We start from the raw sequence: 60,635 nt of genomic DNA on the forward strand, positions 1-60,635 counted from the left end.
ATTAAGGAGAGAGGGGAAAAAAACCAAGACAATTTAAAATGCAAGCGTGACAGACTCTCTAATAACAGAAAGAAAGAAACAAATGAACCAAACGTTCCATTCTGTTCACCTGTGACCAAAAAAACAAACCCAAACAAAACCTGCTTTTATCATCAGGGAGCCTAAAACAAGCAAGAAAATTTTATTTATCTCCCTTTCAGTGCTTATATTTGATTTCTTAGATAAGTCTTCCTTGCAGCCAAGTTAAAAAGTTTTATGATTGTTTCTGAGCCCTTTTTAAGTTGGTTTGTTTTCTTTCTCCTTAGCTTTCAGACAAAGCTTTGTGTTCTGCCGTCTCTACCTCAGCTCATTTATCTTCTGCAGTTTCAGAGGAATCAGCACACTGGAGCCTGCTTTGCTTTGTGTCTGTACTGCATTTTAGCCTTTTGATTTCTACTGCTCACCTCAGTAATAATGGATTTGCTAATGTTTGCCTTTATTCTAATAGCAATCAAACAACTGAAAGATTTCCATTTGCAGGAAGTTAACATTTTTTGTCCTCCTGTACTTGTAATATTTGATGTAATGTTCAAACTAACCATAACTGCAGCATTTAAGTAATTTAGAGATAAAAGCTTGTGTATTTACTTCACAGATTAAGCTGAGTGAATCAAGCCAAACCTTCAAGCTAATGCTTTCCAATTCTGTTATGGAGGGGAAAGGTTAATGAACACTTCCCTCATGTTTTGCTTCTCCATCTCGTCCCAATAGAATTTTCTTCAGATCTGAACCACCCATCAGTACAGAGCAGATGCCAAGAGCTAAAAGACTTGCCGTGCTGCTGTTTTGGCAGATTTTACAATTACAAGGTCTAATCCTACAGCCTCAGTGTGCATAACTTATGTAAGACCCTGGGAGCTTTGTGTCTCAAGCACTGCATCCAATGCCAAATTTTCTTACAACGATTGATTCAGAGCATCTGGAACAACTTTGGCTTGGAATTTCAGACTCATAGTTTTACACCTTGGCAGGGGTATTCTGACTTATGTTTTACTTAATACTAATAGAAGAGTAACAGAGCAACATGTTGCTCCAAAGTCGCACTGAAAGCAGGCCAGAATTGAAACCCATGAAAGTAAGACTGTGACAAAGAGTAGAAGTCAGTGCAGTGATTACCATTATCTTTAGGTAATTGTCAGAGTGCTACATGATCTTGTAGGGGTAACTTTGTCTTCATTTAATTGCTGGAAGTCAGGTTTTAACTAGATCATCTTTCATAATCATCATGGAACTTTCTGTGGTCATTTGTTCTTCCCTTGCAGTGTGGCATCTCAGTGCTGCAGCTCCTGTCCACTTCCTTGTCTGATACTCTTCTCTTCCCCTATCTTCCCTTGTACATCATTTGCACTTCAGGCACGATTTGCAATTTCACCCACTTCACATGGGCTCAGAGGAGAACACAGCTTAGGATCAGACCTACTGCTCCATTTGTTTAGCATCAGCTAATTATTCCCAGTTCTAAAAGCATTTTATGTATTGAACAGTTTATTAAAACCTAATGTGAAATGGAAACCTTAGGTTTAAAAGCAACAGAAAAGAAGTAATTATTACCACAACTATTATTCAGTTCACAACAAAACCTGTGAAGGACAGAACCTCAGCCAGCACAGAATAGTTCCCACTGAGATCAGTTGAGCCATATTAATTTGTGTCAACTCAGCAGCTCATTCTTAGTTTTCAGCTTGATGCACAAGATTTAATCTTTGGATTGGTCATCTTTTTTGTAAATGAAGGACAATGTCTCCTTTCATAGGGAATCTTATTTATTCCCAAAACACCTAACAGTAATTCAAACTCTAGAAAAAAGAAGTTTTAATCCTAACTACTCCTTTTCAGAATATGCTTAGTAAGGCTGGTCAGCCAAAATAAATGGTCCATTATGTAGTGGGATATCAGCTTCATAAAGTTTTTTTAAATAGACTTTTGTCTCTCAAAGGGAGTTGGGGAATTACTGTTTCTATAAAATTGTAGATTCTTTGACAAAAAAGATTATTTATACACGCATTAGTTAATTTCAAAACTGTCAGTCTGGCTTGCCATCATTTTATAATCCCATAGAATTTAAAAGTTGAGCACCTATAGTCTGGGTTGCTTAAATATATAAAAGGGTTTGTGTAGTCTTTCTGTCCCACATTTTTTTCTGTTTAAAACAATGAAAAACACCACTAGCCATAGGATTTCCCTACCATCTCAAATTACAAGTTGCATTCTAAAATTAAAACTTCATGTGAACAGGGAAGGACCAAAGAGGAGCAAGGAAATGTCATGGAGAAATACACAGCCACACACAGGTAAACAAGAATTTCAGCACAGCCCACACTGCCGCTGTTATCACCCTGAAGCTCTAGGGACCATCTGCTGGTGTGAGAAATTCAGCATTAGGAAGTCCCAAACCCAACAGCCATATATGCTTAAAAGCAGACAAAATGAGACTTTATACACCTGTCTGGATCGGTTTCAGTTAAGCTTGTGCCTTGTCTTGGAAATCTAATTTATGATTTCAAACTTTCTGAAGTTAAACCTCAAAAGTATAAACCCTGCTGCCAGTCTCAATCCAAAGACATAAATGCCAACACTGTCCCTTGGCCAGCCCTGAGCAAGGCCAGCCAAGGTCTGAAAGCACAACTTACAGCCTCTGAGTAAGAATGAAGCTTTATTGTTTGCATGTGCACTTTACACAGGAAAACTTAAAAATGCAATCCACAGTCCTATTTATGTTTTACCACAATGTCAGACAAGAATAATAGTTGTGTTTCCCTTCAACACCATGAAAAACAGGAGGTTTGGGGTAGATTCTAAACTTGACTAGTGGCATTTGGACATCGCAAGAAACTGGATTTTACATGCCTAAGAATTAAAGAAATAAACTATTTTAAAATTCTCTGGACTTCGCTTTTATGCAAAATCTATTCAACACACAGTTTTGTGACATTTCTGTATTTTTCAAAATATCCCACAGCTGCTGAAAAAGGAGGTGACTCTATGAGGCCATTCAATACACCGAGAAACCCGAGCTCCACTACTCCAAGCCTCTGAGAAAGCCATACGAACTCAGGAACCCTTTTCGTCCTCACCACGCTGAAAGCGCAACCCCGGAGCCGCAAGGCCCGTCCTTAAAAAAACAGGAATAACAGCAGGAAGCCGAAAGTTGGGGACGTCACCTCCAGGTGACACCGGAGGGAACTCCCCGCTCCGTGCCGGCGCCGGGGGAGGCTCGGCCGCGCTGGGCCGGCCCGGGCGGAGCTGCCGGGGGAAGGCGGGGAGAGCGGCCCCCCAGCCGTGGTGAGGAGGGAAGGACGGAGGGAAGGGAGGAGGCGGAGGCGGCAGGAGCCAGGGATCGGGGCTTGGAGCTCGGAGCTCGGGGTGGGCTCCGAGCGGGGCTGAGGGCGGGCAGAGCGCGGGCGGGTCGGAGCGCAGCGCGCCGGGGGCGGGCAGGCCTCGCTGTCCCGTGTTGTACTGCCCGCGGCAATCACAGGAACGTGTATGTGTATATCTCTGTGTGCATATATATATGTATTGAAAACAGAAAATTAAAGCTTTTTTTTTCTTCCCCCCCCCCCATCCAAGTGCCCGAGTTAAACAGGACAAGAGCGTATATGGTTACTTTACGGGTTTTTTTTTAAATCTGTGTAATTCATCTTTCTCCTCTACTTCACTTTAAGGGGTTGTTTCCCCCCTTGGGCAACAGCTGTGGTTCAGTTTTATAAGCAGTCCCTGATGTTTGTTTTCTTTAAGCTTTGCAGCACCACAGTTGCTGCTGAAGTCTGGTTCCACTGTGTGGTTCTGGCAGTAAATTACCTTCATGCCTTTCGCTTCAGAAATGCAAATTTTAGGCTTTGGTGTAGCTATGATAAGCTAATTAGTGTTCGGATGATCTGGACTTTGGGAAGTCCAGAGATGTCTTAGGGAGGCACTGAGGACACAATAGGTGACAGTCCTGTCAGAGGGGAATTTGAGCTATTTGAGGTTCTGCCTTTTACAATAATTTAATTAGACAAATTGGATTTCATTGCAGTGATGATTTCTAAGGACTTAATTCATAAAATGTTTCAGTAGCTATTGCTGCATCTGGAGCAGATTAAATTGGCTGGGTGAAGCTGTTAACCCACAGCCGCCTGCCCTGGCCTTAGCAAGTGCCCTGAAGAAGGACTGGCAGCATCTCACCAGCCAACTTCACAACTGTATTTTTCCCCCCGTGTTGTTGTTTTAGTGCAACTGCCACTCAAAAAAAAAAAAAATGTGTGGATGTCCCCTCACCAAGCATTGTGCATTTTTTTTAGCAATAACTAGAAGAAACTAAGAAATTAGCCTTTTAGGCTCACAAAGTATAATGGAGAGTTTCAAAGACATAAGAAGTGCTGTCCAGCCCAGCAATCTGTCACAGGCAATGGAGAGAGGAGATGCAGTTTAGGGAAGCAGGGAAGCTAACCTGGCCACTTGCTGTACCTTGTGTTCCTTGGGGACACCACACCTGGATGTATCCTCCCAGGGTGCTCTTTTTGCCTGTTGTAAAATTTGGTATTGCTTTCACTGACTGCCCTCTGGATCTGGTATTGCAGGGAGAAGTTGTGCATTCAATTTAACCAATGCCTTCATCATTCTGTAAAACTCAACTGTAGCCTCCCCCAAGCTCCTCCTCTCCAAACCAAACAGTCTCTGATATTTTTTGCCTCTCCTGAACAGCAGTGGCTCCATTCACTTGGCTGTTTGAACTGCCCATCCTGAGCTGAGACCAGAACTGCTCGTAGCAGTCAAGGCTTGGCCCCATCCAGGTTTTTGGTAGCATAAGACAATACCCCATGTGATGGTCTTGGTACCTTTTCTCATGTTGCCCAGCATTTTGTTGGCTTTTTTATCTGCCACCAAAAAAAAGAGGAGGTGCAAAGTTTTGGAGATAGTATGGCTGTATGGTTATTAGTGTATACTTTAATTATCAGAACAATTTATAAACATTTCAGTGTAGTTGTTTCAGAATCTCACTTCTTTTTCTTTGGATAGATAGAAATCCCCACATAGGTGAGATGTCCTTAAAGAGAGAGCACAACATTTTGGACAATAAGCAGGGCACATACATGCCTGGTAATTTCCAAGTTCTTTGGTTGTACGAGACAAGTAAAGTTCTAAAGCAATCATTTAATTAAAATAAAAAGATAAGAAGCAATGTGAATTCTTGAGCCTAGGAGCCATTTACTTAAGCTGCTTCATTGCTATGCAAAATCCTCAGTCTTATTGGGAAAATTCATATATTAGTGCAAGAAATGCACATGATGCTTTGCATTTTGATGACTTAAAAATATAGCTGCAAATAAGTTTCTCACTGGCAAGTAGGCTGTGCTTAGGGGCTCCTGGATGCTACTGAGTGTGTGCAGGAGGGCACATTGTTTCCAGCAGCAGCCTTATATATTCATTATCAACCTCAATTGTTGATCTCGGTTTGTTGCCTCTGGCAGTAACCAATAAATGAAGCTTCGGAGGAAAATGAGACCTATCATGCACTTAACAAACTGAGCAGTTCTATATATTGCAGAATTCCTTCTTGCTTGCACGTGGTCAGGTAAACTTCAAAGCAGAAAAAGATAGCTTTCTTAGTCATGATTTTAGCTTATTTTTTTTAATTCTTTCCTTTGCTGGAAGACATGCTCCATATGCCTGAAGAGCCAGTGAGATGTTCTTTCCTGACTACATAAACTGTGTCAGGAATTAGTTGCTCCTAACGCAGCATGATGGCAAATAGTGATCCCTTTTTTGAAACCCAAAAGTAACTAGTGGGATTATGGATGTTGATGTTTTAACTTTGGTCTTGCTGTTTTTTCTGGAAAACCTGTATTTCCCTCTGGTTGCTGTATATGATTATTTTGCATCTGAATGTTCTACAGTAGCGCTTTTAGATGTTTCGTTAGTTTGCTACCTTTTAGAGCCAGCTTTATAAAAGCAAATTTCAGTGATTGAAGATGCTTTCATTACCACTTAAATATCTTCCATTTGTGTGCGAGCTGTATTTCTGAGATTTGCCTTAGGTTATGCTAAGTGTATCTTGCTAGTTATAAGAAAATTACAATGATGATGATAGACAAAAAAATCACTCTCAGGGGCTTCTGGAAAGGAACTCGAAGTTTTAGCAAGACACTGTTTTGACAGACAAGTTGGTGTTTTCACTAAATCAGCTGTTTGTTTGCTTAAAAATAACCACCCTGGGGTTTAGTTCTGCATGTATCCTCTTTTTTCTGTAAATCAACATATTGTTCTTTGTGGGTGATTGACTCATACATGCAAGCAGAAGGATGACTATTGGCTTTACTTGGAGTAGTTTATACAATTGTAGGAGAATAAAAAACTTATTTATTCGTGTGATATGGGCACAAGGAGTAGGGAAGGAGCTGAGGGTTAGATGTTGAGTGATCACAGGGGATTACTGGGTAAGTAATTATAAAGCTCATCGTGCAGTAAATAGAAGAAGATGCCAGGAGTTGGTTGTGTCCCTGTGACCTTGTGGAAATGCTGCCAAATGTGCAGGGACTGCTGTTGTGTAATGCACGCTGAGATCCTGCATTTCCCAGCAAACTGGCTGTGGAAAGTTGGACAAGATGGTCTTGTTGGGGAGGTATCACTGGCTTTGTAACCAGATAGAACTGCTGCAGATCTCTGTGCCTAAATGTTGTCAAATGCTCAATGGGCAGTTTACAAAATGGGGATTATGTCATTATTTTCCCAGAGATGGCGAGAAAGAACATTAAGAGTGTTATGCTTTGTTTTTTCTTTACATGTTTACTGTTTAAGGATAACAGATAATCTAATGACCTCAAAATATTTAGTAAATGCCCATGTAGGCGTGTTAAAAACATGGGAGTTTACTGTTGATGTGCATGAATGGTGGTTTCTGAATTCCATGTTGCTGAGTTGTTGCATCCCTTATTGCTGTTCAAGCAAGAGGCAGCCTGCAAGCATGATTATTTGGCAGGATGATTAAGAATATTAATAAAATACAATATTCTTAATATTAAGAATATGAAGGAAAATATATCCTATAGGATACTATCATGGGAGCATCTCTGTGGACTTCTTATTGGTTGGACTCTGGGACCAGACCCTCTTGTGCCCCACTGTGTAATTCCAGTTGCAAGTTCTAAACTTGCAACAGCTCAACAGGCTTAAAAAATTCCATTGTTGACTTGAGCTCACAGACACTGTTTTGTGTGTGTTGTGAACACCATCCTTTTAAAGTTGTGCTAAAGAATATTTCTGCTCAGTTTTTTTGCACTTGAAAATCACTGAAGGCAATACCATGAGCATTATTAACTAGAGATTCAATATTTGCATGTATTTCATGAGTCCTGTGCTCAATTTATTATTTATATTTTTCATGCTTTATCCATGTGTACTTTTTATGGTGATTTTTTTTATTTAGTTCCTTTCAACTGTAGGTTCTTTGTAGCAATGGAGCAGAAACAGTTGAGAATGGAAATTGAAAACAGAACTAGTTGTATTGAGAAGAAAAAATAAATAAAAGTAAAAGCAACTATAAGAAATATTTAGGTTGATTTCAGAGATGTAACTGATGAAGAGATTTTGTTGGCTCTTCTGTGAGAGGGAACTTCCCCACGGATACAGCCTGAAATAAAGGAATTGCAGGAGTGAAGTATCCTACTGTGATTTGAAGGATTATAATTTCAGGAGAGGAAGAGACACTTCTGCTCAGGCTGCTTTCTCTGGTTGCCACCAGGGCACTTGGAGTTTGGGCCACAGACATATCACAGTTTTCTGTGAGGTAACTTCTCCATGGAAAACTTTTTGATTTTTTGGGAAAATTGCTGCCTGGACAGAGATGAAATAAAAATAGCGAGTACCCCCTCAAATTAAGCAAAAGATCCCTATGCATTATTAATATTATTTATTATTTTTGTGCTTTGAGGCAATTTCAAAGATGCATGTGAAAAAGCAGGGATTATTTTTATAAGGTTTTACAAGCTGCTGCTCCAGTGAAAACTGAAACAAACTATTCTTCTTTGCTGGGGTGAGGAACTTTTTAATGAGTAAATAAAATATCACCTTAGATTGTACATTTTTAATTTTTTCTCTCACCCAGATACTTACGTTCACTATTAAAGTGGAAGGTGGGGATACACTGGTAAATATTTGTCACTGTTGCAGAGGATTGATTTCAGTGACAGCACATGCTGGGAACTTACTGACTGCAGTAACTTCTGTTACAGGTGTGGCTCTCATTATTTAGAGGGTGAGAAAATCTAGTATCCAGTCATATTTTTAAGGGACATTTGTGTACTGTGGTTTGCTGTGATTTGGGTCAGCTACTAAAATGCACTTTTTATTTTCTGACTTTGAAAATATGTCTAGCAGCCATAATATTCTTATAACGTCATTTGGTGTAACTCAGCTGGACTCAGTGCATCCACATGAATATATATGAGTTAATGATGTGGCCCGGTAAGAGGATGGAAATGGGCAGCTTTGAACTTGTTCAAATCTAAATTTCATCTAAATTAATCTAGATTCATCCTCACAGGAGGAGATAACACTTTAATCCTGTGCTAGGATTTGGTTTTTTATTTCTGTTCTTTGCAGAAATTTTCCCTCAAGGGTGAGTGCCTCAGAGCGTGCACGGATCAGTGTCTTGTTCTCCAGTTTACTAATTTAACAGCTCATGAATCAGCCTGCACTGCTCAGCACTCCATTGTGCTGCTGATAATTAATCAGATATGGCTCTAATTCCTGTCTTTCAGCAGAACTTAGCTGTGGTCATCTGTTACATCATCTAGTATTGGCATATTGTAGGAATATAGGCAACAGGAAGAGAACTTGCAGGAATTTTCTAATGAAAGTTATAGTGATTTGTCCATCATAAAACCTTTTTTATATGGATTAAATTTGATGGTAACTGCCCTTTTGTGGATTGCCACATGATGTTCCATGTTGCTGAAAGCTTTCCCAGCTCCAGACACGTGGGTGGGAGGTGACTGGCATTTACAGGGAGACACCTGCTTGGCCAGGGCTGTTGGTACAAGTGCCCAGAGCACCTAAAGTTTTCTCCTGTGTTTGATTTCTCAAGAGAGCTTAGCTGAAAAATCACTTAACTCTCTTTTTTTTTTTCCTCCTCTTGTTTTGAGTGGTGTTCTATTGATTTTAAACATGTAAGTAATTAATACCAGCCAAGATAGTGGCTGAATCAGAAAGTTTTGTTTGAAATTTTAACTGTTGTACTAGACCTGTTGAATAGGTTTAGGATACACTATATTGGGGATAGTAGGAATAAAAACACTGCTCTTTTGATTATTTTTAAATATATAACTAGATTTTATAAATGGAGGTGTATATATGTATAAAAACATCTTATGCAACACAACTTCATTACATGTTTAATATTAGTACATTCTTGGTTTGGGTTTTTTTGTTTGTTTGTTTGTTTTTAGTCTTTTTATTGTTGTTGGCTTGATTTTTGAGTTTCCATTACTGGTGTTGTCTGATTATCATTAAGAATTACAGATTGAAGTCTTTCCCTGGAGTCTCCAGGGTAGGAATGGGTAAGAGCTGCAATCAAATCATCCAACACCTTTGTTTCAGGTGAGAAATAGAGTAGTCTATAGAATTAAAAGCAAAACAAAAGCAATCATTCAGCTAAGATGGCAAATTAAAGATCAGCTATGGGAGTGTAAACCACCCTTCATCAGAACAGAAGAGAGTTCACAGAGCCATGGACCAGCACATGTGAGAGCTCCCATTCACATACTAATGTTTTGCTCACTGTTTCAAGGCAAAAAGACAATGAAGATACATTTACAGAACTGCTGATATGGAAACTAAAACTTTGGTGTTGGTTTTTCTGAATAAACAACCTGCAGGTTTTGCATACAGTTTTCATGTCTGAGTTTGTTTGGTGTCCACACAGGGACAGTAAAGCAGAGGAGAGAGAGAGAAGAGGGTGCTGTGAAATGTGCCTCCTACAGCTGCTACAACTGTAAACCATAAAATTGTTGCTAACTTCCAATGGCTCTGCAGCCAGCAAGTCTTTTCCCTCTGGCATATCTCCCTGAGTAAGATGTGAGATATGAGAAATGAGTGAAGCAAGATAAAAACATTATGAAAGAATCTTTATATGTATATTTAGTACTAAATGTTCAAGTTACAGATAGCACTTAGGCTTCAAAGAATTTTCTCTATAAAATTTTGCAAACTGCTAATGTGTCACAAGTGGAAATAGTAAAATTTGTTTCAGGGTGCACTGAATGCTGTTCAGAGGTACAGTCCCAAGCTTCAGTGCTGTAAATCCTCTGTAAATTAACTGATAGAGTTGGCAGCTACAAAACATCAACTTCACATTGTTGTAACCGTTATTATTAAATTTTTCTAAGTCAGAGAAGTTGAAAAAAAAGGGAATATAAGGACTGGGAACAGTGAGAGGTAGGCTCTGAGCTACAGTACTTGGTTGTACTGCAGATGGAGAGTAAGATTTGGCTGAACAGGGCACAGAATCCAGACTGGATTTGATCTGTTAACCTAAGACTGACTGCTAAAGTTTGGGATGCATCTTCTGCAGAAAGACAGTTAACATTTGGTGGAGAGGCCTGGAGGCCAGGGAAAGTGAGGAGTATACTGTATGTGTGATATATAGGTGTGAGCATTGTAGAGATTTCAAATCTAGGGAAATAAATTGAATTCACAGATGTGTGTGGGACATACATGTTTTTACCATGCCAGGTATATTCTGGATCAGTTGTAGAAAGAGCTGTGCAAATAAGTAGCTCCAAGCACAGTGACTAATTTAAACTGATTTCTGCTCCATTTTTACTGAGGTGCCTGACATTTTAACACACAGGACTGATGTGCTACTTCTCTGGTGCTCCATGAATACACAATTCTGAGAATGCTGCTCCTTTTTGATTAGGAAGAATAGACAGGGGCTTCTCTTTGTCAAGTTTGTCTTTTATTTTAATTTTTTTTTCTTTAGGGTGGAGTTTTAATGTTTTGCTGTCAGGATGGAGAGCAGGATCCCTGTCATCCTTCTAGCCTGTGGCTCCTTCAACCCCATCACAAACATGCACATGCGGTTGTTTGAGCTGGCTAGAGATCACCTGCACCAAACAGGTCAGTAAGGGCTGAGGGTCACACACACAGGGCTTGGCTGGGAAAAGGAAGGAACATCTTCAGTACTTGCTTGGATAAGCTCTCCATTTATGTCTGGCTTAATTTTAATTCTCTTTATTGATCATTTAATATGAGGCTTTCATGGCATATTCAATATAGGAAGTGTAGCATTACCTCTTCCTTTGGCTCAGCGTTTAAAAAAGTATAATGAGTGTTCATGCAAATAAAGTGAAAGTTTTATCAGCAGTTTTAGGATTGTATTCGTGGAACTGGCTGAGCCCTGTGAAGGAGTATGCTTAATAATTCTGAAACTTAGAGGAATCATTTATGTTCAAATTTCATGCTTTTATGACACACTGTGTTTTGGTAAGAAGTGGTACTGGTACCAGTTCTGACAGCCAGGTGAAACTGGAGAAAAGGTGAAACATTAATTATTCATTATCCATCTTCACTAAGAGGCACTTTTTCCATCCTAGAAAAATAATTTGTTCATAAAGGAAATCAAAAAAGCAAAATGTCAGCAGGATAGAATGTTTTGGGAACAAAGGAGAAAGTGGGTATCATCAGGAACTTAAGCAAGAATCAGAAGAGCTACTGAGAGGCATTGAACTCTAAGCTTGATCAGCTCCTTAGTTGCTGAGGGGGTTTTTTTGGTTTGTTCGTTGGTTTTTTTTTTTTCATTTGGCAGCTAAAATTTGCATTTATGTTTCAGGAAGCAGTAGTGAGGGAATTGTAGTTTACTGGAATCTGACAGAAGTTCCTAGGGAGGTGGTTCAGCAGGAACCTGAACGGCAAATAACAGTAAAAGGAATGTAGCTGTCAAACTGAGGCGGGGAGAGAATGTGGTAACCCACTGATACCACTGTGCAGGAAATGCAGCAACTACCTACTCTTTATATGCTGTGAGAATACCTGGACTCTCATGAGGAAGAATTACACAGCTGGCTCAGAGAGCAGCCTCTACAAGTCTCTGTTATCCTATAACTTTAATATTATTTTGTTGCTCCTACAGAACTGGAAATAAAGGGTTAAAAAGAGATTTTAATTGACTTTTTTCACTGTAATTTTGTAACTGATTCTGCTGCCCAAGTGTGCAAGGAGTAGAAGGGTAATGTGAGACCAATTGGTAATTCTGTTTAAGTAACATTTCATTACCTTGGAAAAAGGATTGAACTGGGAAATGAATTATGGCTCTGTCTGAATCACAATTCATGGTTTAGTCTGCTCCAGGATGTGTGTAATGAGACTCCACCCCTCACTCAGAGCAGGTTACTTAAAGAAGTCTGGTAAAAATTATACTAGAACTAAAATTGTGAAAAGCTGAAATGGTAATTGTGCATTACATTGCACCTCTCTAATGTCAGTGCTTAGTTCTGGATAGGGTGTGACTCGCCTTTTCACTTCTTAGTTTAATGTGTGAAGACTCACTAGTATTAGGGCTTTATGCATTAAAGAAACCCTTCATTTGTGTCTGGGTTGCCTACAGTGCAAAGCAAGAATCTTGTTACCCATCACAAGTCGAGGTGGCTTTATTTGAATTACCTGTAAGTGCAGGTATATGTGTTTTTATGTATGGATATACAAATCTCCTGTATGGTCCTTCTTTGCACCATGAAGATAGTTTCTCCAGCAGAAGGGTTGGCAAAGTGCTATAAAAATGACTGATTCAGGATGCCTGTTTGATAGTAGACCCATTCCTACCCAGGAAATTAATTGGTCATCCTCTCATGATTTTAATCCTGTTTCCAGTTCTGTGGTTACCCAGGGAAGGACGGGAGAAATTGCAGCTGAGAAGCCCCAGCTGCAGACTGGGAGCTGGTAGTGGGGGTGGAGAACAGTGGTGATACATGGCTAGGGTGTGTTTGAACTGAGGGAGGAGGATGCTGTATTCCCAGGGATTCCGTCCTCAGAGGGAGCAGTGCACTTGGAAGCTGACACACACTGAGTGCCTGGGAAGGTGAGGAGCAGAGTCAGGAATTACCCAGCACAAGGGGTGGGAACAGCTTCCTTTGGTTCTGTTGCAGGAGTTGTCCATTCCAGATGGGTTTGGGATGATGAGCTGTGAAGTGGCTTGGCTGGAGCTCACTGCAGTCACCAGCCTGGGAGTGTTCAAAAGCTGTGTGGATCTGACACTGGGGGCATGTTGTAGTGCTGAACTCGGTAGGGCTGTGGGAATGGGTGAGCTCAATGATCTTAGAGGACTTTTCCAATCTTAATGATTCCGTGACTTCAGAGTCAGGTTTTGCTGTTAGGAATGACATGACTATCCCTGATGTGCATCCTGACTGACAGCTCCAGTAATTCTCTCTGCCAGCTTTTTGTACATCACTTCAGTTTCAAATGCTGCCTAATCTTATTTTTCATACATCCCTATTTCAAGTAGGAAATTTTATTGAGTTTCTGGTACTTTAAGCAGTTTCATTGCCACACATCAAGTAATTCATCCTTTCTCTGCTAATATCAGCCAGCAAATCTTGTCATGCTGCTTTTTAAATATAACATGTCTGGATGACTCTAATGATTCTCTTTATCTGGATTTTGACTCTACTCATGCAAATTTGATGCCTTACACATTCTCACCCAGTTAAATTTTCTGAGATTCAATCCCTTGTTTTGAAATTGTGTGGGTTTGATTTGGATTTTTGTGTGTGTGTGTTTAGGGCTTTCGGTTTGGTGGCTTGGAGTTTTTTGGTGGTTTGCTCTGGGTATGGTTCTGGAGGGGATGTTGGTTTTTTCTTAGTTGGCCTTTGGTTTTTTCCTGGTGGATGAGAGGTATATGGTCTTTAAACTAATGGCCATATCTGCAGGGAGGCAAAACTTTTGTGTTTGAGTTGGTGTCATGTTTCATTGATGTCAGAGAAGCTTCCAGCAAGTCTAACTCTGCCTTTTACTCAATTATCAGGGAAATGCAGAAGAGACTTATGTTTTGTGGGCACTGCTCAGCAGGGAGGAAAGTTTCTAGAAATTTTGCTTATGCTAAACCAGAACTATTTCATAATACTTACTTAGTAGCATCTTGGAAAAGGAATGAAATCCAGCAGCACTGAGGCACCAAGTGCCATTGCTGCCTGCTAGGGACAGGAAGGAAGGAAGAACAGCAGTGGGTTTATTCCTCTTCCCTGGGTAGGATCACCCCAGAAAGCTGCAGAGCTTCCCAGGCTGTTGTGGGTTTTCCTGTGACACTGAGAGAAAAATGAGTTATGGGTCAGAGTTAAATGTATGGAAGTATCTCATTTATTTGGTTTCCTATAGTGGTTATTTACTTTTATTATTTACCTTTTGTATAGTTTCTCACAGTGAATTCCAGACTTACTACTAGAAGAAATAAATCTTTAGAAGCTCCACCAAAGTACACATACAATTTTATATGACATTGCCATTTGATACGTTTGCTTTAGTATTAATAAATTAATTCAGCATTACAGTTTGTGCTAGTGTCTGTGACAATTGACAGTGACTTTTATTATGTAAAACTAAATACCTACTTAATAGTCTATTTTAACATGTTTGAGGGACAGCTTTTATTTCATTACTTTTGTTATATTTAGTTTTCTAGCCACTAACAAGTTTTCCTAAACAGTTCTTAGAGAATATAAGTTTGTAGCAAGAGGAAATTTTTTGCTACTTGTGATAGGTATGTTTTGAAAAACAAAGCCACTTAAGGGCCTGAAGGATTTTTACACATACTTAGGACAAGCAATAATAACACACTTCAGGATGAAAAAAAATACCATTCCAGAGAAATAGAATTTGAAGATAATTCTGGCCCAAGAAAGGTTTAAAGCTACCTGTAATAATTTATGGGACAGAGAAGAGAATTGCAGTGGACATTAAGAAAAGCCCAAGGGGACAGAATTTAATGATTTCTTCTTTGCATGCCTGCCAGAATTGAGGGCTATATTTGAATAGGTGAACTTTCAAATTACTGAAGAGGACGCAAGTTATTACGAGCCAATAATAAAATGTTTTGCTATGTTTTGACAGCTAGAGCTTGTAATTTTAGGTGGAAGGCTCTCATGGGCATCGTGTTTGCACAGTGTGGGTTACTCAGTTGTGAATCATCTCAAACACTTCCCGTGTTTGACTGTCACTACTGAAGTGTTACCAACCTGCATTTTTTCCTTCTAGTTGTTTTCATTTGTGCTTTGGAACAAGCTGATATGGCATCAGAAGCTCTTAGCCCATTTATGCAGTTCTAGGCCAGACTGCAGACTGAAATCATTACAACTCACAGGGGTAGGACAGACTCATTCTTGGTTAGCGTGATCTCACAGAAATTTAATTTTTACACTTAATATATTCATTTAAAATATAAAGGAACAATTTATGTCTGTAGGAACTGAAAAGAAAGAAACCGAAATGTGGAAAATAAAATTATTGTGTAGGAAAAAACTTTTAATAAGGTTAACGAACTAATGACTTCAAACTGTAGCTTCTTTCCCTCTAAATGAGAAGTGACTTCAAACTGTAATTTCTTTCCCTTTAAATGACAATATATAATATATTGTCTGTATAATATCAGACTACCAGAGAATAATTGTTGTTCATAAATCAAGTGAAATTATTTCCAATTTCAGATCAAGAGATGGAGTTGATTCTATGCACATCTTTGCATGTTTCTGGGAAGTTTTATCTTGCTCATTTTGTCTGCAGTGAGAATGTTTTAAAACAGAGGATGGTTTGAACTGATATTTTAAGAGGATGCAAATCTCACTGAATTTTAATACTATTTTTTTAAGTTCAACTCAGTGAAGTACTTTTGAAAATTTTACCCTATACCATCAAAATAAATGCGATGTTATTAGATTGTCATTTTAGAATATTAAATTGTCATGTGCCAGTATCAGAAATTATGAGTCCAGGGGTATTGTTTTCATTACAAACAATGCTGCATTTAAGTTTCTTTGCTAAAACAATTGAATAAGAAAAGAAGAAGATGATTTTTTTTCCCTTCAGTATCATATTTAGCATATCTATTTAAAATGCATGTGCTACATCAGAAATAATTTTGTTTCATTTTTGTTCAGTTGAAACAGCCTTTCTCTCCTCTCCATTTCTTGAGGGTTGCAGCTTAGAGTAGTGACTGATGGTTTATCAAAATGAGAGCTACATTTTTGTTTCCTGATTTGAGGACAGAACTGCAAAATCTAACAAAAAGAGCCTGATGTGTTAATGATTCCATGATGTTACAGGAGTAGAAAAATATGGGCATATTTTCAAATTTAATTAACGTGATCAGCCTGACAGAAAGGGACTTTAGTGGCTGCTAAGCTGGTTTAAGTCTCATTTTAGACTCCATTAGCCCCATCTTTGTTCTTGAATCTTCTGATTATCTGAATCACATTAATCACAGCTGTAATAATATGCCATAATTCTTGCTTTAACACAAGAAGGCACAATGACTTTGATAAACAAGCATCAGATGCTTAAGAACAAAGTAGTATTAGTTAAGTCATCCATTGCTCTGGCTATATCAAAGCTGTAATTACTGGACTATGAAATTTAATCATATCTAACAGTTTTGGTACTTTGCAACATAAATTATGAATATCTCTACTTGCTTTAAAATTGTCTGTTCATCCAGCTTTCCTTTATGGATCATATAACAGGATAAATGTATTGATAGTAATTGTGAGCAGTTCACAGAGGAACAAAGAGGCTGCATTTTAATTGCTGTTAATGTATTAAAAACAATACCCAAAACAAGTTGTTCATAGTGCCTTATGATTCTGTAGTTAACCATGGAGGTTAACCTTTGAAGAAGTTGGACTACATGAACTCCCAAGGTGTTATCTGCCCTAAATTTTCAAGGTTCTGTGAAGAGGACATAATTTTCTTTTTTCTTTTCTTTCAAAAGGAAGGTATCGGGTGATTGAAGGCATAATGTCTCCTGTTAATGACAACTATGGAAAGAAAGGCTTGGTTTCAGCAAGGCACAGGATAGCAATGGCTAAACTGGCACTGAAGACATCTGACTGGATTCGAGTTGATCCATGGGAGAGTGAGCAGGAGACATGGACAGAGACAGTCAAAGTATTAAGGTAATTATCTTTTTTCTGTTGTTATGAAATTGCTGACTGCCAAAAATCTGTCGGTCTGCCAGGTCAGTGCACAGACCTCGCTCCTGTAAAACAGCCGGGCAAAGCAGAGCATGTCTGGTTATGTTCATTTCCTGGGGAATAAAGTATTGTACCTGTGAGCAATGAAAATTCATTCAGAAGTCAAGATTCCCCACCAGGATTCCCTTTCATTCAGAAGTCAGGATTCCCCACCAGGAGGCTTCCCTTTGCTAGTGCAAAGCAGATAAGCTTTCCCCAAACCTGTACAATAACCACAGCACTGCACTAATGCCCTTTAAGTAGTTAAATGCATGTGGAAAGCCTCTGCAAAATTCTGGCCACTGAAAGAGTTCTGCAGGAAAAGTTCTTGGCTCTCATGTTGTTTTTCTAAGCAGGTAATAGAGATCGTAATCAGAAAGTGAGAGGGTTTACAAACAATTCAATTCTTCAGGAGCATCCCTATTCCAGATTAGCTTTGTTAGCATTATTGTGCCTCCGGGTTTATCTATTCACACCTCCTTGAAAAGTTTCCTTATTAACTCTAATGGCAAGTTAAACCCAAGCTCATCACTGCTGATGTTTTCTTCAAAATCTCTTTGAATTTGCTGGGGCTTTGTGCTGGAAGGAAAAATTAAACAATTTGTCCCAAGCCTGTTAACTTGATGCAAGGACCTGGAAATGTGCCTTTTCCCATATGGTAATAAGTGCATTATGAGGCAAGGTATGAAAACACAAAGTTCTTGTGCTAAACCATCTTTTGGAAACACAGGTGCTACAGAAGTCAGCAGATAGAGTTAAACTGAAAGGTTTCCTGGGTGTCTACAGCAAATGTGCTCTAAGAGCTGTCACTGATTCTTCATTTCTATCCCCATTATTTAGATTATTTCCTAAGTGGAAACAGGTGTTCGTGTAGCTTAAGGGTCTAAATTGTGCCCTTCAACAACTGCCCTGGAAGATCTTGTGGCTCCTGTGAAAGCAGTTGAAAGCCAGACCTGTTACTTTACAAAAGCATACATAAGAATTCACTATATATTTACAAAACAACTAGAGGAGCCTTTTAGTTTGGCTTTATTTGCTTCACTGAGGGAACACAGACATCCAGTTGCTCCTTTTGCCCCTTCCCTGCAGGGAGCAGAATAGGATTGGGATGGGAGGAAGGTTTGACAATGCCACCCTGCCCCTGCAGAAAACTCTGTTCTTTTCTCAAATCACAACTGTATATCCCAGGGTGAGAAATCACCCAAAGGTCTCTTCTGTAGTATTGGCTGGGTTTGGGATGTTTGTCCTGAACTTCAGTTCTATAAAACTGTTTTCCTTCAGAGGAAACAGTCACAAATCTCAGATCAGGTGATCCTTCTTATAAAGGCTTTGATCTTGCACAGCTCCAAGCGAGTACTGCTTGCAAGATTGGGTTTGTAAGTTGTAAATCCACTTCAGAGTCCTTTAGGATAAGAGGTACAATAAATAAAACCTACATGTATAATTTTCTGCTCAGGCAAAGTAGTTATCAATGTGGTATGAACAGCCAGACTTCTTGTCTGCCCAGAAAATGAACTTCTAGCTTTATGATTAAATTCACAAAATGTTCAAGTGGCTGCTTGTTAAGGAGAGAAATGAGCTTAAATAATTTTTTTCCTAATGTTGACCTGTATTAATGAGCTGAACCAGTGCCATAATGTAATGCTGAACCCTGTCCCTTGAATGGGGAAGCAGCATTCTGATGAAATGGCACATGTGGGTGTTTGTGCTCCGCACTGTATTTTAAGTGTCACAGGTAAAAAAAAGATGAAAAAGAGCTGGTTTTAAAGCTAGAACCTTACTCAGTATAAACAGGCAATTGTTTATTGTGGAGTTGTTGTTCTTCACGTGTTTTCAAGGTTAGTCTATAGATTCTTCCCAGCTCAAAGAACCAAGAAGCAATTGCTGCCTTCTCTATAAGCTCCCTCAGGTAGGAAACTTCAGTACCAATAGAGAGAGAGATGTCTATTGCAAGTCAAAGGTAAAAATCATTATTGTACCTAAATGTCTCTTCTTATCAGTATTTTGAGTTGTACACTTAACTACAGAGGAACATTTTGTCCTGAGATACATGAATGGCCTTTTCTTACAGTGCTTGTTTTAACTGAGTGCGATAAAAATGTCACATTTCATGAAAATCTATGGATTTTGCAGAGGCTCACAAGTAGTTGTGACATAAAAGAATTTTAAGCAGCAAAGCTCATATCCCACTTATGGTGGTGCTATTAAATGAGAATGGAAATTTTGGAGACTACCCCAAGCCTTTTTTTTTGAGAGCAGGAGGGAACATAGTAGAGCTAATTTCCACTTATCTGCTGTTTGAGAGTATCCTTCCTAGCCAAGGAAACAGTACTGTCAGTAACCAAAGAGCTACATTCACTCCTCTTGTAATGTAGATGTGATTGTTGGGCAGATATACTTGTAAGTAATTAAGAATTGGCAAAGATCTGCATTACCCAACTTCTGTTGAGATGTGCTTGTGATTGAGTTCTATAGTGACTCAAAGCTTCATACACAGTTCAGAAAATGCTTAATAAACTGGCAGATTGGTTGTACTTTTTGGTGTATCTTTACAGCAGCAAAACCCTCCTGCTCCAGCCCTTGAAGGTCCTGCTGAACAGCCCCTGTGCAGTTCAGGTTCTGCAGTCCTGCAACGTTATTCCTGCAGGGAGCTCTTTACCAAGCATTCTTATTTTTGAATCATGGCCCAAGAATGTCAGACCACAATACACAGTGTGCTTGACTATACATAGCATCTTGTTTACAGCAAGACAGGATTAAAATTAGAAGTGTAGGAAGGCACAGACCAAGCTACTGGTACCTCCTCTCTGCTACCATATGTCCCTCACCTCTTGTCTGTGCAGTTTCTTTAGCCAGGGGCTGAGCACTAAAAATTGCTGGGGGTTGCTTTGCAGCCTGTCTGGGTGCAGGTCCTTGGCACATGTGCAGCTTATTCCTGTGGCTAAAGTATTTACAGGATTTGAAGAGTGTGCTTTTAAATCCCTCAACTATAAACTCGTTCCTGACACCAGACATTCCGAGGGTCATCTGTGGCTTTGTACACGCACTGAATTCTGACCTTGCAACTCATAATCTTTGCTTTGATACAAGTACACGAGAGCTGATGGTCATTTCAGCTCTATATGTGCTAGACAGAGACTGGACACTGATGTGACTGTCTGCCTGTCCTGTCTAACAATGAGCTTGTTTCCTGAAGCAATTTTGGTTTGTGCCAACATGAGCAGCACCTGAGCATGGCTCAGGATGGTGCAAGTCTGGGACTGTTCTAAACAGTTAAGGCCACGCTGATTTGGAAGGAAGGGAGTTTAGGTGTTTGGATCTGACACTGGCACTTGCCCTCGTGATCAAAGACCCTACGTGAGGGAGCAATACCAGTATTGCAGGGGTCACCAGTGATCAGGAGCAGCAAAAGAATAAAGTAATAGAAACTTGGAAAAACTGACAAAGGGATCCTTGACTGCCGTCATGCATCTGAGCTCAGTAAAATTAGAAGCACAGCAGATGTCAAAAATCTTACAAGAATTGCATATTTTTAGTTTCTCAGAATTCTTTCAATTAAAATGAAGGGGAAGACCACAAGGTGAAAACTCAGGGAACATGTTTTTATGGAGAAGAGGAGGAGAGAGAACAAAAATGTCTCCTCCTGAAATCTGAGCACATGTTCTAAAAACATGATCATGAGGAGTTGTATTTAATCAAGAACTTAAATCTAATGATTGAAGTGTGATTTAATCCTGTTTCAAGCAAAAACCTCCACAGTGTTTTAACTGTAATGAACTTTTTTTTGCTACCAAAATTGCCATAATGGTAGAATTTCAAAAGGGATTTAAAAACCAGAATGCCGTGAAAGGACATTGCTTGTGAATTCCACAAAATGTTAACTACATTGATACTAATCTCATGGCAGAGCGAATATGCCAAATTCTTAACAAATTGTGTTCAAATCCAAAGTGTATAAAAGCAGACTCTGTTCTTGAAGGGGAAAGTGCCAGGTAATCGCTTTGTTGCATCTCTGAGAGGATTATCTCACACAGAAGCCTTTCTTTTAAATGCAGGCACCATTATAATGAATCACTCAGGTTGCTCCAGTCCAAGAAGGAATTCATGGAAAACAAACATCCCCACGAAAGATCCATGAGGGATTCCCTTTCATGCCAGCACCCAGGTTGGTCCATAACTGTAAACATGACTCTTTGTTTAGTATTAAAAACTGTGCAGCTTTACCAGGTTACACTGATAATGAAAAAGTTGAGCAGAGTAGCTGGTGAGTGTTGAGGGCTGGAGCTGCCTGCCAAAAACAAGCCATGCCAATAGAACTGCTGGTACAGTGTTTTGTAATAATTCCCACTCAGACAGGAGACCTTGGAGTTGTATTAAATCCGGGTTTTATAAGCATATCTTTAGCTATGTCAGAGATGTATGTTGTGGCCCTGCTTGTTTTGCAAAGCACAGAATATATGAATAAAAAATATCAAAAACACAGGGGTTACTTAGAATTCTAATTCTAGTATTGGAAAACAAAGTATCTGGATACCACACCAGTGATGCTGATGCCTTGATGTTTACTGTGTTTCTGGCCAGAAAAGCTTCTGTTGACAGCAAAAGTGTGGCAGGTCCTGGAACAATGTCAGTTCTCGGTTTCCTATTTAATCATATTCCCTGGCCCTATGACTTGCCAGGATGCTGCTAGATTTTTGATACATTGCATTTTTCCTGTAGTATTGCAGCCTCTCTTGGACATGAATAATACATTTCAGTTGTTCATGATTGTTGATGAGTTGTATCTTCACAGTTGGTAGAGAAAAAAAGGTCTGCTTTTTGTGCATCGTCACTGGGACGTTTCGTGTTTTCTGAATTGCTCATTTAAGGAGCTTGTGGAAGACTTGCAGATGTGTTAACCACCTACAACCACAAATAAGTGAAAAATGAAGGCAATACCTCCATCCTTCCCCTTCATTTGTATTCACGTGAATACAAGGCTGTGAAAATACCTGGGCAGTGTTTGTAAAATTCTCAGATGGAATAGTGATGAGTTGCATAGAAATGATTTGAGAAAAGAGATAGTTCTGTGCTGGGGCTTAGGCAGTGGAGGGCAAATAAGAAATGGAGAGAAAACAGAAAAAAATGTACTGGTGCAGTATCCTTGGTCATTACTACAAGATACAAAGTGAAAATGCCATGACCATGTGACACAAAATATCTGTAAAATATTCTGTCCATTCAAATTTGTCTAAAAATGAAATAAAATTTGGTACATTATCTAACTAGTTTATTGTAAGGCAGTTGATTAGATACAGTTTGTCATAATTCTCTTCATTTGTTTCTCCCTGTTTTTGACTTGCTTGAGTGGAGGAAGAATTCTCCGTTACCTTTGTACTGATAATATTTGATATGCTGAGTGATGATGAAGTAGGTGGTAAAGTAATTGTGATGAGACACATAAAATCTAAACTGATTTTTTTCTTGCAGCCTTTTGAAAAAATCACCAAAACCAAACTGGAGTAAAGCTAAATTATTTTTAAAATAGGGGGGAGGTGGGGATGAAGTGATGAGTTAAAACCAATTTTAAGTAAAAACTTCCTAGAAAACTGAGCGAGGATAGACATCTCTTATTTCCTGTTGTCTTTCCAGTTCTACCAGAATTAAAGCTGCTCTGTGGGGCTGATTTTCTACAGACATTTAAGACCCCCAATCTCTGGAAGGAAGAAGACATCAAAGAAATAGTGGAAAAGTTTGGTTTGGTCTGTATTAGCCGGGCTGGCTCTGATCCCTCTCAGTATATCAAGGAATCAGACCTTTTAACTCGATTTCAGCACAATATCTTTCTGGTGAAAGAATGGATTCAGAATGAAATCAGTGCCACACAGATCCGCTCTGCCTTGTGCCGAGGGCTGAGTGTCAAATACCTGCTGCCAGACTCGGTTATATCCTACATTGCACAGCACAACATCTACACCGAGGAGAGTGAGAGGAAGAACGAAGGGGACCTGCTGCAGCCTCTGAAACTGCAGAACCCAACAGGAACCCCCCTGAGGGACTGATGTCTGCAGGGGCTCACCTCCACACACAACCAGTTTGTCCATTGACATTGCTTCAGAAAGTTGTTTCTTGTTAATAAAAAGAAAGCACATCAGTCACAAATTTCTTGAAATCATGTGGTGTTTTAAACACGCGAATCCTCCTGTGGCAGTGCTTAAGCAAATGGGGATGCTCAGCTGCACAGCTTAAAATTTAAAAAGAACAGCTTCCTTGTGAAAATAAAAGGAGATCTTCATAATGAATGGTCATCTTTAGTAATGCTTAAAGGTCAAACATAGTACTTTCCTAAATTGTAATTCTGTAATCTCACAGACTGTTTTAGCGTGAAGGTGGCTTACTGTTTGAAACAGCAAAATATAATGAACCGTAACTTTATACAGATATGTTTAAATATATGTTAATGCTAAAATTTGACTTTATAAGACCCTAAAAAACTTTTTGAGTTTTGGCAGTTTGGCCAAGAGATGGAAATATATCTTTCTTTCATGCAAGCACTTAAAAACACATGTAACATGCCACTTTATAGCCTCTGCATTCTCAAGTTCCAGACAATCCTCATCCCCACATTTAAAGTGGGTTTCTTTACTTCTCTCATCCAGAGTCTTCTGTAAGGGTAAGTCGTTGCCAAAGCCCCAGAGTAGATAATATATCCAAGAGGAACATCACTTGTTCCATTTGAAAGTAAACAGTGGAAAATAAATGAAATTATTAATAGGGCTCAGTCTTTGAGCCATAATTTTAGCCAGAAAAATCTGTTCTCTTCTGTGCTGGTTGCATGTTGTGCTGAATCAGTATTTCTCATTTCTGACAGAAGACACCTTCAAAGAATATGGAAACTCTATAAAGTGTTATTTTTGTGTTTCAAAGTTTCTTAAATTATGTGTTCAGTAGTGATGTAGCATTTATCAATATACACAGCTAACCACTGCTTCTTAATACAACTTTCCACCTCACTGGCCCTTTTAGAACCCTCAGTTGGCCAAACAGCTTCCACTGGTAGTTTTCTAGAATTAAGGAGCTTGGGGAACAAGTTGAAGAAAAGCCAGACCCAAATTGCTTTCACTGAAAGAGTCTGTATGATTGTTTTCTGGAAAGAAGAAGGTATAAAGTAGCTGAAACATATTCAAGAAAGAAGATTTTGCCTCAAAAACCACACAAGATAAGCCCTTGTGTAGCTTTGGCTGATATCCTAAACTAAAGCTATTTAAAAGGGTTTTTTTCTGAGTGGCATGAGAAATGAAGAGTAATATGGTTAAAATGGATCTCCCTTACAGAAGTTACACGAAAGGTGAAAGTTTCATTCGGTTTAAATCAAGTCATCCTGGTGTCATTAGAAAGCTCCGAGTTCAGCCTTGTGGAAGGGTTTAAAGGCAGCACTTGGGCAATAATCGGATTAGGAGGACTTGCATAGCTCCATGGGCTGAAAAAGAGATAAAAGAAAGCAGAGTTCCAGCTTGCCCAAAGAAAGGCAGTGAGCTGTGTGGGGCACGATCAACACACGGTTCTGAGGCTTGGATTTTGACAATTCCCTAAAGTAGGGATGCCTGTGGATTTCAATGGGTACTGGAAAATGGTCAGCAATGACAATTTTGAGGAGTATCTGAAAGCACTGGGTAAGGTCCCCTTTGTACTTCTTCAATAAATAATCAATAAATGCCACCTTGGTCTTTACATTAATCTATTTTTTCTCTTGTATAGTCATAAATCATTTTCGTGAGAAATGTTTTCTTCAGGAATGCACTTTAAGAATTGCCTTAAGGAAAATTATTTCACCTTAAGCAGCCTCTACTTTTTATCATCTTGAATCTTACATTAACAGGGATTAAACTACATAGCTTGAAGAGGTGGCAGATGTCAAACCATAATTTGAAAAGAGTAAAATTTTTATGTTTAATAAAGAACCAGTACTGTACATTATGCAATGTTGTGTTTGTATTTGATGTTAAGTGTTAGTATTTCTAGAGAAATACTCAAGGCCCTATGAACTGCCCAATACAAATTTTTTTAAGATTCCACGAAATGAAAAAATTGAAACATTAAGTTATTGAAGTTAAAAGAATTAGGTTGTGTACTTTTTCCTGATGAGAAGGCTGGCCTGAAAGATCTGGACATTTTATTTATCTTTGTTCCTTTTAGTTGTCCCAAAAAGTGTCAAGCTTATTTTTGTGGACGACTTTTCTGGGTAAAAATAATTCTTTTTCTTTTTCAGATGTAAATGTTGCCGTAAGAAAAATAGCAAACTTGGTAAAGCCTGACAAAGAAATCCTTCAGGACGGGGATCATATGATCATTAAAACTCTAAGCACTTTTAGAAACTACATCATGGAATTTGATATAGGAAAGGAGTTTGAGGAGGATTTATCTGGGGTGGATGATCGCAAATGCATGGTAAGAATTAGAACTGTAACCACGGGCAAAAAAAAAGAATAATACTAATCTGAGGCCTTTCACAGAGCTCATCTGTTACCTTTTTGTGGGGCTATTCCTAAAATTATTTCTGTATTTCTCAGTTGGCCAAGGTGTACCTACAGTTTTGGGCATGCTTTTACTAATTTTAATCAGGAGCACAAAGTGATTTTATCAGTGAGTGAATAGTAACTTTAATGAAAATTTGCTCAGTTACACTGGGATATTCATTAGTCAAAAAGGCATCTCAGTTCCTTTTCAGAACCTCTTCACTGGATGATGTTTTGTGGAAGAGGAAATGCACTGATTGCAGGACCAGGCACTAGTCCCCATGTGTAAGAATGGCCAAGTGCTTGAAAAATTTATATAAGTTAATTAAAATTATAAAGATATATTACTTAAAAATTATTATATGCATTTATTAGAGCAGACACATTAATTACTCAAAAAAATATTATTGAAATGAACAAACAAACAGGACTCTGAGCTGTGACTCTTATGAGCTCTTTTTGCTTGCCAGGGAGACAGTAGTTTTTATCTTATGACTGATAAATAGCAATTAACAGGGGAAAAACTTGAGAATACCAAGTTCTCACCTTTTAGTTTGAAAGCATGGCGCTGGCAATATTCTACAGTGAAGAAGCTGATAAACAAAAGACAGTTATCTCGGGAGGGACTATAGAGGAGAACTCTACATCTACATAAAAGAGAATTAATAGATTTCCAAGAAAGATAGTGCCATTTAAAGCCAATACTTTTATCTAACACTAGGATATGCAAATTTTCTTTTGGTCAGGTCATGGCAGGAAAGGGAAAGATTGTGGAGACCAGAAAAAAAAATGGTTTCCTACTGAATGCTTCAAGTAACCCCTCTGTACTCCCTGTTACAGAGGGTCCAAGTGTGCTAGGAGTGCAGAATCCAAAATGCACAGAAGGGAGGAGCACATGGATTTGTGAACAGGGAAATCCCCCAATGACACAATGCATTTTTGACTCCTGGAAGGCTCTTAATCAGGATAATGAGGTCCAGATGCACTGGACAGTTATGAGCCCACAGAAAGATTTGACTTAGGTGGCTAAATTCCTGTTGGAGACAGCAATGTTCAAAACATCTGCTCACAGTGTTGGTGTGCACAGAGCTGTCTCCAGCTAAGCATTATCTGTACTTAAATGCCATTAAACTCCCATTTAAAGGAGGACTAAACCATCCTCTACGTGGCAGAAAGAAGTCTTTGTGCTCTGAGGCTGCCTAGCAAGTGCCTGCATTGAGTTCTTACAAAATGTGTAAGGCAACCACTTGCCAAAAAATCAGATTCAGAAGACAGGGAAATGTGGTCCTTGCCTAATCCTGCTTTCAAAGTGCTGAATAGATTAACAACACAACTCTTGATTTCTTGAGAAATATCCTAAATATTTCCTTATTTGTAATAAGCAAAAATTTTCTACCCTTTTTTGCTAAACTGAGTGATAGGGAAGAATTCAAAATGTTAAACCAGAAAGAAGAAACTAGAGGAAGATTATTTTAGCCACTGCAACAGCTATTTGATGTGGAGTAGAACTTAATTCACCCTACCTTCAAAGGTTACTCAAACATGTTATGTATTTACTGCTTAGTGCAAAATGTTTATTCAGGCTTGGAAGCAGAAGGTACCAGCACCTTCTTGCTTTTTCAAAAAAAAAACAACAAAAAATCAGAGGTAATCCCTAATCCTGATTTAGGGATGTAACTCCACAAAACCCTCCAGAGGTCTCCATGTCTCTTTATGGCCTCCAAGAACAAATTCCAGCTGCAGCTGTACATTCAGGTCACTGATCTCTGGTTCTCTACTTGCCTTGTAGCAACGTGTCACACTTAATAGTCCCATTTTCCAATTAAAGATTTCTATGTGAGGCCTGTGTTTTGTCAAAGGCAAAACAGCATAAGAAGCTCTGTCTTTCTGAAATCACTTCAGTCCAAATCTGATAAACATGAGGAAAAATTTGCAGTTGTTAAGCAGCAAAATAACTCCAACAATGCAGAAAGAGTCCTGTGAGAGCAGGGTCATGGAGGCTATAAGAGATACTGGACCACTCCCTGAGTGGTGTTCTGAAGAATACCACCATAAAAGCAAAGGTTGAATATTGTTCTTGGTGTTTCCTTTGCTCAGCTGGAGCTTGTGGAACTGCCTCCATAAATGGCTTAATCATTAATAGTCAGCCTGTGTAATGGGAGAGATTGTGAATCAATTATTGTTATTTATATTGTGGACTGAGCAGACCACTGGGCAAGTTTCATCCAAGTAGCTCAATGTATGAGCAGTACAAAGGAACGTGGATAAGACAAATTGCACATTAAACATTAATCTGTATAGCAGAGCAATCATCAGGAGAGTAGCAAGAACAACCTTAGAGGTAATTCACCCTATAGGTATGGATCGTTTTTCCTTTTAATGAAGAATATATCATCTCACTAGAGTTAGCATAATGTTAGCACAGTGACCAGGTTACATCTTGTGTGTAATTCACTGAAATTGTGTTCACCTTTCAGTTGTAGAACATACCCTTGAGTCAGGCAGGGTAGAGTGTAACTACAGTAATTCCAAATCGATACTGTCCATAGTGAGAAAAGGCTAAAAAGCTTTGCTGATACATTTTTTAGAAGTCTAAGTTTTGACACTGGGAGTTGATACTTCTGTGGCAGTACAGTCTCTCTCCTTCATTTCCATGAGGGCTCTTTCATTTCTGTAGTTGGTCACTCCTGGAAGCCTGTCTGAACTTTCTGGATCAGTGAGTTAATTGAGCAGGATAAACCTCAGGAGTTTCAGTTTGTCCTTCTTTTGACCCTTAACTGTCTTTTTCTTGTATGCACCTGTTTTAGGTGACTCTTTAAGATTTTGTTTCTGTGAGGAAGTGAACATTTGCTAGTTTGGAATCTTGAGAAACGCAAAAGTTTCTCCCTTAGTTAGAGATGCAGTTTCTCTGTTAGTTGCCCACACAGGAGAGATCCCTAATCCCAGTGCAAGGTGCTTCCAAGAAGGCAGTTGGTATCATTGCCTTACTGAAAGCATGGATTGATCAAGCTGCAGCACAGCCTGGTCTGCTAAGGAATACAGACACCTGCATTCCCTGAGCCCCAGAATGCTGCCATGCTGCTCCTCCAGCTTTCCCCCAGAGATTTTATCTCCTAGGGAAAAGTTAAGTGACAGTTTCTCTATTTATTTGGCGATTTCAGCAAAGTGTTTCTGCAGGTTTAATCATACTTAATATTCAGGGTTGTTAAAAACTTGGCAATTTGAAGTACAAAGGTACAATGAAAGTTGACATATTCAGAAACCTCTTTTCTTTTTTGCAAATATTACAAGGAGCACAAGATGTAGAAAGAAGTTTAGAACATTAATATTGTGTTACATTTTTTCTCCTGAGATGTGAGTCGGACCATGTAGTAAAGTTTCTGCTACTCTGAAGAGTTTGTTCATGGTTTTAATTGGTAACATATATCAGATGGATAGTGTACCAAGACAGAAATTTAAAGTGAAACAGATAACTCTGGCTTTGGTATTTCCTGCATTGAGTATTTGATCCTGCTATCTTAATTCTTAGTGAAGCTCCAGTCTCATCATGAAATTTTCTCAGTTTTAAAGATAATATCTGTAATCTCTCATCGTGATTAATTTAGTGACTGTCTCAGGTATTGCACTAAGTGTGAAACTTTGTTTCATGTGTATGAACATTAGTGTGGGAAAAATTTATTGTGCACAAAAGACGCAAGACCTTATTGAAGCAACAATTAATTGAAAACCATCTCTGAGAGTATATCCCATTCATCAGCAGATAATTTTGCTTTCCTTTTCCACCACCAGTAATAAACAGTGGAACTGAGGAGTCATCTGCAGCGTATGTATCAGCACACATAAAAACAGGGCAGGATTTGACACTAAGCAGAAAATCACTGTAGCTGGGAGTAGTCTTCTCTCAAATTTAGTGCCCCCTCTCCCTCTGCAGCGCTGTATTTTCCCCAGCTCCTCATTGGCGTAATCACTGATTACTTTTTTTTAATAATTTAAAAGAGGTAGACTTTCATGTAGTTTTCTGTTGATATTCCTGACCTTTTACAAACTGCTCTCCACAAGAGAGGAAGAAAATGCCTCCAGTAAATCCTCTTGAGGTCTGGAGAACAGAGGTCCACTCCTGGCTCTGTCTCAGGCTCTCCCAAACTCTAGTTTATCCTGTCTGTGCCTCAGTAAAGAGAAGCTGTTTCCTTTTTCCTGCCTTGTTTCACCCTGCCTGCTCTTTTGGCATCACTGCTTATTGCCTGCAGGTGAAATGCTCAGCACATTCACACAGTGACAGCAAATGAGATCTCCTGAATCTTTTGTCATATAATTTGTCATAAACTTCGAATTTTGCAGTGCTGGATTCACATCTAAAATCTGAGACTGATCAGAAGCTTTTGAGCTAGTTATTCACAATAGCACTGCTAACACACTGAAGTTCTGTAGGGAACACGGGTTTGGACGGGTTTAGCATTTCAGCTTTTTGAGAATTCTGACAAGCTCTGAGAGTTATGAATGCAGAAAGTACAATCAGAAGGAATCAGCTGAAAAGCTGAGAACCAGATGCAACAAATCCAATTTTGAATGGCAAGCCATTAGTGTTATGTACAATTGCATCTTGCTGAAATTACACAGGGGATAAATCAATTATATGCATTACTTTAAACAGTGTCTTAGAATCGATTCTGATCCTTGCACAAAATGAATTGGATGTGCTGGGTTTTACTCCTTTTTTTTTCCTGGCATACGATATACACAACTCTTCTTATTTTTGTATTATTTGTATACAGTTTTATTTCAGTAAGAAAAAAAATCCACCATGCCTAAGAAATGAAGCAATATGCACTGTCCAAAATATTGATTCTACTCCTCCTCCCACATATTGCCAGCTGCATGGCCTGCAGCTTTTCCACTCCTCACTGTACCATGTCGTTACTCATTGCTTTCCGCTGTCGCTCTTATGAGCAAGGATTCAAAATAAGGCATTGGAACATTTAAAATCTGCTCCTATCTGACAGCAGCTTACCTTTGATCTAAAACTTGACAATCCAATCCTAAGCCCCTTTCCTAGCTACCCTAGCAATGGAAATGCTGGCAGTAATAGAAGCGAAGAAGACTTTATCATGACCTAGGTACAGTGTGGCTAAATATGGCCAGCAACAGGATCTTGAGATAAATCCAGGAATCCAAACACTGATTTTTCTGTTGGGTTTGTTGTTTTCTCAGTGATTTCTCTCTCTGTCACCAACCTACCAGACACAGATTTGAGGAGATAAAAGGGGTTACAGGACAGAGAAGATGACAAACCCTGAGCATGGCTGGAGCCTGCTGGCAGCAGCGTGCAGCCTCCTCCACAGACCACAACAGTGCAGAATGTCCCTTCACAGCTACGTTAGACTTTGGCTGTGACATCAACATTAGTTTATTCCATCAGCACTTCATTTGATGAAAATTTCCCCTGCAAACTGCTTACCAGACGTTTTTATATCACTGATATTTAGGACAGATGAAAATGCTTTATCTTGAGAAGCTATTGGATACCTAGTTGGATATATTGCCACGTGTGACCAAAAGTTCTGGGATATTTTCTTTGGTGTTATTTTTAAACACTGTACAGGACACAGCTCAAATTGGATTTTCCTGTGTCATCTGACCTAAAAAAATGACTTTCCATTGTTTAATCCTTCTTAAATCATAATTACAGTTGTAAAATGATATGTCATTCTCACAAGCAGGGCCTTGCTGGATTGAGATGGAGCACAGTGTGCGCTTTTAGAGCTTTGCAGTCATTTGCTGCACCATATATAGAGACAACACTCTGAAGGGAAGCAGGAGAAAAACAGAACTGGTACTGCTGTGTTTCTCCTACAGACAGGAAATCAATAACATCGTTTTGATGAAAGGTGGTAGCTGCAGTTCATTTTTGTAAATGCAGCATGTCAAAAATCTATGTAGCATTAACAAAAAATGTTCATGAACTACTTTGAAAAAAGTTATTTTCTTTCATTTGTCTGTAAAATACATTATGCACCTTCAGGTGCAGAGCACCTGACACAAGGCAGCACGGTAGGAACAGCCAACAGGGGAATGGGAAGCATTGTGCAGAGCCAGCATCAAATGGTTTTGCACTTAGATCTCACTGGGAAATGCAAAGTTCTTTGATAACATGTTTGATAACTATTTCAGTAAATGACAAAAGTCACTATCTCTGGCTGTGGGGCAATATGACTTGCCACTAGAAGCTGGAATTGTGCAAGACTTCACTACTGTTACTGGAGAAAAAGCAAATACATAGTCAATGATGTGATTTGGTTTTATTAAATATTTCATTTAATAAATCTACCTTGTCTCATAACTGAAAATGGTGATGAGAATATTTTAATCATAATTTCTTCCAGCTTTAATTTTCAGGAAGATGGTGCTGCTATGCACATGAATTTAAATCTTCATAGCACAAAGAGATTAAATCACTAACAAAAGTGTGTGAATGACGAAGTAATGAAAGGAAAATACCAGAGTACAGAAAAAGTGTAAGATTACAGAAATCATAGCATAAAACTAAAGAAAAATTGAACTTTTTTTGTGTTCTCAGGCTTCAAAGGCTTTTGCATTTCCCAAAGGAGCTCCATTCTCTATTATTACTCCTCAAGAACAAAGAGTATGTAGTCTGAAAAATGTGCAATATTGTTGGTTAGAGTTTTTGAGAAGAGTTAAATTAAGGCAAGACTCACTTATTTATCTTACTCCCTTTTCTTGTGTACCTTCAGTATTTTTAATAGCACATTAATCACCATTCTCTGTAGAAGTTTCCTACAGAATTATATGCATCTGACCTAAGAAGTATTCATCTTAGGTTTAAGGATGATCAGGCAGTGAGTAAGCAAAATTTACGTGTGCTTATGACAAACTAGATTATGTTCTACCTAGTTAAAAGGAATAAATGATGGCTTCCATTTATCCTGCAGGAATCTTCAGTTTTAGAGAAATACTACATTTTCATCTTCTTGGTTCTGTTACCATCAGGAAACTGCAGTTTTGCAGTGTCCTCTGAGTTAGTGTACCTCTCCTCTTGCTTGTGGAGGAAGATGAAGAATAGGAACTGCCTGCCTGGGCAAGCTGTGTCCACCAAACCCTGGCAAAGGTTTCCAGGCATGGCTCAGCGTCTGTAATCAGGCAAACCTTAGGTAACACTATTATCAAAATGGGGGCAAACAAGGTTAATAAAGGCCTACTTTTCTAAGAAAAGTAGCTTTGCATAAAAGGTAAAGTGTTTCTTTCTCTTGATAGTGTGTGCCAGGAGAGGAAAACAACAGCAGCTGAAGGCTCGGGCAGAGCTGCCTTAGACTGTTCCAGTGCTTGACTCCTGATTATGCTGTGGGGAAATCTGGATCCAGTCTTCAAAAATAAATCTTTGCTCTTATATACAACAAAAGAGATGATATATACCAACATTTGCCCTACAGTGGTATTTTTGGAGTGTTATTTTTATGTTCTGATTCAAATGTTTGGGAATGTTGTAAGGCAAGCATTGCTCTGTCTTAGGTGTTGGTGGAGGGTGCAAATGTAGCAGCCACAGCACCTCTGACCTCAACTACCACTCACTGTGTGTCTCAGTAGGGATGTCTGGAGAGGAAGAACTTGTTTCAGTCTGAGTTGAAAGAGAATTTTCTATCTTCTATATTAGTGTGCCTTTAATAAAAGAGACATTGAGACATTACAGTGTGACCTAAAGAAAGACAAGATACAGGTGCCGCTGATTAATCTCACTGTCATAGAGGGGTTGTTCTGCTAATAAAGAAAAGGACATTATGTTCTCCTGCAATATTCTGTCCTTTATAACTTTCAGAGCAAAATAGCTACATACAAAAATCAGAAATTGTATAGTTTACTCATATCCCCTCAGCATTTCTATTTCTCAAAGGGAAGGCAGAGGATGATAACCGAGAATATTGCCTGATAAAGCAGCTTGGTTAACGGTCTGTGGTATTATACTCTTTGTGGTTATCACCAAATTGCAAAAAGCAATATCTAATCTTGACTGGAAAAACAAGAAAGCCAGAGAAAAAAGTGTGTTGTTTTCTGAGATGAAACAATTTCAGTCATCCTTGGAGGCTAAAAAGTTAACATTTCTTTGAATGGCTACAAATATTTGTCTATTGTCCCCAAACGTACTAAGCCAGGGAATATTATCAGGCCTAAAAACTTTCACAACTGACTTTGCACATTAGTAGTTGGATTAATAAAGTTGAATCTTACTTTGTCATGGTATATTGCCTTTGAATTCCCATATAAACCCACAAAAACTATTAAGGTAGTCTAATGATTAAACTATGCTGAGCTAATACTCAATGGATACAAGTGCAGTTACTAAGCAAAGTTGCTTAGTACAAATGCTTCATTCCTTGGTATCCCTCACACGTACAAGTTATCATTCATTTTCTGTTATATTCATTTTCAGAATCAGAAATTCTTAGATACATTAGCTTATAAACATTTTTCACTTTGAATCTGTAGACATCCACCTAGAGACAGAAGATAACAAATAATAGGAGTCAAACAGAGGAGAGGATTTATATTGTGGGTGAGCACATAAACTGCTGTTTTACCCGAATTTGTTCCTTCCTGCATTAGCATTTTTTACATTAAGAGGATATGGTTTCATTAAAATGTTATCTACTGCTTGGTTTAAATACCAAGCATTTTCCAAAAGTGAACAGAAGAATTTGTAAATGCGTTTTCCAAACTGAAGAGATTTTTTTAGTAGGGACACATGAGTTTGTCTTTCAGAGACCCCCTGTGGTGCAAAGAGACTATATGTGATCAATACCAATGCCTTGCCTGTGATTATCTATTCTGGCACTCTTTCTACTGATTCATTTTCCATGCTTGTTTAGTCTAAAGCTTCCCGCAGTAGGAGCCTGCTGGCTGTACTCATGCAGAGATAGTGGCTATCATGGATATCATTTAAGAATTAATTGTTTGTGACGTGCACAAATTAAATAAATAGGACCACATAGTTCCTGAGTGTTGAACTGGCATTAATTCCCAGAATGAAAAATGGAGGCTGACTTCTCTTAAAAACTACACAGGATGGATGCAAAAATTTTCCCTTAATGACAGATCAGAATTCATCATCTCTCCTGATTTGGCTGCTCGTGCAGGCAGTGGCTGAAGGCTTTTACAAGATAGACAGTAATTCCATATTTAGTCTTCAGAGTCACTTCAAACAAGCTGATTTAAAAGCAATGTGCTAATATTGATGTTAAATTATCCTCATGGAGCACAAATTGTCACTGCTCTTCCCTCTTTAAATATTTTACAGAGTATTGCTCCTCTTTATCTTAGGGAGATGTGAAAGGCAAATTGTCAGGCAACACTAACCAGAGTAACAAGCTGTAGGATGCACCGTCATGCATTGAAATAGTTTTATGAATCAAGTTTTACTGAACTACTGAAGACAGCACCAATATTCACAAAAGTGCTGTGTTGAATACTGCAACACCTGACTCTGACTCTCATCTGCCAGTCCAAGTAGTTCCCCAGCCTCAGATAAAAGGCGGGATGCTGGGAAAGTCACCAGTTTGCTGATACTTCCAAACCACTCTGCTCGATGAAGGAAGGCAGATTAAGACATGAGGAAAAACCAGCTCAGTATTCAAAAGCCTTGTTCATCCATAATGCTAGGAAGTGGGAGTTTTTTTCAGGTAGCACAGCTGGGGAATCATTCTTAGGGTGGAAGAACCAAAGTGAATCTCAAGTTTTCAGCTCCTTTTGTAAACACAGCGTTAGGCTGCAGAGCCCTTCTCCTGCTCTGAGAAGTGCAGTGTGCTCTCATCATCAGTGATTTTTTTCTTGCATTTAAACAACTTTATCTCATCCTTCCAGTTTTTGGCAGGCAGTTGGGCAGCATCTTTCTGTTCAGGCTCATTTCTTTTGTAGTTATCCTAAGTATTATAACACTCTACAATTCTTATGAGATACATTAATCATTAATTACATTAGAGATAAGTTTTGCTTCATGGAAACTAATCATAAAATCAGAGAATACTGCAGTAACACTGAACATGTCTATTTTGTTAGACCACTGTATCTTGGGATGGAGATAAACTTCTTTGTGTACAGAATGGAGAAAAAGAAGGTCGTGGTTGGACCCAGTGGATTGAAGGAGATAAAATGCACCTGGTAAGATCATGTAAGAGGTTTTAAATGCCATTCTCTTAAAATGGTTGGATGTGCTGTTGTTTGGGCCTACTTGGACATAATTATGTATCGGTGCAGCATTTGACTTGTTTCTAAAGCAACAATGTCTTTTGGAGCCATTCCACTTTTGTGTCCCTTACAAAGACTGGTGGTTTCAGAGCACTACTCTGTCTGTTTTAACTGTCTGTCCAGATATGCCAGGCTGAAATGTTCACACTGAGGAAGACATTTAACAGAATGTCCCTCTCACAGTCTCTGAAATACTCAGTATGGGAGCTGGTAAAATTGCACACCCAACAATAAGGGGAAGATACATCATTGTTCTTTTAAAATAATTACAGGTCACACTGCATTATAGCCTGCAGAACTGAAACAGCAATTAAGTTTTTGAAATGTATGTTCTTTCAGATCATAATTTTTATCTTCCTGAATTAACAGGACCTGAAAGAAGATGCCTGTTCTTTTATCCTATAAAGCTTTATAGCAGCCTCACTCTCTCATCAGTGTGGGTAAAAGGCAGTCTTCCTGCTGAGATAGTAAAATCCAGCATCCATTTCTGTTCAGGACTATTAGCATTCAGCAGCCTAAATGGATGGTCTCTAAATATTCAAATCAGTAGCAGAGCTATGAAATCTTTGCAAAAGTACCGCAAACCTCTACTAAACACTATTTTTAGGAAGTCTCAGAAACCAGTTCAGGAAAGGAATATATTTGACATCTTACTCGCTGGACTAGGTACTTGATCTAGTGCAGGTAGGGAGGAAGTTGCTCAGTGATCACCTTAGAGCTGAGGCCCTGGGCTCACACAAAGTAGGGGACCAAGCAATAAGGAGAGTCCAGAGTTGCCTGTGCATACATTCCCAATGCTATTAAGCACATTACAGTATTTCCACACGGCCTCCCAGCTTCCCAACAGCTGCTGCCATGACACTGAGCATCAGTCCTTTCAGATTCTCTGCTGGCAAACAGGTTGCAATGACTCATTACAATGTCTGGCCTAGAAGTTCAGCTTACACCTTGCTGCACTCAACCATGCACATATATGCACTTCTCTGAAAGATATATGACATATGTGAAACAAGAGCACTAGTTGCTCTTGCATTTCTCTGTGTTGGCATCCTGGTTTCTCTCCCTCACCAGCTCTGCAGTCATTATCTCTTCCCATCTCCTGTCCCCAGCATGGATTTCTTTAGTCCTGAGTGCTGCTATCCACACAACCTGCCCATGGACCTCCAGCCCAGACCACTTTCTGTGCTTGTCCCTGTCAAGAGGTTGATTTTAGAAGTCAGAAAGTGAGATTCAGTTTCTCAAATATATGTGTCCAGTGCCACTCTGGGTACCCCAGGGTAATCTGACTGACCTGGGGCTCCTTCCAGAAGGCTGTGCAGGGTTCCTTGTCACACCTGCAGCTCATGCAGGCATCATTGTACTCGTTGGCACTTGTACAATTTATCACAATCTGTCTCAGAACTCAGTATAAAATTACTTCATGCAAAAAGTATTTTAGAGTCCACTCCCCAGTATTTCAATTTTATCACTTTTTATATTTCATGAACTTCAAAAGACATCCTCTTTACTTCTCTGAATCCCTGTTAATGTAACTCTCTCCATTAAAAACACAGTAAAGAGTCCCATTTCATACCTTCTTTTTGACCAGCTAAGGTAACTAGGGCTTGTGCTTTTGAGAGTGCTTTGATAGAATGAACAGTTACCTCTAAAAAATTGATACTTCGATAGCTTTATGATCCTATTGAACTTTACACAATGAGCCAAGTGTTAATTCTTCCACAGTTCTGTAGAGAGTGATACCACATCTTTTAGTATTTTATTGTTTCCTATTTCCCTCATTTCATTCTATGGTCTGCACTTTGTAGTTCTTTTTCCTCCTTAGATTTTATTTTATGTGAGTGACTTATTTGGCCATTCTCCATTTCCTTTTGAGTTTTATTGCCCTTTTCTATTGTATTGATTGCTTCTGCTCTATAGGTTTTTGTCACTGTCAGCAGATCTCTTAGCCCTTATTGCACGCTCCTTCTTCTGGGTTATCCATAGAGTAGTGAACAAAACAGGTCCCAAGTAAAATCAGTGTATTGGTCTGCTTGGTGCACCAGTTCATTATGAAGCACTGTCTCCTCTCGGGGTCCAGCAACATATGTCAATAAGGTTATCCACTTAATGTAAGGTTTTTGATGTCATTTTATCAGAGTAAGTCTCCCATAAGAAATGTGCATAACTTCCTCAAAGTATTCCGACAGCTTTATTAAAAGTCTTGTCCAGAAAGTACAACCATCCCTTCTGCTGGGTCATACATAACCTTTGTCTTTGTGTTCCTTAAGAGCTTCTGTGCTGTTTTTCTTCCACCTAAACCAGCTGAGCCATGCACACATCCCATGTGCACACATCCCACACGGACAACCTTGGAGCCCTTCTCAGGTCAAAGTTCAATAGCTTCAGTACTAGAGAAGGGTAAGCAGGTGAACAGCAGCACCTCACAAATCAGAGGCTGGGATGGGAACATCATTGCACCTGCTTATGCCCAATTCACAGGGATCCAGTGCCTGGCAAGTGGGGATTTTTGGAAAACTCTTAGGGAACACAAAGGAACAGTAGAGAGCATTAGGCATCCAGCGTGCTCAGGTTCAGACTTGCTGCTGTGCTGCTTTATCAACTCCTGCACACCTGTGCTTTTGTCCCATGATCTCTGTGTTGCCTGAGTGGGCCTTCAGCCTGTGTCTGGTTTGGAACATTCAGAACTGGTCAGTCAAATCCACCTCTGCTTCTTTATGTGTCCAAAACAGAAATGCCCATTGCAAAGATCTAAGCAGTTGCATAAACTGCAAATAGAGAATAATGCACAATATTTGGCCCTTTAAGATCAGAGGTCCCAAAATAACTTTTCTTGCTCCATCTTTTACCAGAAAAAAAAACCCAAACCAAATGGTTTCTTTTAGGATGAAAAATAGGCAAAAATATGTACAAGCCTCCCAAACTAATTTAATAGAAAATTGTGGATTCAAATTAAGGTGGACATACACATGAATCTATAATCCATGTGTTCTAAGTAAAAGTTGTATTTTTTAATTATTTTCTCTTCTTAGGAAATAAGAGCATGTGGAGTAATGTGTAAGCAGGTCTTTAAGAAGGTACAGTGAGCCTACTGCTGATACAGAAGTGAAGAACAGTAGAATCTACAGACTTACCACCAAATCTCCAAATGCTAGTACTGAACATCATCAGTGACAAGAGCAAACACAGAAATGAAGATCACATTAGAAATGTATAATTAGAATAAAATATTTTTAAGAAATAACTTTGAAAAACTGACTGCAAATAAAAGTATTTTTAGAAATGCCAATAAAGATACTAAATGCTATAAATGTGTGCATATCATAATTCTTGGCTACACCAAAACAGGACTTTCTGGTGTAAAACAAGAGGCTGGAGTTGAAGACCTTGTAAGCTAATTTTTGACTCTCAATAGACATCACCCTTTCACAGCCTTAGCAAGGGGCATCCACGTAGTCTTGTTGTCAAAAGCTGAACTGTAGTTGTAGGGAAAAAAACGAGAGCTGCAGGATGAGCTTACACTTACATCCTGAATTCAGTGAAGCCAGTGAGGATTTGACCATTAGCTCCAATGGAGCAATACTGCACTGGAAGTGTTCCACTAAAAATAAAAATCTGATTTCTCAAAATGAGTAAAGTTATGGATCGATAGTCTGCAAAAACACAGAAGCATGGCTAAGGGGCAATTCTTTCCTAAACACTTTAGCAAATACCTGCCCTTGCATTTTTTTTTCTTATTCTTGAGAAACTACGAGTAGGATCATGCTAGAAAGTGTATATACTGTACACACACACACTGCAGATATGACTGGCGTTGCTTTGTACCATATAATTTGCAGAGCTTTTTATGACCCATCGCAGTCCTCAGTGGAGACTGAGCGTGTAGCAAAGCATTGGCTGAGCTGTTTCCTGTGCTGGTTTAAACATCAGTTGCAGTAATAATTTCCAAAGCACACTGTTGTATTTTCAGTCCATCAACACACTGGATAAGCAATTAGCGCCACCACTTCACATCGAGTTCAAAAAGAAACAAGGATACAGGGTGTCTGGTTGGATCAGACCTTCAGTATGTAACAGAATTCCAAGTGTCTCCTAGAACAACTGTTACCAGCCATTTTCCAGGACTCAATCAGTGGGGAAGTTGCTGTGGCAGAGTTTGAGGTGTTTTTTAAAGTGTTCTAAGACATTCTACCTTTCCCTACTCTTCTGCAGCTCCTGTGCACAGCATGGTTTTTGTCTTCCTTGGGAACCCAGTGCTGACAGAGACTTTATGCTGCCATTCTCTGCTACTCAGGATCTGCTTTAAAATATGCACTATTATTAATCCTGTTTAGGAGCCTGATCCAACATGAAGGAAAGGAGGTTCAGAAACAGTCATTGTAAACTGTGAGGTCAGCACAGCAGGGATGATAAACTTTGTAAACTATGGTATTTCAGTAGTACTACATTTACAGTGAGTTTAGCCCCAGATGTGCTGTAATGGATATCTAAATCAATTTTCTAAAGTTTTGGGGGTTGCTCTACTTCAGAAAGTACACAGAAGATATTATTCATGAAGATTTAAGCATCCCCATGTGATAAACAGGTGAAAAACACTCCCTCTCCATATAAATTCTTGTGTTACTATTGCAACAGCTGTGGCTCATATACTTAGAATTCCAGACAATTGTTTACTTTTTTCCCCTGGAATTTTTTTTTCTTGGCAATACTCTTCCTCATACTGAGGAAGTTTCGGGGAATTATGCTTGGCTTAGTCAACCAGAAACATGCAGAAGTTGTTTTTCTCTCATGGAAGAGTATGTCAGCCATGTAGCTGTGTTTCCATGGCTAAATGGACACCCCTCCTAACTGACACATAGACCAGCAGTTAATGGTGTTTAAGTTTTCTTGTATGTGGAGTGGTACAGGTTACAATTAAATAAAACAAAAAGGTACCAGGAGAGGGAAAAGGATCAGAAACCTGTGGATCTCAGGTTAAAAATCTCTGCTTAAGTGAAATTGCAAATAGTTGTCTACTTAAAATCCTATGCAAGGTTGGGGATTTCCCAGCTGCCAAATTTCAGTGCATCAGTCATTTGTTTTTCTTGAAAGATTATTGGACACAGAAACTTCTTTCCTGCAAGTTCCTAATTATGGATTTCATAATCATGGACACCCTCCAGGTATCTCCCCACTCTTCAGCTCAAGGAAAGCAAGAGAACAACGGAAAATAATGGAAAATAAGTAACTGTAATAAAGTGATTTTTGGATAGTGACACCACTAGCCAAAGTTAAACTTTGCATAATTCTTTTAATGTTCAGCACTGACTGAGACCTTTTTTAAAATGTAGTTTTCCTTCAATAGAACTTTGCAGTTCATAACCCTTAATTCACCAGCTGTCTTCTAATTTTTGCCTGCAGTTCTCTGCAGTCTTGTGTAACATTCACAAACTCTTTTTGCAGAAGGTTGTAAGTGGATCAATTAACATCTAGCTAAGTAAATCCAATTGTTAAAAGCTATTATTATTGTAATCAAACAGACAGCTTTTCCCCTTTGGGTCATTTGGTACAAGGGCAAATTTAGCACTGTACTAATAACTAATGGCTTATCAACCAGGAGCAATGTAACCTGCTGTAATTATGGAGAAAAGGCAAGCTCACAAAGTACTTCCACAGCTCATGGACGTAAAATACAGAAACTTCAGAAATATTTAACTTTTAATACATTGGCTTCAAATCAGCTCAATTGCTTGTCATGATAATTGTAACCTCTTATCTCTCCTGCAGCAACCCTTTCCCTTGGAAAAGGAAATTATGTTCATTCATTGCTTCCACGACGATGCTTTCCAACTGATGTGTATAAAATGAACCATGCTGCTGCCACGAACCATGAACAATTAAAAATGTACCATAAAAATGTAGTCTAAAACTTTCTCCATAAAATAAATGCTTGCTGAATGTATAGCACTCAACAATCACCTGACAAACATCAGCCTCCCTGACTATTTTCATAACTACTTAGTAGCCAAGACCTTCACAGTGAATTCATATCCACATCTGCTTAACTACTCAGGAATCAAACTTCATATCGATTTTCTTGATCTTGCACAGAATTTCAGCTGTGGTTTGCCAGTACCAACTCTGTATTTCTGCAGAACTGCATTCCTTCCAGATAATGGAAATTTTTTATTTTGCAGGGAAAGACCGGTGCCCACAGCAGCAGGGTGAATGGAAAGGCAAAAAGGTGCATTGCACCATTTCTAAAAGTTAAATTCAGTATTGGTTTTATTCTCGATCCAGAAACCTCTAGGTGAGAAAAGCTGAAGAATAAAGGCCAATGTGTTCCATAAGGCTGATTGTTCTACTTCAGTTCCCCCGGTTGGGGATTCGTGTGCATTTTCTAAGTGGGTATGATCTTCTGAGGATGATTGGGGAACTCACTGCTACATTTCATGATTGTGTGGCTTTTCAGTGAAGGACACGTAGAAGGAATACACACTTTCTGTCTCTATAGCACATGAAGGCATGTTGTGGGTATGAAGTTTCAGCTTTACAGAAGAAGTGGAGAGAAAGAACCATGTTTTTAGCAATCATGGTGCAAGAGAGCAGAATCATTGAATGGTTTGGGTTGGAAGGGACCTTAAAGACCATCCAGTTCCAACCCCCCTGCCATGGGCAGGGACACCTTCCACTAGACCAGGTTGCTCAGAACCCCAACAAATTGAAACTTTTAGTAGTGGCATGTAAGGAAAACAGGATGGTCTTATAAGAGTAGGAGGAGAGGGAAGGGTGAGAAAGAAAGAAGAAAAATTAGTAGCACTAATATTTTTAATAAATTGATCATGTTTGATAGAATAATCTGTACAGATTATATTTTCATTTGGAAACCAGTTTGATTTCTGTTTTATATGAAGAATTCAAAACATATATATTAGTTTTAGTGGGGCAAATAAGAGTATAAAGCCTTTAACTCACTACTTGAAGACTAGATGTTTGATATGAGTACAAATCTAATCTAATCTATACAAAATACATGTGTGTCTAGGGACTGTAAATGTTTTGTTTCTGTATTCTAAAAATCCAGGATTTTTTATTAGATAACAAAATGTTTTGCCAGCAGGAAAGAACACAAATGAAGCCAGATTCCATTACCTAAAGAGGTATTTGAACATCAGTTATTGATGCTGTTAAATTAATGGTATTAATGAATCTTTTGAAATGCCTTTCATGTTGCCAGATCATTTCATCAGCAGATTTATTCTGCAGTGTCATGTGTGCAGAACACCATCCTTTGTGATTTCCATAAAATATGACTAACATGATACCACAGTGTTGTCCCAGACTTTACTGAGCTGCAGCTGAACCCAGAATATGTTCTCTTTGGATTGATTAGCCTTCACCATATTTTTTTCATGAAACTCTCCAATGACTTGTGGGATCAATGTAAACAAAACAGCCTCTGTCCCTTGTTGAGGAAACACCTCTTTTTGTTTGCTTGAACCTGCTACTTGCTATTAGAATGTAATTTCTCCTAATTCTTGTAATGCAAGAGATACCAAACAGCCATTCTCTGTCTTGTCCATGCCACTCAGATTTTCTTTACCTCTTCTAGTGTATAAACTTGACCATTTTCTTTCCTAGAGGCTTTTGTTTAAAACATCTGAATATCAGTGTTCTAATTTCAGTCCACACCAGTGAAATACTCCATCGAAACACGTGGACTAGGAGCAGCTCTTACAACCTAAGCCATGGAAACCAGACTTGAAATAAGAGTTGGGTTGCAGTCTACATTTATGCAACAGTCCAGCTTTGAAAGCTGGGAAGGAGGTGCTTACTGTGATCTGTGTAACAGTTTTATTGTAAAAGCAGCACGAGGGGGTTGAATGGCAAATACCTTAAAACGAGAAGGTGCATTAGATTCCTGAAGAGTCTCCCATGGGACTGAGCAGTAGAGGGTGATTGATAGTCTGCTGGCATGACATGAATGATGTGCTCCACCAGACACATCCACTTCCATCAATCATTTGGTTCACTCTGCTATATGAAACTCAAGCTGACAGTAAAAAGCAACAGTTCTCCATTACAACATTAATAAAATTTGCTAGTATGTATCATATTGTATTATATTCTTGTTTTGGACAGCCTCATCTGTAATCACATAACAGACTCACAGCTATTCATCCTTTCATCCTCTGTTAGTAGCACATTTGTCTTGGAATACTATCTCTGTGGTACAGCTATTGCTATTTTCAGGTTTTTTAACCTCAAAGCAAATATTCATTTAAATAATTTACTCCTGTCTAGCAAAAGTGCCCACAAAAGCAGAGTCCCATCGGTATCACGTGTTTTATTACCAGGGCCAGCACTTTCTCTATAGTAATAGCTAAATATAAATATCCACACTGAACATTACACAGACTGGCATTTCAGTTCTTCACCGAACCCTTCAACAGGATCACCTGACAAGTTTCCACACCATGGAGGCAAAATAAAATTCCCTTTTTCAATGGCAACATTCTCATTAAAGGAGTCGAGGAAAGAAGGATAAGAAATGATCTGTGGTTATTGACTCCACACTTATTTACATAACAAGACACCATTTGTCTCGTTAACACCACTGTTCTAATGCTGAGCAAATTAAAAGGCCAATATTGTAACAAGAGCATTTCAGATTTAAAGTATTTTATTTAAATTTTCAGCTATTTGATAAAGATTGGAGAAGAGGCAGGAGCAGTTATTTATGGGCCCATAGGCATTATAGAGCAGCAAACATTTAGAACCTGTTTGGGCATGTGCAGAGACATAGAGAGCATTACTCTCAGCAGTGCACTGCAAAGATGTGCAATCCTTAAAAAGCTTTGACCAGTATTGTAGTCTCACTTCCAAAGTTTTCAAGTTTTCCTGTAACTCTTCGACTAGCCTTTCTTTCCCCTCCCCTTTCAGCTACACAAAGCAACAGCACAGAAGTGCAGAACTGAAACACAAGAAAAGATGAAGAAAGAGCTTATGCAAAATTGTACTGAAATTTGAAGTTACACTTAAACTGAAAAGTTCCCCTCTGTCCTGATGTTCCCACAAAATCTTTCTCTAGTGTGAGTCAGTGGAGTTACTGCAAAAAGGAGTTGTTTATAATGCAATGCAGCCACCATTATAGTTTGTTGGGGCTTACAACTAAGGCATATGGGGAGAGTTCACTGAAATTTAACATTCAATCAAGTGCAACAAGACTCATCCCCTTCTCTAATTCTAAATCAGCATGACTCAATTTATATTTTCTTACCAAAACACTGACGCTTATTATCCATAACCATTCTAATTTCCAACACTTCTCTCCAGCTGGGCATGTTAAGGGCATACAGAAGAAGTTAACACAATTCACCAGTGTTTCTGTGAAATGACTGTGTGATCTTTCACTCATCCTGTCAAGAAACATGCTGCCATTCTTGATGCTGACATTTCCAAGTTTATTTTTGTAGAGGAAAAGGAGAGAAAAGTGCCATTTTATGTGTGTAACAGCAACACAGCAAAGAACTTACTCAAACACAGCACCAAGCAGTTCCTCCAAACACTCACTTTTAGGTTCAACAATGTCTTTCTCTGTAATGCAGTCAGTCCTCTCCACTGTATCACTGATGCCAGTGTTCATCAGAGACACCTAATTACTCAGGACAATCCTTGAGGGCAACATATGGTCTAAAATAGCACTAGCTGGAAAGCCTTGATTCCAACACATATGTCCCATTATTGCACCTATAAACACAGATACTGTCTCAGCTCCTAAGAGCTCTGAAAGAATTACTTGAGAGTTTTAGACATATTATACCTGAAAACCAGCCAAAAGCACAGAACAGACTTTCACAACCCTCTGCAGCAGTAACACATCATACCAACTTCAACCAATGTCAGACACGGGGGCTGACTGAGGAGCCAGACAAACAAGAACTGCAAACGAGATTTCACGCTGTCCAAAATGATGCAGAAACAGATGACTCACTCCCTAGCAAGCAAAACAGAAAATAAGTAGAACATTAAAGTTCCATAGCAAAACAGTCTGCTTCCACCTCCTTACAGACCAAAAAACCCCCAAATTTCCGTTAGAAACTTTCCTTGTCGTCTTTCGTGCAATTGAACGCAAGGCAAATGTGTCCTGAACACAGATGCAGAATTATTTCAGATAATGGTTTTTTCAACATGTGCACAACGCTTTCTAATATATTTTTCTCACACAGCAATTCTGCCTTGTAAACATTTAAAGTATCATATTACACAAAATTCCATTTCTGTTTCCAACTCCCAGCACAGTGGCATCTATTTTGATTTCCGAAAGTATTTTGGGGACTGAAGAAACAGGTAGACACTCAAACTGCTTAAGGTCAGTCAAAAACCTTTAGTTAAAACTAACAGGTAACAAGTACCTAATTTGCTTGAACATCATGTGCATTTTTTTAGGAGAGCCGTTTTCCCTCTTCAGTCATAAAAATGTTTTGAAAAGCTGGCCCCATGTCCTGCACTTCCCACTCCAGCTTTTGTAACTTCAGGAGCATCTAGTTGCCTTTTTGGTCATATGTTCCTCTGAAGTGATTGGTTTTCAGTGCTCATCAAACACTTAGAATTTGAAAAAGGAAAGCCTAAATCTCAGTGAAGTGCAGGCAAATGTAGATTAAATCCCCACATAAATAACACTGTTCTTCTTTTAAGTCCTCCCTGCACAATGAAAAGAAAAAAAAGCCCCACAACAGCAAAATCATCAATAGCAAAATAAGTACAGCTTTCAATTACAGAGCTGACCAAAAGCTCACTACAGTTCATCTCTGAAGCATAAAACCTCAAGACACTGTGCCTAAATTCAGGATGGCACACTGCTTATCTTGGCTGGTAAATCCTCCTCCTAAAAATGTCTGTATGAGTCAAGAGAAAAAATAAATGGAACAAGTATCCACAGAAAAGGCCACTTTTCATAAGAGTTATTTCTTTGTGAAGTACAGCTCTTCCTGGACCTGCTACAACTTCTTTTAGAGTGTATTTTGTTTTGTTGTGCAACATATGCATTCCATCAGAACAAAAAATTTGTTGATGAAACAGCTTACACAAATCAAGAAAAGTTTCCTTTCTTCATACTCCTTTTTCTTCTGGTGCAAGTGATCCTTATTTTTAGAAAACTCAGTTTTGTAAAGCTCTACCACAGGTCATTTTGATGCTTGTTTGCTGATAATTTGATCGTTTCACAATGAAAGTATTTTCTGAAATAACATTTTTTAATTCTTTTTTTTATTCTTGAAAAGATAGCAAAACTACCTGCAAATCACCAAGGATTTCAAAAGTAGGTATTTCCATGTTAGAGATCAATGCAGGTATGTCTCCTTGTCGTAATTAAATATCTAAACTCAATCTACTGTCTGCACTGCAAATGTGCTTGGATGGGATTCTGCGAGGTCCTGAGATCTCTACCTTGGTATGAAAACTATTAAAACACAAAGCTGTGCACTGACAGAAAGCAAAACGTTATGTCAGTGTGCTGGCCAGATAAAAGGCAGGTTACTCAGCAGCCTGCGTGGTCAGATCCTAATGAAGAGTATATTATTGGGGGAAAAAACAGTTTGGGGCTGCTTTCGATAAATCCAAACTCTCAGAGCATCCAATTAGACTCAGTCTAATGAGTATGTGTTTAACAGAGCCCATATAAAGGATTGTAATAATGAGGTGATGTCTTCTTTGAAACTTCAGCTCCGTGTGATTGCCACGCAGTCCTGTAACCTTTACTCTCGAGCGAAGGGTATGTTGCTGAGCAGAGATAGCAAATCAGCCTTCAAAGGCCACGAGCATATTCCAAGGAATGGCATGCACCAGGCAATGTCACAACTGCCTGTTAACAGGGCTCACAGACCTTCCAACCACGCTGGACTTTGGCACTGTCACTGTTACAACACGGTGCTGTTGGAATCCTTAGGACTGCTGGCTGAAGATGTAGCTGTAATAGTCACAAGGAGGAAAAGGCATCATTTTTCCCCCTCTCATGCTCAATATTGGTCTAAAAGACATTTTTCCTAGCCTAAAATGCCTGTTAGTTGCAATCTCTTGATAACAGAGCTAATTCAGGCAGCAGCGTCTCCCCAAAAGGCTCATCTTTCAACTAGGAAGCAATGGAGCACAATGCCCTGATAACTAAGACACTTTCTTTTCCCTGACAGGGTTGTCCTTTACTAGAAACAAAGGCAATGATAAACATCATTCTAACAGATATATAGCTCACTGCAACCACTTCTGTTTATGTTTGGCAAGTTAGAAAAAACTGCCCAGTTATCTATGTTTTCACAAGTAACACATTTCATTTCAGCATGAGGCTCTTTTCCCAGTGTCATGAAGGGAGACTGCTCATAAGGAGTATGATGGTGCTGAAGAAATACTTCCCAGCTCACACTTGTTTTTCATGGATGCTATCAGACAGATCTAGGATGACACTTCATTTGCACTGCTTCCACACACCTGACTGTGTCTATGTTCATAAAAAGGAGATATTTGTTTCCATATTGTTTTTTCCTCTGCTCAAACCTCAGATCATCTGGAAATCTCCATACAATCAAGATGAAGCCAAATAACCACAATAACTGTAACTTCAGATACAGTCTGAAAGGGGTGAGTGGGAAAAGAGATCAGCCTGGATACTTTCATTTTATACTAAGCAAATAGTTTTAGCAAGGCAAAGGTAAACGTGGTTGTTCTGCCTTATTCATTCAGCTTCCTTACGTCCCTTTTGTCAACATCCGAGGAAAGCTGTTATACTAATGATATAATAAATAAAAATGTACTTTTACATCCATCAATAAGGATTCTTTCTTTCTCTTTCTTCCTTTCTTTCTTCCTTTCTCTTTCTTCCCTTCCCTTCCTCCCTTCCTTCCTGCCTTCCCTTATTAAACCCAGTTAGTATAAGAAAAAACACTGATATAGTTCTCCAATTTCTAGGAAGCATTAAATGGAAATTTGTAAAGGTAACTTTCACATGCTCTCTTGAAAGTAACTCTTCTGATCAATTGATTAATTTTATTTTCACACATAAACTAGAGAAACATATCATCATGAACATGACTGAATTTCTGGGGAATCCTTTCCTAATCTGAGATTTTATTTAGGCCTTGGGTTTTCAATTTTCAATTATTTTTATCTTTTCTTTTACTCTTCTAGTGAAATACAGTCTGCCATTCTGTTATATTATACATGTAGGTATAGGTGTATCTATATCTACAAGTATACATTTTCTTCTAAAATGCACCATTTTACTTTCTGTTTTATCATCTTCTATATTAAATGTACTTTGTGCTTTTTTACTGAAAACTGATATTACCATATTTATCAATTCTTCATTTCAACTCAGACATCCACTGGCAATATCGATAAATCAAATATAAGTGATCCTTCCCCCTACTTTGCATGCATGAGCATCCAGTTCCTGAGACTACTGGGTATCACTGCTGTTAAGAACTGATCCTGACAGATGCCAGGGAGAAATCTTAACTTCAGCAATGTGTCCTGAATTATACTGCTTGGCCCACCACCAGAGATTCCTAAATTGACTGATTATACACATGCCTTAAGGGCCAGCTTGCAGTGTCAATGTTGCATTTTAGTAACACAGAGTGTACCAACTCATTTAACTACCTCAGACAATATTTGGATTTTTCAAGTTACTTTTTTTTTAAAGATTACTGTAAATTTCCATCTTAAGTGCTGTTTCTATCAAATAATTGCCAATAACTCAGAGCCAGAAATTCACCTCAAGGAGAGACAGACATCTAAACACAGCTGTTACTACAACAAACTATTTTCTAATAAGTTCCAGGATGCATTGGAGAGCTAAACATTGGGTCTTTGCTCACCAAATGTGGGTAGAATGAAGCCAGAGCCTTTCCCACAGCAGGGGTGCTGTTGTGGAGCTGGAGATGCAGGCAGAGAAGAATAACCATCCAGCACTGGGAGAGGAGTCAATTCCTGAGATTTACAATGCAGAGCATCCCTTAATGAACAGGAAATAGCGACTTCTGCCTGTGCTCTGAGAGGTGGAATAGTGCAGGATGGTTGCACTCAATGACCAGGAAGATTTTGCCCCTGGATTACTTGTGGTTTTTTTCAATCTGAAGCAGTAAAAAACTGATGTATGGCAAAAAGAAAGCATTCAGGAAACAGATACACTCACTGTCAGAGTTTCCCCAGGCCTGGGGTAACAGTTCTGTGACTGCTCCACACTGGCAGCAGCACAGTGAAAGAAAAGAGGCAGAATATTATTGTGGGTTTTCATCAGTTTGTCTGGACTCAATCTACAGTTCTTCTGGGACAGTGGCTTTAGGACCTTCAGGAATGGTTTTAATCTTTTTCTTAAAGGCTACAATGAATTCAAATTTGTGCACTAACTGCAACAGCTGATACAACTTTTTCTGTTCATCTGGATTATAGAACTTGAAGCAAAATCTTTCCATCATTGAATTAAACCACTTATGAGGTATGTGAAAACTTGAGGTCTAAGATATTTGAAATTATCCCTATAAAGTGTTTTTCGGATGAGGTAAAAAGGACTTTTTCTGTTTGACAAAATTGATTCTTCAAAATGTTCTTCTAATGGATGAGACCCTGCATTAAAATGACATTTAGGCTTTTATGGTCAGGCATGTGATACACATTTGCTTGGCTAAATTGTGCCTGTCATAGAAGTATCAATGAAAAACCTTCAGATTGCTTTCTATAGATTCTTTTAATTCAAAACTCATCCATCAGTATTCCAGTCCAATGTCTGAGTAATGCAACCTTTATCTGATGAAGATAAGAAGTGGCAGTTGCAATTACAAAACTTTGCTACAGAATAAATACAATTAAGTTATAGATTACAGTTACAGATATTAATGTGCAGCTCATGCAGGGGATCCAGATCCTGAAAAAATCTTTGAAGGGAAAATTTAAGCAGCCTTAAATTGACAAAGCATTTAAACTAGCTCCAGATTTTCCATCCACATTAAAGTTGGCCCAGGCAGAAGCATGATTTTAGTAGGTAACATAAAGGGTTATACTCACTAACTTGCTCTGCCCACTGGCTTCATGACCTTCATGCCCTTGGCCAAATCATGTCACTCCCTATGTTTTTCTGATTTCACAAAGGCTAATGATTTTTTTCTGCTTCCCCTGGGTAAAGAGCATTGAATAAGTGCTCAGGAGAATTAAGGAACAAATAAATTCAGTAATCCCCATTTTTTCTAAAATCCAAGGTCAGCTTTATCCATTGACTAATATATCTCTACAGCATAATATTTCATAATGTAGACCACTTTAATAAAAGTGACTTCTCAAGCCAGTAGGATCCACTGGCTTGTATTTTTAATATTATCAAGCTCAGTAACGTGATCGCTAGTGACATTATGAAGTCTCTAAGAGCTAAGCCAAAGTCCTTAGTTAGAGAGGAGGAAGACTTCTAATTAATAAAGTGTGTAACAGCTGCATCCAACTCCATCAGAAAAATCAAATGGAGTAAGACAGCAATGACTGAAGACAGCCAGTCACTGATTAAAAAAAAAAAAAAGGGACAAAAATCCAATGGCTGAAAGCCACGTATTTTCTTTCTAAGAGAGTGATTAAAAACATATTTTTGTGCATCTTTGTTTAAGTTGAAGGTAAACACAAAATGTCCTGAACTGGCATAACTGCAAGCCCTGTGTGCTGTGTGCACTCCCTCACTCCCTCACGCCACCACAGCGTTTGCAACCTGTCCCTGCTGCTGTGCCAACAAGGTGTAAGGCACGTTCCTCTGCTGAGATGGGAATGAAGGGATTCTCCCTTCTCTTAGCTGTCAAGAAAAAGTTTGTTCCTGCAGATTTCTGTTTTGGCACGATCAGCTAAGAACTGATGTCAAATAATAAGTGTTCAGCCAACAACTCTATGTACAACTGGTGAGACTTCCAGTCCTTCTCTGGAGGGTCTGGGCCTGAACAAACAAACAAGCTCAAGAGTCAGAACCCAAAACTCCAACTCCAAGGCACTGAGGTGGGCTGGCTCAGACATGGCTCTGACCCAGCAACAAAGCTTATCAGTTAAGGATATCCAAGGGAGTTTAGTGCCAGCTGATACTGGGAGAGGGCGACCAACAAGGGGGGCTTCAAATCCTGTTTGCTGAGCTCATCTTGCAAATAGCACCTTTTGATTCTGTCCTCTCCTGCTGCTCCTGCCACCTCTTGCTAAGGTCTCTGCCCAGCAGATGAGGACTCTGTTCACCCAGCTGAACCCCCAAGGCCTCCAACACACCGACAGGAAGCGTGTTGCCTCCTTCCAGCGTACTTTTAGTTGCCATAGTGTGACTCCTCAGGTTAGTGCAGAACAGAGCCCCAAGCCTGGTGAGACAGCACCTCTGACAGCTTTTGCAGTGCAGCCATCACTGAATACATTTCAAGTGATTAATTTTCTTGAAAATAAAAATAAACCTAGTGAATGCACATGTGCTAACAAGTTAAAAATAATAATAGGTGTCTGTGACCATGCTGCTTCTGTCTGGATCCTTCAGGGGAATTCAGTTGCTAAGAACAACTTCCACAGCTTGCCACATTTCTATGTGTTAAACAACAACCAAAGAACTATAGGCAAAAGTCCCAGCTGTCAAGTATGAGGAGTGTAGGGGCTGGTTGGGGGAGTACAAGGCATTTTTCTCCTGTGTTATATATGCATATTAGATAATCTAAAAGGAAAATCAAATGAGGCAAGGACAGAGTGGGAAGCATGTTACTGTCTCTCCAAAATACCATGCCCAAAAATTTACAGGAAAAATTCTGTTTGACCTGCTCATTCTGTGCTTTATGTAGTGCTCCCAACAGAGCTTTACAGAAGAACCTTTCCAAGGAGAATGCAACACCAGCTCTTTCAGGCAGCAAGAAAGGCTGAGTTTTGTTCAGCTACCTGGATAGAATTTCTGTTCTGGGCAGGTCTCAGACACAGGGAGAAGAGCTGGAGGCAAGTGTTAGAAGTAGCATCCATGAATGCTGACTCTTTCCACACAAACAGCATTTGGGCCTCACTTTTCAATCTTGTCAGTCTAGACTCCTTCTATGAGATTATTTTTTTCAATACTGATTCATAGGAAAGAGGCAACACTGTCTTTGTTTTTTCACACACAAATAAAGACTGAAAAAGTTACTTAGGCTTTTAGCAAAAGTAATTTGATTTTTCTTGATTTGCTTAATTTCCAAGGTCTCACTGTTCGGCCATAAAACTTATGCCTGTGTTGACACCTGACACAAAAGTTATGAGCTCAGATATGGTTTTTAACATAGAAAAGACACCTCCCTCTCCCCATTCCTGGAGTTCAATACATGGTGCACATGGCATCCCTGGTGGTCTTGCAAGAAAAGGATGCTGAGAACAAAATAGTCATGACAATCAGGAGAAGGCACCTTATCTTCATGTCCCATGGGACGGAAATATTCCTTTGCCATTTTGAAAGTTTGTCTCTATAAACAATAAACACAGAGCACACTGAATAATTTCTAAGATTTCAAGTCAAAATTTTAAATCTGAAATGTGATGAGAGGCAGGTCAGTATAACTAGTAAGGCACAGACCCAAGACTTGCACTTATCCACCTAGTGCTGTAAAAAGAATTGTGTTCACAGTATCCAAACTGTGTCTTGGCACCATATGATTTAGGCAGGTGTTTGACTGTGGTAGAGCTTTTACTGTCTACCAAGATATTGATTCTTAAACTGAAAATTCTCTTCATGGGCCTTAACGCAATGCTCTTTAAAAGCTCATGAAGCATCACAGAACTCTGTCAAGTCAGTATTTAATTTTCAGTATTTCAGTTTTATTAATTCCCTATTTAGCCAGTTCTTTGATTGGTTAAACTTCCTGTCTGTAAACCTCTTGGCTGTATATTTACCTGAAAAGGTTCAAAATGCTACTTTAGTCTAATGGGTAAACACGTGCTTAGAAAATATACACATTGGGGGAAAAAAAAAAAGGGATGAATATAATCAAAACATCATGGGGACAACCTGTACAATTATATGTGTGTGCTGTTAATTAATTATGGTGTTTTATGCAAAGGATGTACTCATCTCATAATTGACTTTCTCTGAGTGTGCCTGGCTCTGCATATCTGCAGCAACAAGACCCTCTGTTACTTTATTGGTTGTTAATGGACATTAGTTGGTGATCATCATATGGCACAGCTTCAGTCTCCTCCACATCCTGTCAAAATGACTGTTACATAGGAAGCAAACTACATCAGAACTAAAATCAATGAGCACATAAAATCTCTCCCCGTGAGCTTCTAGCAAATGCTCTGATTTTTGGAGGTGCTTGTAGACATTCAATCTGATTTACTCCTCATAAGTCCACCCCTAGGCATTTGGAGATATAAGGTAAAACACCAAATACCTGCTTATAAATTGTACATCATTCTTTCAGTATCCTGAAAGAGAGAAGAACTTCCAATTGGGAAGACATTTTGAATGGTTGTGAGGGGTTGACTTGAGAATGATAACATTTTCTTTTTCTTGGTTTTACAGAACCTTTTAGCACATACTAAAACATCTAAATAGTAATAATGTATTTACTGACATTGATGCAACATGGAGGCTAAGAAAGTACACAAAGATATGTAAAATCAAACCTATTGCATAGGTATTACCTAATATGACTACAGAACAATATTTTATACCCAGAGATTTTCAATTTTCACTTCCAACATAACAACATTCATTGTGTTTCATCTAGAATTTCTTACAGTGGAAACAAATGTAGAAGTAGATGTGCTCGGCCCAACAAATGATGCTTGAAGTGAGACATGTTTTAGAAAGCCATCCTCTTCCTATGCAAAGATGTCAGTGATTGGCAAAGTCCTGAGTAAACTGGTCTATAGACAAACTACACACTCAGCAATGCAGGTACCTTCCCATGGCATTCCCAGAAGAATTCACCCAACTTCAACTATCAGTCCCTGGAGCCTTTGTCTGATTGAAAACCCTCTCCCCATCTCCTCTAAGTGCAGATCAAGATACTTCCTTTCCTAATCTTAAATTAGCTCCTTAAGTTAAGGCATTTTAAGAACTCAGCTCCCAGAAACTCTTAAATTTCTTTAGTTTTTTGTTGGTTTTCTTTTTAAATCCCTACATAAATTTTCAGCAATTGTAGAATTTTACATTAAATTTTAACAAAGTGAAGGCATAGAAGAGACATTATAAGACTAGTAACTATTCAATTTTGTTATTTCTGAGTTGGAGTTCTAGACCTTATTACTTTTTCTAGTAAATTTTTAAATAATATACCCATTAAATAAAAAAAGAAAGAAAGAGGAGGGAAAGAAAGGTAAGGAGTTTAAGGAGTTTTTGACTGCTGATCATTTCAATTACTCTCTCTGTAGAGCCATCTCCAAGTTCTCTTGACTGATTAAAGCCATATAATGTAAAACCTTATCTTCTATTAATTTGCTCTTAGTACTTACTTTAAATTCCAATAAAGTTTGACTGCACATTCAAATCCTCCTTTCAGACACATTCTGAATGTGCTTATTTGCACAACTGAAATCTGTAGGTTTGTCCACAACAATGTAATGCCAATGGATGAAAAATACCTTTCTAATACAAACTGCCATGTTTCAGAGTAATTAAAAATCATCCTTAGGGCAGACTTGATACTAATTATGATTGATTTTTATTTTACATTTGATAAACTTGCTGCTAAACTAAAGCAAAAATATGGAAGTCTGGTTGGTATAAGTACAGATACTTTGAAAATCAAAGGAAAACAAAAATATTTTCAACAGGAATATTCCCTTTTCTGCCCTGCCTTATGTTATTTGCACATTCAAGACTTCCAAAAATTTTAAATGAGAGTTCTGGGTGTGACACTTTCGTAAAACTGACTCTTCATAGGGAACAGTGACACAGAGAAAGGAACTGAAAAAGAGAATTCACCTTGGAAACTTTAACTGGGTTGCACAATTTGACACTGTGTTCAATATATTTCAAAGGTATCCCATAATAGCTTGTCGTTCTTCACAAGGTCACTGTAAAATCATATCCTGCATTACTCCATATTTCTGAAAGTGTTCCTTGTCTGCCAGCTGTTCAAGTGAACTTTGTTAATGAAGGCAAAGTTTCCAGGGTTATCACTCTGCCCCTTACACTGTATTATCTAGAAAACCATAAACCTTATTAAAAAAAAAAGATATGAAAAGCTTTATAAAACCTTCTCTGAGCAGCCCCTGTTTCCAGCCTCCCCTCTTGAGCTGAAGGTGATTTGAAGCTGTCGCCACCATGCCGGCTGATTACAATGGCACCTGGGAGATGGAGACCAATGAAAACTTTGAAGGCTACATGGTTGCTTTAGGTAAGTGACAAAATATTAACTGCACAGGGAGAAGAGAAAATGTTCCAATTATAAGTAAAATCCTTCTACAAATTAATGAGCTTATTTCTGTAGTGTGTGTTGTGGCATAAGGGCTTCTGCCAATCAAGTGAAAATCAACAAATTGCAATGCACTTATAATTACCGTGATATAAGTGTATAAGCAAGAGAAGATTTGTAGCCAAATGTATTATTCTTTATTTAGATAAATGAAAAAACAGATACAGATGGGAGAAAAAAAATCCAAAACAACAGGCTTTCAGATACAGAAACTCTTTTTTATTCCTGTAAATACTTACTGTAACAGTGAAGCCACAGCCTGGTTAGCTCTGCTAAAGAGGAATAGGATGTTCTATATCACTAAAGCAACAGTAATGCTAATACTTAATTAGTGCTTTGAACTAATAAAATTATATGTTACATAAATGGAAAATTTGATGCTTTAAATGATTTTGTACTAGTTTTACCAAAGAATCTCAATCCTATTCACCAACAATTGAAAATATTTATAATTTCCTCAAAGCTTCAACTCTCTTAAGAGAGAAAGGCAAGTTTCGCTCTTCGTAGTTTTTGCCCTTTGCATTTATGGAAAAAAGATCAATACCTTTAGGGACACCTGTAGATAATATACACAGACATCTGTGAGGTTTTAAAAAATAAGAATGATGAAGCCAATATCATGAATTTTGGGAGAAGGATACACACTATCTGAAGTGATTTGCATGCTGGGGTTTGGCAGTTAGCTAAGCACGAAGAATAATTGCTATTTTTTGTGCAACTGAAACGTGATTTCAGCTTTAAACATGGGGCCTGTTGGTCTGGCTGATGCTTAAGACAACTTCCAGTTGTCACAAATTGAGTGTTCCAGGCCATTTTTATCTCACTCAGGCTTGTCCCCCTGCCTGCCTTGGCTTCTGGTCTTACCTACAGCTCCTGCCTCTAGCCCAGCTCTCTGTGCTTTGGCTCTGCCTCACTCCTGGCTCAGTTCTTTGCTCTAAGGCCTGACCAACTTGTGTGGGGTGTTACTAGAAGCACCAGCCCATGATCGTCCTCTTGCTCCAGTCCTGCCTTGCTCTGTAGTGATAAATTTAATTGTATTTAATAACTTGGTTGATAACTACCAGTTATCTGGATCTGGCCTTTCACGAGTCCATCGTGCTTTTTTGGGTACACATGCACATATACACTATAAGTTATATGAATTTAAAACTGCCAATAGATTAGCAAAAACATCCAACACCAAAACCAACACAAAGATACATATGCTATAGGTGATCCTCAGAATGAAAAGAAATTACAGGTAAAGGGTGAAAAAATATTCTTCTGCTCTGTTTCTCACAATTTTACATGTAGTTGGTATTTTAAGTATGAAAGTGCTCAGATTCAAAGCACACTAAGATTTTGGGTTTTTTTTAATTCATCCATCCTTTTAATTAATGCACACATATTTCTATACTTTAATTAAAAAATACTTTTGTCCTTTAAGTCAGGAACTTTGGTTTTATCATAAATATGTTACAAAGTATTTTAATCTGCCAGAATTGAACAATATATCCTTTTTATTGCTTGTATTGTTCAAAATGCAGTTATGAAAACCATGCTTTAATAAAACCTCCCCTAATTTTCTCCAGCAGCTACAAGACTAATATATTAGTCAGAAATAGCATTTCTTTAGAGGTCTAGACAATTTTTTCCCTCAGAGAGAACTAAATTTTATGTTGTCTGGCTATAAATCAGACCCGGAGATACCTTTAATCCACCACAGCAGATAAAATATACCCAAGAAGTCTTGAATATAAATACTGAACAAGAACATTATTCCCTGCGTTAAAAAGTCACATTTTTTTCAAGCCAATCCTCTTACTCAACTCTATTAGTACTTCACAAATAGTCTAATGAATCTACCAAAAGAAAAAGGGCTCCTTTAGAACGTGGCATTGCCGAGCTGACAGTGATTAACTCCTGTGCAAAAGCGCTGAAGGATGGCTGGCAAACCAAACCCATTTCTCAATCTCTGGCAGCAGCACGTGAGTTTATCTCATTTGCATAGAGCACCACAATAAGATTCTCTGCCAGCTGCTCAGAAATATTTATTGCAGCTGGTAATGCTGCTGGCACGAGGTGGATTGGCTGGGGCAAACTGTCATCATGGTAATCTGTATTCTGCCTTTGGTAAATTCCAATGCATTCCACTGCAAGCAGTTGTTTACTTTAGAATGTTCATCACCAGCAAAATAAGGATGTTAAGGAGATAGAACTGTGTGACATGTTCACAGAATATTAAACAGGAACTGTGAAATGCTCTGCATGGATACTTTGACTTTTAACTTTAAATTTGTCTCCTTTTAAACTGAAATTTATTTCTGTGTCCACTGTCTAACAATAATGGGTGTCGGGCTTTTATTAATTGTTTCTTTTTTTTAATTAGTATATATTTCATTATTTTAGGTTAATTATTAACCTCTTATATACTCCGATAGGCTGTAGGTTCATCATAAAAGTAACATGCCAGAATCCCTTTGATTACGTGCTCATTCTCCCTTGGTTACATACTCATTCTAACATGCTTTATTTTTGAAAATGATTATTATTCTGAGATCCCTCTTTAGGAGTGGCCAACATCTGTAATCCTGCAGGACACACAGCAGTACCCCCATGTGCCTAAGAGAGCTCCCTGAGTTCCTGCATGCTTAGGAAAGGCAATGGCAAAGGAATATATCTAATAACCCTGTTATTAGATGATAATAGTTCTTCTGCATCCCACAGCTTCACATGTAAGGGAGGCCAAACAGGCAATGTCAGTCTTAATAGCCCCGGTTGTTTCATGTTCTCAAAAAACCCTGGAAATTCAGGTAATTTAAACACTATTGGTTGTATGTTGTAGCTCTGCTCACATTCCCATAGATATCCTGTTAATAAATAAATTTATAATCAGTGAAAGATCCTCAAATTGAAAGTGTACTTGCAAACACAAGATGATTTTTATTTGAAGTTATCTTTTTCTCTGCAAAATGTTCTAGGTAAAAGCATTATTTGTGGAAATATATTCCACATTTTTTTTAATGTATAAATATATGCTCTGGTGGGGTTTTTTTATTTTTGATATCAAATACTGGAATTTTAATTGTGATACTCTCTTTTTTGGTTTTTGACAGGTATTGATTTTGCAACTCGTAAGATTGCAAAACACTTGAAACAAACAAAGGAGATTACTCAAAATGGAGATAATTTTAAAACAAAAACACTCAGCACTTTCAGAAACTATGATCTGGATTACACAGTGGGAGTGGAGTTTGAAGAACATACCAAAGGACTGGATAACCGAGTGGTGAAGGTAAAAATCTGGTACCTGAGTCAGCAGTTTCAAAAATACATTAAATAAGCCCCCAATATTTTACAAACATCAGAGGATTTTAATAAAGCAGAAATAATTTGCATCTTGAGAGAGTTTTCTTTCCTGCTACAAGCATTCATTAGAAATGTGAATCGGGATGGTTACTCAGACTCGAGAGGACAATCATTAATTACAGGTTTTTCTAGTAGGGAATTTTTCCAGCTTTTCCATGATACATCTTCATGTATTTAGAAAGTAGAAAAAATTATTTTTACCTATGTATCCCCTTTAATGAAACTTTAAATTAATCCCTGTGAATTTAGGACTGTTTCTATGTCAATATAAATCTTCAGTTTGCAATGGTTGTGTTCAGAGTGTATTTTTAATCTGAGCCTGATCAGCCTCAGCCAGGCAGTTTAACAGTTAGACACTGTTAAAAATAAACTGCACTTGGCTCTGAACCTTAAGGGAGCTCCAGGAAGGGGCAAGAAAGAAATGTGAGCCAGAGCTCCCAGTGATCCAGGTGGCAGAGCTGCTGGCAGGGGCAAAGAGGCAAGGAGGCCCAGCAGTGCATGCTCTAATACCTTTTGGATTATAGGAGTAACCTGAGCTCAGAATTCCCCCAGGAATCTGTGGGGATATGTTCACACACACAGGTTTGGACCAAGGGCCATGCTGAGCGTTGGCCCCTTCCCTCTCCTGTGCCATTCTCAGTGAGTCAGTTCCTCTGGGGCCTTCAGACAGAGAGGAAAGGAACACACTTGAGTCCTAATTCATTTACTGAATTCAGCCTCATGTTTCTGTATCAATACCACTGTAGTTTTACTCCCTTCTCACCCCTAAAATAATTAAGCAAGATTTTCAAAGCTAGAAAGCCCAGTAGATCTTAAATTTCCAATGGCTGTCCCGTTCCGAGCCTTGCTGATCCTGCATCCCCTGCCTCCTCTCCCTGCATCCCCTGCCTCCTCTCCCT

General features: G+C 38.7%; 2 protein-coding genes and 1 long non-coding RNA gene across 9 annotated transcripts in view; all 3 read left to right on the plus strand.

Moving 5' to 3' along the window:
• The first annotated feature begins 3,054 nt into the window (after nt 1-3,054).
• Nucleotides 3,055-39,284, plus strand: LOC113969096 (retinol-binding protein 1). Of its 7 annotated transcripts, XM_027686283.1 has the most exons (8): nt 3,246-3,321; nt 9,530-9,615; nt 11,000-11,136; nt 16,994-17,177; nt 21,290-21,399; nt 25,483-25,661; nt 35,792-35,893; nt 39,010-39,237. In XM_027686283.1, exons 3-8 carry the CDS (start codon nt 11,028-11,030, stop codon nt 39,061-39,063), a joined length of 738 nt encoding a protein of 245 aa, XP_027542084.1. In that variant the 5' UTR covers nt 3,246-3,321; nt 9,530-9,615; nt 11,000-11,027; the 3' UTR covers nt 39,064-39,237. The 7 variants fall into 7 exon arrangements, with proteins under 7 accessions (XP_027542086.1, XP_027542084.1, XP_027542081.1 ...); XM_027686280.1 differs by lacking the exons at nt 25,483-25,661; nt 35,792-35,893; nt 39,010-39,237 and adding an exon at nt 22,866-23,371; XM_027686281.1 differs by lacking the exons at nt 3,246-3,321; nt 25,483-25,661; nt 35,792-35,893; nt 39,010-39,237 and adding exons at nt 8,133-8,249; nt 22,866-23,371.
• On the plus strand, nt 30,921-33,921 carry LOC113969100. The gene is made up of 3 exons (XR_003534749.1): nt 30,921-31,189; nt 32,304-32,369; nt 32,735-33,921. It is a non-coding gene; the product is annotated as an uncharacterized LOC113969100 (long non-coding RNA).
• Nucleotides 39,285-56,126: 16,842 nt separating the features above from the next.
• Nucleotides 56,127-60,635, plus strand: part of RBP2 (retinol binding protein 2) — an 8,745-nt gene continuing 4,236 nt past the window's right edge. Inside the window, exons 1-2 of the mRNA XM_027686288.1 lie at nt 56,127-56,310; nt 59,484-59,662. Coding sequence (XP_027542089.1) covers nt 56,238-56,310; nt 59,484-59,662 — 252 coding nt within the window. The 5' untranslated portion in view covers nt 56,127-56,237. The remainder of the gene's footprint in view (nt 56,311-59,483; nt 59,663-60,635) is intronic.

Source organism: Neopelma chrysocephalum, unplaced genomic scaffold (genome assembly GCF_003984885.1).
Source record: "Neopelma chrysocephalum unplaced genomic scaffold, ASM398488v2 Primary Assembly neopelma1_70, whole genome shotgun sequence".
In the NCBI taxonomy this organism is placed as follows: domain Eukaryota; kingdom Metazoa; phylum Chordata; class Aves; order Passeriformes; family Pipridae; genus Neopelma; species Neopelma chrysocephalum.

Bases quoted from the DNA above. Each gene is read 5' to 3' on its own strand.
- LOC113969096 (XM_027686280.1), top strand. From the start codon at position 11,028: ATGGAGAGCAGGATCCCTGTCATCCTTCTAGCCTGTGGCTCCTTCAAC. The intron at 17,178-21,289 runs GTAATTATCTTT...TTTTAAATGCAG, and splicing joins GAGACAGTCAAAGTATTAAG to GCACCATTATAATGAATCAC. The intron at 21,400-22,865 runs GTTGGTCCATAA...TTGTCTTTCCAG, and splicing joins CCTTTCATGCCAGCACCCAG to TTCTACCAGAATTAAAGCTG.